This window comes from Pelophylax lessonae, assembly GCF_965119305.1.
Source record: "Pelophylax lessonae genome assembly, chromosome: 2".
Lineage (NCBI taxonomy): Eukaryota > Metazoa > Chordata > Amphibia > Anura > Ranidae > Pelophylax > Pelophylax lessonae.
In genome coordinates, this window is record NC_138769.1 from 371,882,809 (window position 1) to 371,954,897 (window position 72,089).

Here is a 72,089-nt window from a genome sequence, read left to right on the forward strand (position 1 = left end):
CCCTGGTAATGCTCTGCCAGGCATCTACTGCAACTGTCTTCAGTTCCTGCTTGTTCTTGGGGCATTTTCCCTTCAGTTTTGTCTTCAGCAAGTGAAATGCACGCTCAATCGGATTCAGGTCAGGTGATTGACTTGGCCATTGCATAACTTTCCACTTCTTTCCCTTAAAAAACTCTTTGGTTGCTTTCGCAGTATGCTTCGGGTCATTGTCCATCTGCACTGTAAAGGGCCGTCCAATGAGTTCTGAAGCATTTGGCTGAATATGAGCAGATAATATTGCCCGAAACACTTCAGAATTCATCCTGCTGCTTTTGTCAGCAGTCACATCATTAATAAATACAAGAGAACCAATTCCATTGGCAGCCATACATGCCCACGCCATGACACTACCACCACCATGCTTCACTGATGAGGTGGTATGCTTTGGATCATGAGCAGTTCCTTTCCTTCTCCATACTCTTCTCTTCCCATCACTCTGGTACAAGTTGATCTTGGTCTCATCCGTCCATAGGATGTTGTTCCAGAACTGTGAAGGATTTTTAGATGTTGTTTAGCAAACTCTAATCTGGCCTTCCTGTTTTTGAGTCTCACCACGGTTTACATCTTGTGGTGAACCCTCTGTATTCACTCTGGTGAAGTCTTCTCTTGATTGTTGACTTTGACACATATTCACCTACCTCCTGGAGAGTGTTCTTGATCTGGCCAATTGTTGTGAAGGGTGTTTTCTTCACCAGGGAAATAATTCTTTGGTCATCCACCACAGTTGTTTTTCTTGGTCTTCCGGGTCTTTTGGTGTTGCTGAGCTCACCGGTGCGTTCTTTCTTTTTAAGGATGTTCCAAACAGTTGATTGATGTTTTTGCTATCTCTCTGATGGGTTTGTTTTGTTTTTTTAGCCTAATGATGGCTTGCTTCACTGATAGTGAAAGCTCTTTGGATCTCATATTGAGAGTTGAGAGCAACAGATTCCAAATGCAAATAGCACACTTGAAATTAACTCTGGACCTTTTATCTGCTCCTTGTAAATGGGATAATGAGGGAATAACACACACCTAGCCATGGAACAGCTGAGCAGCCAATTGTCCCATTACTTTTGGTTCCTTAAAAAGTGTGAGGCGCATATATACAAACTGTTGTAATTCCTACACCTTTCACCTGATTTGGATGTAAATACCCTCAAATTAAAGCTGAACGTCTGCAGTTAAAGCACATCCGTTTGTTTCATTTCAAATCCATTGTGGTGGTGTATAGAGCCAAAAAGATTAGAATTGTGTTGATGTCCCAATATTTATGGACCTGACTGTAGATATACATTCCTCTGTTGTACAAATCTACAATTTTTAGGTGCATGGAGATGATGCATCCCCCACCAAACAAACTGGCTTGGTGGGGATTTCAAATAATATACAATTTACATTCCCTCACTGTCTATCTCTACTGTGAGCCCACCTGTAGAGAAAATGGAAGAAAAGGTTAGTCAACTGCATACATGAAGAAATACAAGACTAACTGAGCAGTTGAGTGAGAAGACCCTCCTATCCAGGGCAACCTTCTCACTCCCTTCCTTGACTACCTCTGCTAGTCAGTGTCTTGACTCGCCGGGTCCACTTCTCCCCTCTTCTGGGGAATCTGTACCCCAACACTGGCTATCTATGCAGAGTCCTTTCTTTGAAGTGAGACACAGCGCCTCCTGGCTGTTCCTCAGAGCACTACTTATCAGGAAGCAGGGCAAACCACTGGAGCATAAATGGCCTGCCATTCTGCTGAGTCAGGGAAGTAGAAAGGGGTCTCTCAGGGCAACCGCCCCCCCACCAAATCTTCTGAATACACCATCACTGGTCTCATTTTCTTGCTTGAACTGTGTAAAGTCTCTCACACAGTATTTGTAATCCACAGATAGATCTTGGCTCGATGTCCCAAGGGATCTGACATATCAAAGTATTCTCCTTAAGAACCTGGCCAGATAGCCCAAAAGGGTATGCAAATGAACATAACATCTTAACAGGAAAGAACTGTAGAATTCAGCACTATATTTTTCTTGACTCCTAACAAAAAGTTCTGGCGCTACTCCAAAGTTGGAAAGTCCTGGAATGTCCCTTCACAGAAGGTGCACAAAAACATATATGCAAAGTTTGTGTGTTGGTAGTATATTATGATGGCAACACTGTTCGCCCAATCTCAAATGCAAGACAGCATAAAAAATAAACTTAAAAGAAAATAAGAGATGGCGCTCAGATGTGCATATAATAAGTAATGAACCCCAGTGCAGACTTGGGTGAATAGTCTCATGAACACTTTATTTGCATTGATCCAATGATTAAAACATGGTATGGGTTAAGCAAACACAGTCCTACCGCCCCTTGAAACCTCTGGACCTTCTCACCGATGGTTTTAGGAAATCCTTAGGGAACCGGTGGCTGCTGTTGGGACCTGGCTGGCAGATGGATAAGCAGATAGGGTCGCAGGCAGGAGGGCTCAACCGGTCTGATGTGCGGCCGCTTCTTCAGACCGGAGCCTCTGTGTCAGACTCCCTCGGCGTCTCGTGTAAGCATCGGGAGTCGCACTTCGATGACGTCACTGCGTGGGACCGAAGATCTGCTGACGGCCGGCTCCGGAGTTACCCGGAGGTCAAGGAGGACGGGGGACTGACTGGATTTGCTTCTGAAGAGCCTCCCGATCGCCACAACGACATGTTTCGCTACACTAGTATATATTTTTCTTGCAGTCTTTTTGGTCAGTTGCGATGGCTAACCGGCCATGAATGCACAGTTTGAAGATTTGAGAACTTTTCTTATTCAAAAATAATAGTCTGGATGAGGAACCTGAACATAAGCATCTTGTTCATCCTCGACTCTCCCAAACCAAGCCTGGCCCGATCCATCTGGTCGGCGGACTTTCACCCTGTCGATGTAAATTGAACGCCCATAGTTCCATTGGGCCTTAACAGCAGTAAATCTCTCTTTCAGTTCAGCTTCTGGCGAATTTCTATAGGGCTTAGGCATAAAGAGAAAGTCCCACATAGCCATAATGCACCAAAAGTCTCTTTGCTTTTCTATTAGTATCATAACTTCTCTTGGGGCATAAGGGTAATCGTACTAATGCTTCAGTGCCACCTTGCGCTGCATCCACCTCTGCATTCTGGAGAGTCTGGGAAGGGTTCTCCTGTTGCCCCTCCCAGGCAGAGAAAATGGAGTTCCGACTCGCTGAATTAAGTTCTCATAAGCTGCATTTTGATTCCGAGCCTGGGTAATGATAGCAGGAGTTAAATCAGGAATCCTTTTCACATAGGTTTAGTAAAACCCCAACTTTGTGCCAACTCCCCTCTTTCCATAGCTTCCTTGGCCTCCTTATCAAAGGGGACAACCAGTTCAGGACCTGGGGAGCTGCTCCCAGCTTCTGACCCCCAGCCCCACTGTCTCATCAGCTGACCCCCAATCGTCCATTCCTTCCTCTATGGATCCGTACTTGCATTGAAAGGATGGGGATCCCAAGTTCACAGCACCAGCCTCTTCTTCCTCACCACCAGTACTTGTGGGTGATGCTTCAATGGCCGCAGGCCTGGTGCACTGTGGAATTGAAATGGGAGCAGATCCTGCTACTGCTGCAGTAGATGCATTTTCCGGCCACCCTCCGGCCGCTTGCACTGGCATGCATCCTCTCCCCAGAGAGCTTTGTGACCGAGTCCCTTACAGACAATACTGGCCCACTGTCAACTGGCATGGCCTCCAGCTTCATCATCAATCATAGCATGCCCCTCCCGCCTCCGCGGAGGAACTTGGACTCTGTACCGGTCACCTGATTGAGTCCAGACTCCCAAGTCACATACAATTTCTTGGGCCAGCTCTCACTTCTCTCTGCCCGCAGCAGCAGATAGACACATTGCCCACACTGGACCCACACTTGCACTTTCAAAGTTATATTTGCACATTGAGGACATACTGCTCCCAGGTACTCCAGGCCGCCTCCTGTGCACAGCACGAGTCCTCCTTCAGGCACCATCCGGATGCCTGTGTCCCATACGATAGCTGGGCTGGTTGATCTGCTCCAGTGTCTGCCTAGCAGGATCTCCGCCAATGGATGCGGCGATAGCGGTCGCACGCTTCTGCTCTCTCACAAACGCCATGTTTGTCTCTCCTACATGCAGCCACACCCGAAGGAGGGGGTACTAATGGGACTCCCTAGGACACTCCCGATTGGCTGGATGTTCCCGCTATCTCCACCCTCTTGCCATGCTGGGTGGTGACTCCTCCCACTAGGCAGGTCTGTGTGGATCGCGCTTTCCCGCGCGGTACAGTAACTCTTCCCCTGTCATTCTCTCTCTAGCCCACAGAGAAGTTGCTGTATAGTGGACCATGTCACTTGCCAGACGTGCATTCACTCTTCTTACTTGCACCCGGGCCACAACTGTGCCTTCCTCTCCTGAAGCCAGCTGTACCTCCTTGCTAGGCAAGAGTAGTATCCCGCTGTCATAAGCACAGTCAATAGTCCTCTCCCCAACACCACATGTGCAAGTAAGGCCCTCCATACTGTCTCCGAAGATAGTCCCACTGCCTCTCCCGGCAATCCCATGGCAATCTTCACAGTATCCATGCACTCACTATACAGAATAACTGTCCCGCTGTCTGCAGCATGGTCAACATCAGTCCATATAGCTTGTACACACACCTGGCCCCTGGCACCTCGCTTCTTGTGCCGCCGGCCACCATCTCCTCCATTCCCATCGGTACCTCTCCTGTCATTTTCTCCGTCCCCGAGACCTCACCCTGTTAAGCAGTTGCAGCATTTGTACACTTTTACTCCTTCCCCCCCCCCCCCGCTTTCCAATGCCCGATAGTGTACATGTCATAGTTCATGTGAAAGGTTCCCATAATTTTACAGGAGTTGCTTGGACACTTGCGTTGCCATGCGCAACCTTCCATGTGCACTTCAATCTTCATCCCACTCTCCCTGCCTCCCACAGATCCGGCCTCACACTTGGCTTGAAATTTAAAGAACAGTTCTGGGCACATAAATGGAGATTTCCGACTTTCTTTGGCCATTGCTAGGGGCAACTGACCCAGTAACCCATGGCAAAATCCCGGACGAGCCCCCAAATGTAGCAATATTTCCAGGCATTGGGCCTGATGTGGGTCTGCCATGGTTACCGTTACCACCAACAGCACATTTAAGCAAGTTGCCCAAGTCTGAGATCTGAGAATGAACAGTCCGGCATCTTTCGTTTTTAGTTTTATTGTAGGAACTTGGATGGGAGAAGGGAATGAGTGGGATACTCCTTGGGCTCAACTAGTTACAGAATTGGGACACTTGAGAAAAAATGCCGCCTAGCGCTGTCTTGGCGCCGGCTGAATGCCAACCAACGGTTACTGGCACTTGTAAACCCGACTTTCTGTCTGAACTAAAACTTGACTTCTGATGCTTCCTCACAGCTCAAAAGTCCTGTGCACTGCTCCCTGTAGTCTTCTCTGACTGAGATAGCCACTAGTCAATGATGCTGCAACACTTAACACTTCAGGGCCCAACCACTGGCACCCCCTTTACTCTTCAGGGTAATCTCTGGCACCCCCTTTACTATATTCCTGTACCGGCTAGCTAGCTCCTTGATCCCTCTGACCTTCTCCGGAGTGGTCCCCTCTGCTAGGCAGACCCCCCAGGGGCAGTTTTCAGTACTCACGACTCAGAATGCTTTCCTGAAACTCGACTCCAACGCTCCGCTGGTCCTCAGCACACCTGGATCCTTCTCTGCAGCTCAGCCCTGTGTCCACCCAGGCAAGCCACCTAGGACACCCGATTCTTCCTGACAGGAGGAGAGACAGCTGTCACCTCCCTCCTGGGACTCTGCTTCCCACCAAAGACAATCTGTCATGTGCTCCCCACAGAATTATACCCTCTCCCAGAATGCTGTGCGGCAGAATCTGCCCTTCCAGGATGGATCCAAGCCCTGGTGTGCTATTGGTCAGGTTTCCTCCACTGCCCAATTAGTGCCCTCATTGTGATACAGTGGAAAGACTCCCCAGCACAACAGGCACACATGGGAACACATGCCAGCCTAGCTGGAAACATGGCCTTGCTGATAAGCAGACAAAGCCCACTATATTTCACCTAGCACCTACCTTGGAGGGTGCTACATGTGGATGAGGGAATTAAGTCCTTATTTTCTTTTAAGCCCACAGATTGGTTAAAAAAAAAAAAAAAAAAAGACTAATGTATGGGCTGCTTTAATGTGAGTAGAATCATTGTTTAAAAATCTATTAAATTGTAATGGTTGCCTGTTGGTTTTTGTATCCAAGCAGTTTACATATTCTACTCTGCAGAACCATTGGTGCCGTTTCAAGATTTACTGCTATTGTGGGAGAATCTGTAAAAGTGCAACTAATATTGCCATTTCATTTCTTGGTCACATATAAAGCACTAGGGCCTGCCCAACGTTATTCCTTTTTGTCTCCTATACTGTGCAGGGTTTCCCTATGATTAGGACTGTCAAACTGGTGATTTATACCAAATAATTAAATTTCCCCTTCCCTTATCACTGAAAACAGTAAACCTTGTGTAGCTGATATCACATCTCAACAGCTCTTAGACATATTTCTTTTCTTTTTAACATTAACGTTTAATCAAACACACTATTGGAAAATATAGGTTGCATTCAATCTTCGCGGTCTTGCAGAGCAAAAATAGATGCAATTGAACCACTAATTGCGCGTATTGAAATTTTTTTTTTTAAATATTGTGTCAGGGGCAGAGATTTCATTGAGCCACTGAGAGCTCCCTCTAGTGACTAATCCATGAAATAAGAAAAAAAAGAAAGAATAACAATCTTGTAAAATTAAGAGGTGACATCAAACATTTTGAAGGAAGCACAGAATAATTAACTCCGTATATGCTAACTGGAAGTAGTACACTATTGTTTTTTAAACAAGGCTATGTTCTAGCAATTGCAGATTGGTCAGATTGCTGTTGGTGATAATCTGGATCCGGCACTATAGTGCTGCAGACCACTCTATAAGTTTTATGACTTCTAGCAGGGTCTGGTTAAAGTGGATGTAAACCCTCACATATACCCAGTGAAGTGAACAGCCTCAGATACACAGAGATTAAAGAAATCCTCCTATATAAGTTTTACTTGCATATCTGCTGCCGTCTTTAGCTTTCTACACTCTTTAGAAAGCGTACATTGTGTTATAAATCATGTTTCCTCATTCAGGAGTGGGTTTGGAGTCTGGGCAGACACTGTGAGAGCTAATTGGAGGATAGGAACGAAGCAACTTGCAGAGCGGCAATCTGAAAATAGCAGCGCTCTGCTAATCTACATCCAAGCACCATCCCAGAAACACATTTCCAGCTGCTAATCTACATCTAAGCACCATCCCAGAAACACATTTCCAGCTGCTTTTATCTCCTGTGTCAGAGAACTAGTCAGAAGTTATCATGCTGATAGCAGGGTAAATAAAGCAGCAGCACTTGGAGCTTCGGAGTGAGATAAGTAAACCCTACAGATATATGTGCCCAGGTCAGATTTCATGACTGGGGTTTACAACCACTTTAAAGCTTGTAGAAGGAGTTTTCATTCTCCCCTGACTGTCCTATGAGGCTGCAGGACCCCTGACCTATCTGGACAGTGCTGATCACATGCACTCTCCCAGGGTTAAAAAAAAAAAAAAAAAACACTGGATTTGGGACAATGGAAGGGAGGATCAGGGAAGACAGGATCAAACAGCCATTTTACGCAATGGGCAGGATTAACCCCCTAGGTTTCACAGTGAGTATAACAAAGCATATTTTACTGCATATACAGACTCATTTTACAGTTGTGGGTTAAGTAACACTTTAAGCTTTCCTTTTTAAGGCACAAGACTGGTTGATGTTCTAAAGAATTTCTACACGTTATTTGATTTTAATACGTTTTATTTTATTCAACAGTTCCTTACAAAGGAAAAAAAAAAGAAAATATCAGATTCACCAAATCCCTTGCAACGTTCCACAGAACCAAATTAATGCTCTATACATCCAGTCAAAGTCAATAAATTAAAGAAATTTACAGGAGCAAGACACAGGCCTTTCACAGTGACGGGCAGAACAAAAGATAATAGTCCAAGACAAAGCATTTGTGGCATACAGCAGGACTTTGCACTGATTGGTCCTGTCCACTTACAGCATTGTGAGAGACTTCCCTTAGAGGGAAAAAATAAAAAAATAAGTAAACTGAGGTGGGTTAGTTGCTGCACTTCACACCCGTACCTCTATGAACTCCAGTTTGGCAAGACCCTCTTCTCGGGCACAAATTCCCTCCTGTTGTGCACACATGCGGGGTGGAGGGCTCTCATGGCGTTGTTCAGGGGGGGATGGTGGGAGAAGATGGGGAGAATCATATTCCTCTGATGCCAGGTCTGGTACATCATCAGATTGGGCATCAGAGCTTTCAAGATCGCTGCGGATGCTTTCTGGCTGTGCCAATGTGATGTCACAAGCAGTCACTTGACCCCTGCAAGCATCATCTTCCTCTCCCTCCACAAGAGGGGCAGAGGCATGCAATGATTCCTCCGTGCTGCTCTCACTCATCAGCTGGTATCGGGAAGGTTTGGCCTCAATGTGAACTTGAATCTCCAAGTTATTGACCTCCCTGCAGAGAAAATATTGAAGCAATACGTCATTAAAGTAGCTCAATAAACAATTTAATTGCACATACGTTCAGGGCTTGTTCACATTAGCTTGCCAGCTAAAACAATCAGTCCATTCTGTCAGGGCAGTGGGGGACAGTGCCTTGCGCTTTTACAATGCAGGGCAAGGTTTACGTTTTTTATTTCCCCTAACGTCATTGAAAGGTCACAAATCAACATTTCTTTGAATCACAGACAAGCTATGCACAGAAATGGAGGGACAGATGGAGGCTTCAGGGGAGCTCCTTCTCTTGCCCTAAACATTTTTTTTACATAGGACAGGACTTCTTTAGCAAGACAGGCAAGATACATACGTTACTATGCTATACTGCATATAAACGTTATGTATAGATGCATACGTTTTTATATACACACACACACACAAACGTTACATAAAACAGTGAAAACAACTCACTCCCAGTTTTAAAACATGAAACGCAAACACAAGCGCTCCAACCTAAGCTTTCCAAAATTTTACATATGACACAGCTGAAAAATGTAATGGCTTTCACATTCACCATAAGTGTATGGGCTTTTCTCACAATGAGAAGCAACATGGCAGATACTCTTTAAAGCACAACGCCAGGTCCAGGCACAGCTATATTTAACTTTTAAAGCATTAATGGTAACTATATTATTTTTTTTTGGAAGATTACCCCCCCCCCCCCCCCCCCCCCCCCCCCCCCCCCCATGAGATTTGCATTATTTGGCCAGGAGATTACCTAAAGGAAACATTTTCTAAAAGCAGAGAATTTGAAAAATAAATATGGTAGTTGTAGTTTTTTTCAACACACAATATTTACAACTATTTATCAAACTAATAGTTTCAGTAACATGTGCACACTTAAATTTTAGTGCACAAAAACACAATATATCTCCTAAATGTATTTTTTTTCTCCTCTTTTTTACAATATCCAAAACTGTCCTTAGGCAACACTTTTAACGACTTCACAGCTTATCAACTATAGATCATGCATGCATACGAGTCGGGAGAGTTTGTATATGCATGTATGCGGTGATGGAGGCCACCTATGTCACAGCATTATACATATAACAGGTACTCTTTATGGAGACCCCCCCTATGGGAAAGCAATAGTGATTCTTTAGGCATATGTGAAACAGCCATTTAATGATCAGATGCTTACAAATAACTATGATAAATAGTTAATTTAAAACACTTTCCATTTCTAACAGCAGGGGGCATGTGGAATTCTACATTCAATCTAAAGCCGACCATAGACGCAGTGATTTTCTTCCTGCAACCACGGGCTAGTGTTGATGGGGGAATCCTTCTCGAGGTGCCATTGTATTCTCCCAGCATGGGGAGCCATCCCCGCCGGGAGAACACAGTGAATATTGCTTGCGGCTTTACCAACCGCTAGTAATAATCATATGTAAAATCTCACAGGCTGGTTGTACAAAAGTTGATCGATCAGCTTGGGTTCATTCAGCCTGCCCATACATGGTTCGAATCTCAGCTGGTCCTGCTACACCAGCCGAGATTCAAACAGTCTATGGCCGGCAGTGATGTTTTCTGCAGGACTGGAACAGGTATGGTTTCTTTTAGATGGTTATAACTGTGAATCTATTGGGGTGGGGAAAAGCAGGATAACTTGGAGGAGTTTCTTCTTTGACAAATACACTGTTTAGTATACGCTTTGTGAATTTATTGGTCCAAAAAGATTGTAGACTCTTCAAGAGTGAAGACCTACCTCTCCTGGGGGTTATATGAACTGATGATGGAACCAGCCATTGCTCTTGTGCTGGCGCTGTCACTCACAGCTCCCAAGCTTACAGAATCTTTCTGGCACGTGTCTTTCTGCACATCAGCCTGAACCTCCAGTCTGCATAAAGGAAATATTAGTAATAAAAAAATCATTAGGTACATTTACTGGGCATTAAAAATGAAAACAGGTTATTGACAAATAATTCCAAACTTACTGTCCCATACATTTCTCTCTAGCGTACACATTATAAAAATACATATCAGTACACATATAAGGCTGGCAAAAATATGATTTAATATTTTCTGTAGCTGTATACATCATATCGCCATATGATGAACCCTGCATTTCATGCAACATCCTAACAAAAGAGCCACTGGTTGCCATTTTGGATAAATAAAAATCTTTCAATATCCCAAAAACTAACATAGTACCGAGTAGCAGCTGATCTCAACACTAGGAAATTGTTTCAAGAACGTGCAAAACATAGGCTATTTATGACTGCTATAACAGCAACAACTAATTATAGGTCACATAGGGACAATACCTGCAGTACTTGGCTCTCCCTCCACTTAGCATACCACCAGTTAATGTGCCACCAGTTAAGGTTCCCCCGGAAAGAGCAGCAAAGCTGGCCGTTTCACTGTAGTTTCCCTGTAAAACGCTTAATCCGTCTGTGGGGCTCCCACTTGTACTTAGCACACTGGTAAGACCCTCCATGCTGCTCTCCCCAATACTTGGGTTTTTCAGCGCACGCCATGCATCTGCCACTGCAAGTGGAAATTTAAACAAATTAAATTTTACAAATGACAGCTTTAAAAAAAAAAAATTCTGGCATGGAAACCCTTTAGTTCTTCTATACAGACTTTCTACAGTTAATTTCCAATGTCATTACCTGTAATTGGTCCATCCTCTTCAAAGTCAATTTTTACTCCTTTGCCATTGGCTGTGCTCACACCACAACCACCTCCTCGGCATAGGGACACTGGCACAACTCCATACACATAAGCTAGCATGATAGGAACCCCAATGCCTGATATAAAAAGACAGTAGAAAAAAAGAAAAAGAAAAGATCAGGACAAAGAAGGCAGTGATAATAACAGGTTTGAATATATTGTAACACGTACCAACACTGACTGCTGCCACAACAGGAGATGCAATTACAGATAAAATAACCCCTCCTGTCACAGCCAAATTCTTCTTGTGTTTAGAAGTTTTTTTATTCTCGAAACGGCCATGAATCTGCAGATAAAGACCTAACATTGTAAGCTATCCTAACACCATCAGTGTATAATGAGAATTTAAATACAGTGTACTAACGGATTCTAAGAATAAAAAGTATTACCAATGCCACAAGATAAGACTAACCTTTCTGCCCACATAAACTGGGATCCCAATGACCATAGCAGGAATAGCAATGCCAGCAATTAGTGATATGCCAACAGGAGCCCCAATTAGAGTGCCCAGCTGCCAAATGATCTTCTTCTTCCTGCTCCATGGCTTTTTTCCCCAGAAAGTACACCCTGAGGGGCTGTAAGATACAAAATGGAGAAGAGAGTAATAAAACCGGGTTTATTCAAGGACCGAGGCAAGGCATAAATCCTAGAATTACCTGAGGTAATGGAGGTCAGAGATTTCCTTCATACACAGCCAGCAGAATTCACAGCCACACACAGCACAGGTCATGTGATTACAACTCCCATCATTCATTTTGATAATGTAGGCACTGCACCGAGGGCAGGATTTCATATCATCAGCTGGAGAGAAAAAAAAAAAAATACTTCTTAGATCAACATTTCACATTCAGTTTGTTCAACATGGGATTATTGAACTATACTCAGGTTTTGTACTACTGCACATGCAAGGGTATATGCGTACTATGCAGGTGTAGATATATGGGCACAATCCTGATGTGCCGAAACACCCACCCACCATATTAACCCAGATCCCCTCTTCGAGAAGTCCATTGGTAAAATTTAAAAATGTGGTTCTTCCACCATTTTAAATTCAACTGTTAAAAACATTTATGGCAAAACAAATCGAACGCTTGCCCTTTGTTATTGTTTTGACCATTAAATCTGAATTTCAGCCTTAAAACAAAAAGCACTCTTTTACTTCGTGTATTCTTCTTACAATAAGTGTAATAAATAGGATTCTTTCATAATTGTGCTCTCTATAGACCCTTAAAAACTGCTTTTTCCACAGCAAGGTCTATTATTAAAGATAAGAAAAATAAATAAATAAATAAATAAAGAGGAGATGGAAAGCACAGAAAAAAAAAAAAAATGAAACAACCTCTGAAAAAATATAACCAACAATAGAACCTTGTCTAGAGAGTAAGCACCTAAGTAAGTAAGGAAAACGCATATTGTCTGCAGGGTCTCTGATGGCCACATAAAAACCAAAGGATTGCACTGAATTAGATCTGAAAATATGCAGCAGTCACCCAAAGATGCCTGTTGCTACTTGCACAGTGTATACCCCTACCACATACAGTGGGGTAAACAATTAACATTTTATGCCCTGCAGATTTTGTAAGTTTGCCCACTTAGGAAATGAAGGGTCTATAGTTTTTATCATAGCTGTATTTTAAATAATAGAGACAGAACATCAACCAAAAATCCAGAAAACATACGATACAAACGTTATAAATGGAGTTGAAATTCAGTGAGAAAAATAGGGTTTCCTGGCCAGCCCCACGTCAGCACACCTGGGCTTGCTCCTCCTGCGAATCATCAAGACCACCCTTACCCTAGCTTATAAAGAGAGCCCTCCCATTCTCTTGTTCTTTTTTAGGTCTCCAGGCTACCTGAAACAAAGCATAAAAGAACAGAAGGAATGGTATGCTCCCCATCCAGGTTCAACCTCCCCTGGGATTGGTAGGTCCAGAATGAGAGAGGTAAATCCTCTCAACACCCTCTGAGTGCCGGGGCCACAAGGCATGGTTGGTTAAAAAAGCCAGCAGAGTATGATGGAAAGGCTGTGGTGTGCTAGGCTCATTTCCCCTCACCTGGTTGTAGCCATCAGGGTCACGCCGGCCACTCTCCTCAGGCTTTTATGTCGGCCGGCGCTCATGTCACAAGGAGGGCAGAGCGTGCAGTAGGCATAGCTTAGCAACTGCCCTGCATAAGACTGGAAGCCGCTATGGTGGCTAGGCAGAGTACCACTACAGAGATTGCCCACTGTGCAGGTCGGTGCAGTGAGGCAGCCAAGGTGGCTGTGCTATTTATTTTCTATGGCTCATTTTTTGTTCTCCCTCTCCTATCCCCTTCTGCCCCGTAGTCAGCTCTCTGCTGCCACCCAGTGGATCCCAGACTTTTCAGCTTCCTTTCAAGCTCTCGCCTCTCTCTGCTGCAACCTGCTGGTGCTGTCACTTGAATACAGGTAAGCAGCATCATCTTTTTTTTTAACATTAAAAAAAAGATATTTTTTGGGTATGTGTATATGTATAGAAATTAGGGAAATTAATAGTGAGGGGGAAACGGAGGAAATATGCTTATATTATTTTCTTTATTTTATAGTATGAGCTCGCCACAGCCGCAGAAGGCAGGAAGATAGGCGAAAAGGTAGGAGGAGGCTAGAAAGGACTAGATAGAGAAAAAAAAGAAAAAAAAAAAAAAAAGAAAAAAAAGTACACCAGATTTAAAAAAAAAGATGTTTGTGTTTAATTAGCAAGAGCCCTAAAAAGAAACACTCGCCAATGATCTTGTTCACCGCCACCTGAGCCACGCTCTAGCCATATGCCTCATTCTTCAGGCACGCCACACTGCAGTAAATCTCCAGCCATAGAGCCAAAAAAGGTCCAAAGGACAACCTGTGCAAGGTTTATGTTGGACCTGTGCAGCTCCTGGAAAACTACTGTGTGCCGAGTGCATTAAAGATACACAGAGAAAGGAGGCAAAACAGAATTAAAGATTATATGCACGAGGCCGATAGCATACACCTAACTAGTAGAAGTAGGCCTAGAAGCAGGCCTAAAACAAGTAGTACCCCAGAGTGCAAAAAAGGGATCACCACCAGTGCTTGAAATCTCCTGAAAGACATCATCGGAATCGGAGGAACTAGAGGACTATATGTTCAATTTATAGAACCATATGTTACGGCTGTAGAATGGGAGCAGGACTCCCAGCCACCAGAAAAGGTAGGAAGATCCCTCCTAACCCTGAAGAAGCATGGAGCTGCATTTCCTTTCATGACAAATACAAGAATTATTGGAAGAAGAATGGGAGAAACCAAAGAAGAAAAGAAAACCCAGAATAGTTTTTCTAAGTTATACCCTTTTAAGACCGCAGATGCCGATTTTTGGGAGACTCCACCGGGGGAGGACACAACCCTGCAGCATTTGCCTAGGCAGGTATCTCTTCCTTTAGAAGGCTCTGCAACCTTCAAGGACCCAATGGATCGACGTGCGGATGCTGATCTTAAGAGGATCTACTCAACTGTTGGGGCAGCCTGCCGCCCGACCATAGCATTGGCCTTCATCTCCAGGGCGGTTGATGTATGGGTCATGAACATGGAGACAGCACTAAACTCTAGGGTAGTGTGAGCCAGGATTGTTACGGCATTGGAAGAATTAAATCTGACAGCGGCCTTCCCTGCAGAAGCCTCCATAGGCCTTGTAAAGCTGCTAGGGGGGCTTATGATGCACTCTGACAGAAAAAAAGAGCTGAACTGGGTGGCTGACAGTGCATCGAAACAGGCACTTTGCAATATCCCGTGTAATGGCAAGATGCTTTTCTGGAAGACCTTAGAGCAGGGGTCTCCAAACTATGGCCCTCCAGTTGTTCAGGAACTACAATTAACATCATACCTAGTCATGTCTGTGAATGTCAGAATTTTCCAATGGCTCATGGGATGTGTAGTTCTACAACAGCTGGAGGGCCGTAGTTTGAGGATCCCTGCCTTAGAGTAAGCAATTAAGCGCATAACGGGAGACAAAAACGGGATTCATACCTCAAAGAAAAAGGAGAGAGACAACCATCCTTCCGCCCAGGACAGACTGATTTTGGAAGAGCGCAGGAGGCAAAATCATAGGCCTGATCAGGAATATGCAAGGGGCCAATGGAGAGGAACGCAGAACTCCTTTTAAAAAAGGGATGTAAAGTAACGGGCAGCACAAATGGTAAAAAAGGCCTAAAAATCTTTTTGACGGTGCATCCGTCCAACCCCTCCAGGTGGGGGCCAGGCTGGCAGCCTTTTGGAGGATATGAACGGACGATAATGGGTCCAAAGGATGATAAAAATGGGCTATAAGAAAAAGTATTTCGGGAGAAGCCAACGAACATATTCGTCCAAACAAGATGGCCACAAGACTGGAGGAAGCAAGAATACTTAATAGGATACGTAAAAGAATTGCATCAGAAACAGGCAATCATACCAGTCCTGCCACAACAGCAGGGAAGAGGCGTTAATTCTCCAATATATTATCGGGAGACCTCAGACCAGTCCTGGACCGGAGATCACTTAACCTATTTTTTGACCCTCAGAGATTTAGGATGGAGTCCATATATACTATTATATCAGTGATAAAGCCAAATGATTGGATTATATCAAATCGATCTCGCAGATACATATCTGCACATTCCAATCAACAAACACCACCAGAGGTATCTGAGGTTCACATTGAGAGAAGACCACTATCAATTCAGATGCTTGCCTTTTCGGAATAAGCATGGCTTCCAGAGTCTTCTCCAAGGTCCTGTTAGCCACCATCACTAATATTCGTCTAAGGAAGAGAAGGACCTACCATTACTTGGACAACATTTTGGTAATAGCCCAATCAATCACAGAAGCGACTCGACATCGCGATCAAGTATTACAGACCTTTGCCAATTTTGGTTGGCTGGCGAATGCTCAAAAGAACCAATTAATACCATCTCAGAGAATGGAGTACCTTTGCCTAATATTTGACACACGAGAGGGACGATCTTCCTACCCAATTGCAAAGTGGCCGAGTTGATGGCCGTCGACAGCATAATGAGTGCTCCTGCACTGTCAGCAAGAGACTGCATGACGCTCCTAGGAATGTTTACGGCAGCATTGCCCGCAGTACCTTGGGCGAAGTTCCATGCAAGAGCTTTTCAGACACCGTTCCTACGCCAGTGGGAGGGCGCATTCCTAAATCAGAAGATACGGTTGCCAACTCGGGGGGGGGGGTTGTGGATCTCGATAACTTCAGATGACAGTCTCTGGGGCTGGAGGGGCCCACTGCCTCAGCAGGCAGGCTTAGAGCATGTGGCGCCAAGACAAGACACTCCAATCTCCTGGAGTAGCAGGCAGCCTTCCTGGCCCTGTGCACCTTTGAAGACTTGAATGGGGGAGCCCAGGTTGGACAACCAGATGGCAGTCTCCTATATAGCCCGACAAGGAGGAACCAGAAGCCTCCCTTTACTGCAATTTTTTTTTAAAGGTATTTTATTGGTATTGCAAAACACACAAACATTAATTCCAAACCAGTGACAACAAATATCAGGTACAACAAGTAGCAAATGACAGCAGATGCGTATACTCGGAGTGCATACCCACCCAAACATCTGGCATAGTAGAACAGCACGGAATGGAATCAACAGAAAATGAACCCCCCCCAAACCACCCCCTCCCCCCCCCCTTCCCAACCATCTGACCATATGAGACCAGAATCAATTAGAAGTACCAGCATAGCATCACATCCCACAGGGGCGGGGTCAATGCCCAGCCAAAACCCTGGGACATGGGCTCTCCACAGAAAACGACCCTCCTACACCTCCAAGGAGCCTGAAACTGAGTCCACCCACACTCGCCAAAGTTTGTTGAATTTTTTGGGGCAGCCCCTAGCTAGATAGGTAAGCTTATAGAGAGGTAGTGCGTTATTGACAAGAGAGACCCAAGCCTCCACAGAGGGAGGGTCGGGACTCTTCCACCGTAGTGCAATTAATTTTTTAGCATAAAAAAACAGGATTCTGGACAGCACCTTCTGAGACTGCCCAAGGCTCTCCTCCGACAGGTTGCCAAGAAGGCACCTATCTGGAGAACATATATTCGGAAGAGCCAACTTCTCCTCCATGAGGCGGCAGATTCCCTTCCAAAAGACCTGAATGTTGGGACAGGCCCACACCATATGAAAGAAATCCTCTTTAGGGGCCTGGCATCGAGAACATGCAGCAGAAGGGAGCCTACCCATACTGTGTAGTCTATACGGAGTATAATATATCCTGTGCAAATAATTAAGCTGAATCACCCTATCTCCTGCCGCTACCCTTTACTGCAATTGATGACCAGGATTTGTTTCTGGGTTGGGACACGTCTGGAAGCCTTGACAGCAGCCTAAATTCCAGGCAGACAGAACCACCTTGCGGATCAGAAGTCGGATTTTCCCCACCAGCGAATGGACGGTCAACAGACGCCACCTGGGACCAATTTTCTCCGAATGGGGGACACCCTCCTTGGATCTAATGGCAACATCAGAAAATGCACAGCTGCCAAAATTTGTAACAAGATTCAAGGACCACAAAGCGATAGCACAAGATGCATTCTCAATTCCATGGACGTTTCCACTAGTATACATCTTCCCTCCAGTTCCACTAATTATGAAGACCTTATTGAAAATTGCAAAAGGAGGAGACCCATTCCATCCTTATACTACCCTTCTGGCCTTGAAAACCCTGGTTTCCATTGCCATTGCAGATGGCGGCAGCCCCAACAATAGCTCTGCCCCTGAAGAGAGACCTATTGAGACAGGGACAGTGGACACATCAGAATCCAGGGAGGCTGCAACTAGCAGTTTGGCTCTTGAATCGACCAGATTACGGTTGCAGGGACTCTTGAAGGAAGTAATTACCACACTTTTGAGAGCAAGAAAAGCCTCAACAAATACTACACAGTATGGGAGAGATTCGTAACCTTTGCTACAGAACGGGGCTTCTCCCGGTCCACTGCAGAGATCAAGAGTGTGCTAGACTTCTTGCGCTCCGCTCCTGAGACGGGCTTGGCCTACAATACAATCAAGGGACAAGTGTCTGCATTATTGGCATTCACAGGTCGCAAGTGGGTGGAAGAACCTTTAACCACTTCCCGCCCGCCCTATTACAAATTGACGGCGGGAATGTGGTTGTGTTATCCTGACCGGACGTCATATGACGGCGGCAGGATAACACAGCTCTGGGCGCCCCCTGCATCTCCGATCCGATCTCGGTAAAGAGCCTCTGACGGAGGCTCTTTACCATGTGATCAGCCGTGTCCAATCACGGCTGGTCACATAGTAAACAGAAACAGCCGTTGATCGGCTTTCCTTAGTTCGTGCCTGACAGGCACGAGCAAAGGAGCGCCGATCGGCGGCTCTCCTGACAGGGGGGGGGGGGGGGGGGGGGTCGGCACTGGTAATCAGATCATTGATTACAAGTGCAGACCCTCGGGGGGGATGCCACTAGATCCACCAGGGATGCCCACTATGACCCCAGGGATGGCAATCAGGGCTCAGGGAGCCCCCCATTGCCCTCCCCATCAGTGATGCCCACCAGTGTCCTCCCTATCAGTGCTGCCCACAAGTGCCCATCAATGCCATCCTTTAGTGTCGCCCACCAGTGCCCATTATTGCCCACCAGTGCTGCCTATCAGTGCCCATTAGTGCCCATCAGTGCCCACCAGTGCCGCCTATCAGTGCCCATTAGTGCCCGTCAGTGCCACCTATCAGTGTCCATCAGTGCCGCCTATCAGTGTCCATCAGTGCCGCCTATCAGTGCCCAGCAGTGCCGCCTATCAGTGCCCAGCAGTGCCGCCTATCAGTGCTGCCTATCAGTGCGGCATATCTGTGTTACCTATCAGTGCCGCATATCAGTGCCTATCAGTGCCGCCTATCAGTGCCGCCCCATCAGTGCAGGAAAAAACGTATTTATTTACAAAATTGTATAACAAACGAAAAAAACTTTTTTTTTCAAACTTTTCGGTATTTTTTTTTATTTGTTTAGCAAAAAGTAAAAATCGCACAGGTGATCAAATACCACCAAAAGAAAGCTCTATTTGTGGGGGGGAAAAGGACATAAATTTGGTGTAGGTACAGTGTTGCATGACCGCGCAATTGTCATTCAAATTGCAACAGCGATAAAAGGGGAAAATTGGCCTGGGCAGGAAGGGAGGGAAGTGCCCTGTATTAAAGTGGTTAATAAAAACTCCTCAGGGCGACAATGAGAATACGACCTCGGAGGAGGAATCCCTTCCCAACTTGGGCATGGAGTTAAAGGCCCTGCTCCAACTTCCATTCGTCCCTACGAGACATGCCCCTTGTGGTTTCTAACATCAAAGATAACCTTCTTTACAGCTATCACGTCAGCCAGAAAGGTCTCAAAACTGGCAGCCCTTTCTTGCAGACAACCATTTTGTATTGTTCTGGCAGACAAGGTTATCCTGCGGCCCTCAGGGTCGGTGCTAGCCTATTTTACGCCCTAGGCAAGACCAGCTACTTGCGCCCCCCCAAAAAAAAATAAAAAGGGAAAGGGTTAAAAACTCCTCTATGCAATACCCAGTGACCCTGATCTGATGGTTCCTCCATGTTATGCTGTCATACCCAGTGACCCTCATATTCCTTCATGTCCTTATGTCCCTCTATATCACACCCGGGGACCCTGATGTTTTTCCATGTCACATCCTGGGACCCCAATATTCCTCAATGTCATGCTGTCATACCCAGTGACCCCAAGGTTCCTCTATGTCACACCAGGGGCACCTGATGTTCCTCCATGTCATACTCGGAGAGACCCTGATGTTTTTACATGTCACACCTGGGGACATCAATCCCCCATGGCACACAAAGGGACCCCAATTTCTCTGGGCACACATGGTGACCCCGAACCCCTGTTACACCCAGTGACCCCTATCCCCCCATGTCACACCTGGTGACTGATTCACCATGCCAAACCTGGTGACACCTATTCCATTTCACACCAGGGATCCTCCATGTCACACCCCGGGACCCCGATCCCCTGTTCTGGGGACACCCACTGGGCAGTATGAAGAGAGCGGTCCGCACTCTGCCCTCCTTCACCGTGATTCCTTTTCCCAGGACGCTCCTCTCCTGGACCACAGTGCTCACCACGGCTCCAACCGGCTCGTGGTGGATGGAGAAGCAGCAGTCAGTGCCGAGCTCCGGCTCAGGTTCAGCTCTCCTCCGCTCCCTGCTTAATATCGACCCAGGGACGTGAACGGCTGCCCACCAGCTCAGTGCAGAGTATCACTTCCTGCTTGGGGTTTAGGCCACTCAGCTCCAGCCGAAGAGGATCATCATGCAGGCAGCACTCCGGTGGGCTCCCTTCCTGCCTATTGGGGCCCCCCCAAACAGCGGTGGAAAGCCAAGGCCTGGTAGTTCTGCCACTGCCCCAGACACCTATCATCTTTGTCTGTCCCTTCTTCCTCGCCCACTGCCGCCTCTCCCCTAAGCTCCCAAGGATCATTAATGATGGAGAGAGAGTGCCGACTCATGGCTGCGCCCCTAAGGGGCAAAGCGCCCTAGGCGGCTGCCTAGTTTGCCTAGTGGAAGCACTGGCCCTGGCGACCCTCACCAGCCTTAATATCCAAGGTAGTCTCTGAATTCCACATAAATTGGGAGTTGATCCTACCAAGTTTCACACAGCTGCTAGAACAAGCAGATAAGCTAGACATGAGGCCACTGGTCATGGTCAGCTTATTCATGATGTACCTACAACGTACTCAACAAATATGAAGGTTGGATGGCCTATTTATCCTGCCAGCGGGTCCTAAAAGAGGGGAGGCATCATCAGCAAGACTCGAATCGACTTGGATTACCAGGACTTCTAACCTGGCTTACAAGCAACAGGGCCTAGCTTCTCCACAGGTATTACGTGCTCACTCAACTAGAGGTGTGGCGACCTAATGGGCAGTTCTCGCCAAGGTGTCGGTGAAAGAAATATGCAAAACAGCCAGCTAGAGCTCCTGCGAGACCTTTGCTAGACACTATAACTTAGACGTGATGTCAACCAAAACAAGATTTGGAACAGCAGTAGTGACGGCACCTTTGCATACAAAATAGTCTATTTGTAAAGCATTACAACGGATTGTTCTTTTATTGCATTATTCCATCGTACATAGAAAAGTTAGATCCCAGTTGTGCTGACGTGGGGCTGGCCAGGAAAACACAGAAAATGGTTATCAATACTTACCGTAATTTTCCTTTTCTGGCCATTCCTCATGGCCGCACACCCTTGTTACCCTCCCTAAGTGGCCTGTTCCTGCTAAATATAGAACAAGAGGGAAGAGGAGGGCTCCCTCTCTAGGGTAAAGGGTGGTCCTAAAGGGTTCGCAGGAGGAGCAAACCCAGGTGTGCCGACGCCAAGACTGGCCTGGAAAGGAAAAATACAGTAAGCATTGATAACAATTTTCCATTATTTGATCCCCTACCAACCAACAATAATTCTGGCTCCCACAGACTGGCTACAGTATGTGCTCATGTGGTATACAAATTAATCATGTCGTGTTAGGAAGGTGCTCCCAACAACAAATTGTTAGGTGTATAGAAGAAACCTGTCCACAGAATCTCGTTCTTCCCTTCAAACCTCAGTATCATGGGCAAGACCAAAGAGCTGTCAAAGGACATCAGGTACAAGATTGTAGACCTGCACAAGGCTGGAATGGACTACAAAATTATCAGCAATAAGCTTGGTGAGAAGGAGGCAACTGTTGGAGCGATTATTCGCAAATTAAATACAAAATAACCATCAATCGTTCTTGGTCTGGAGCTACATGCAAGATTTTGCCTCAGGGGGTAAGGGATGATCATGAGAAAAATAATGGATCAGCCCAGAATTAAACAGGAGGAGCTTGTGAATAATTTCACGACAGTTGGGACCACAGTCCCCAAATAAACCATTGGTAATGATACGCCGCCACTAATTGAAATCCTGCAGTGCACGCTAGGTGCCTGAAGTTTGCCAATGAACATCTAAAATGATTCAGAGAAGGATTGGGAGAAAGTGCTGTGGTCAGATTAGACCAAAATTGAGCTCTTAGGCAATAACTCGATTCGCTGTGTTTGGAGGAAGAAAAATGCTGACTATATGACCCTAAGAACACCATCCTTACAGTCAAGCATGGGAGTGGAAACATTATGCTTTGGGGCCGTTTCTCTGCTAAAGGTATAGGCCGACTTTGCTGAATTGAGGGGCCAATGGACGGGGCCATGTATTGTAAAATCTTGGATGAGAAGCTTCTTCCCCCCAGCCAGAAAACTTCAGATGGGTTGTGGATGGGTCTTCCAGCATGACATTGACCCAAAAGATACCGCCAAGGCATCAAAGAAGTGGCTCAAGAAGAAGCACATCAAGGTCATGGAGTGGCCTAGCCAGTCTCCAGACCCTAATACTATAGAAAATTTATGGAGAGAGCCGAAACTTCGAGTTGCCAAGTGAAAGCCAAGAAATCATTTAGAAAAGATATGTAAAGAAGAGTGAACCAAAATCCCTCCTGAGATGTGTGAAAACCTGGTCACCAACTACAAGTCATGTTTTGCTTGGAGATCAAATACTTATTTTACTCACTGAACTGCAACTCAAATTTATAACATTTGCATCATGCGTTTTTTTCTGGATTTTTGGTCAATATCATCTCGATCATTTAAAATACAGCTATGATACAAATTACAGACCCTTCATTTCTTTGTTTGTTGGCAAACCTACAAAATCTTCAGGGGATACAATTTATTTTCCCCACTGTATGCTATGTTTATGTAGAAGAAACATCTGAATACTCCACTCTTACCAGTGGGCCTGTGCATAGTCACAAAAATGTCAAGGGAGTGTTCCTAGCAAAAATCTTTTAGATAATAGGACTACAGTGAAGCTGTAGAGAGTTTAAACCGTTCATTGCAATTGGAGCAGAACCCTTAGGGCGTCTGCTGCAAAGCTTCCATGCCAGGAACAAATTAAGAGGAATAATTCATTGAAAAAAAAACTGGAGTGAACGGGTTTATTTTTTTAAAACCAGTTTAAAGTTAAGCATTAAAAGACACCTTTTAATTAATATTTCATGTGTTGAACAACTTCACATTCATTATCTGCATTTTTTAAATCTGCGAGTACTTTAAAGTGCAAGCCTTTAGAAATTCCATTTCCAAGGAAACGCAAGATAACTTCTTTAATATGACACAGCAGGGAAAAAGGACTGGACATATTATACATGTCCTTTGAATTTAGATTTTTTTGAGCATTTGTAGCATGCCCAGTGTACTTAAATAGTTAAAGAGCTAGTCACTGCATGCACATTAATTTAAGAACATTAGCATTGTACTGGAAACACATTTGATAATTATTTTTTTATACGCCAATACAAGTTTCTAAATCAGGCACTTCCACTATACAAATTGATGTATGATGCTACAGTAGAGGCTGCCCTCGTAAATTCCATGAAGTTTGGAACACTTGGGGGAACTCTGATCGCACTATATCTCCTAATACATAGACGGAGACGAGATACTATGAATAAAAGCGTGACATTCATTTTGCCATAATACTATGTTAATGGTAGATAACCTGTTCACGGCTTACATAACCCTTGCTGTTATATATGTGAATACTATGATGAATCCCTTACTTTCACTATATTATATGCACTGACTGGGACTATTCGTTCTTTTTCTAGGTCATACTTTTGATGATATGTTTTGCACTTCTTTATACGTGTTCAATAAAGTTAACCCAAAAAAAAAAATTATATAAGCTTCCATGTTGTGAGTGCTGCCTATCTCTTTCCACAACTTTCGGATTTCTTGCATGCTTTTCAGTTTCTCCTCTGCTCATGAACATGCAAGCAGTGATGACAAGGTGCGTTTTGTGTACTAACTGTGCCTCTTGAAATTCCTGCCTTTCAGCACCTCTATGAAATGTGCGACACAGCTGTGCATATTCGCAGGGCATAGTAAATTTGCATCATCAAATTTAAAGGATAAGTTCACCTTTGGGAACATGTTCCACCCAGTTTTAGGGTGGAACATGTAACATGTTCCTGCTCCTGCAGCCGCTCAGCAATCTGCTGCCTCTATGGGACAGAAGTACAGGGAGAAGTTCTGACCCCACGGCCACGACATTCTTTCACAGAGTTCTGTGAGTGAATGAACTAAACTACAAGCACCGGCATCCTTTGCGGCTATTGGCTTGTAGTTCTCAATAAAAGACTACAACGCTGTTGAACGCTCTGCATTGATTCTTCCTTTCAGTGTGAAACTGCCTGCCTGCCCGCCCATTTACGAGGAAACCGATTACACTGACAGTCTGTAGGAGCGCTGCATGCCACCAGTGTTCTGCTGATCACTGGTGCAATGCTTTCCAGGCTCCGCTGACATCAGATGCCCCATAGGGATGTATGGGGTAACCATTCAGATCCGCAAAAAAAAGAAAAAAAAACGGACAGGCGGATCTTAACGGTCCGCCTGTGTGAAAGGGGGCTTAAATGTATGGCTTTTCTTACTTTCAGAAAGGTAGGAATAGGACTCAGAGATAGGGATAGACCGATTATATATATCAGCGGCCGATATATCGGTATCGGCCCCCGGAACTGGCAGATATTGCCGTGATGTCATTCTGCCTTCTTAGGCCGCCTCCCTCGCCTTGGACAGCCTCGTCTGGAGTCAGGACTAGTCTCGCAAGAGTGTATCACGGCCATACACCCACCCACAGCAGCCCGGTGCCAGCCACCCACATCCACAGGCCCTGTACCAGCCAGCCACCAGCCCTGTGACAGCCATCCACCCACAGACCGGGTGCCAGCCAGACAGCACCCACAGACCGGGTGCCAGCCAGACAGCACCCACAGACCGGGTGCCAGCCAGACAGCACCCACAGAGTGCCAGCCAGCCAGCCACCACAGGGTGCCAGCCAGCCAGCCACCACAGGGTGCCAGCCAGCCAGCCACCACAGGGTGCCAGCCAGCCTTTAAGCATTAAACAAAAATTGATATGTTCTGTACCAGATTTATGTCAAAAATTGTCTTTATTTTTCAAAAAAACTTTATATGTACAAAATATTGGCCCATAATGGCCGATACCGATACGTTGTGACCAAAATATCGGTATCGGCCCTGAAAAAAACATATCGGTCTATCCCTACTCAGAGACCCCTCTCTTTTAAGACCTGGGCTTTAACAACCATTTTGTTAAGGCCAGAGACTGCAGGATGAAATTAGTGGGCCCTGAGACAAAAGATCTGGCCTGTTGGGGAGAGGAAAGGAGTCATTTTCTAGAAGTCTTTGCATGTGTGTACCAGATTACTGCAATGAATCACAGTCTTCCTCTCTTGCTCTACCTTTGAGCAGGTGAGGCAACATTTGCACTGGGGGAAACCCATAAATTAGCCTGAACCGAGACCAGGGAATTACTAGGCCATCATTGCCCAAGTTCAGTTAGCTGCAGTTTGATAAACTGAAATTGGAGAGCCAACTGCAGGGCCTTTAGAAGCGTCCCAAACGTTCTATTTGAAAACCTTAAAAGGAGGAACATTTTCAATAGGTACAGTGAGAAGTTTGTTTAACCACTTGCCTGCTGGCACTTCCCCCCCCCCCCTTTCTGACCAGGCCAATTTTTAGCTTTCAGCGCTGTCACACTTTGAATGACAATTGCGCAGTCATGCAACACTGTACCTATATGACATTTTTATCATTTTTTTTTTTTTACACAAATAGAGCTTTCTATTTAAATCACCACTAGGTTAATTATTTTTTGCTAAATGAAAAAAAAAATAAATAAAAAAAAAAAAATTTTCATAGGTTTGCTGTAACATTTTGCAAACAGGTCATTTTTCTCCACTGATGTGTACTGATGGGCTGCATTAATGAGGTAGCACTGCACTGAAAATCAGTACCCTGATTATCAGTGGCGATGTCCCCTTAACGCAAGCCGGTTATCGGCTCTCTTTTTCTCTCCCTACATTGTCAGCGTAAAGGAAACAAATTGATAAATCGGCTTGCGTTTACTTCCATGATCAGCTGTTCAATCACAGCGGCCCCCTTACCCTGATCTGCGATTAGCTGAGTCTGTGTTCACACAGTGTGCCACCCATGCGTGGTCACAGGAGGACGTCCATGTATGCGCTCCCGGCAAATTAAGCCATCTTTGTAGCCATCTATCGGCTATAGTGCAGGCGGGAGGGGGTTAATTTTAAATTTTTTCTTTACCATGCAGCGTGGCTTTGCCCACAGTGCATGGGTCAACTGCTCGTTTGAGTATCGTGATTCAGGGAGCCAAGATATACTCATATAAGCCTCTGATCCTCCCAGTGCAAGACCGGTCCCCCGCGGTCCAGCGGTCTTGTGCAGTGGACTGTTTCTGACATAATCACGTCCACAGACCGGCTCGGGACGTGAAGACGGCAGGAACAGTCCACCGATGGTTGTGGGGGTGCGCCGATTTCCAGAGCATCAAAGGATTGGGTGAGTATCGCTGCTTGCTGTGTTAATCCCTAGACAAAACTATCAGTTAACCCAAAAAAGAAAAAAAAAAAAAAAAATGGCCGCACACCACCACGGAATCCAATGAAGAAAAGTTCCTTTATTCACATAAATGGTACAGCAGGGTAGGACAGTAGCCATGTTTCACACGACTGCTACATGTTTGTTAGTAGTGAACAAGCACGTAGCAGTCGTGTGAAACGCGTCTACTGTCTTACCCTGCTGTACCTTGTACCACTTATGTGAGTAAAGGAACTTTTCTTCATTGGATTCCGTGGTGGTGTGCAACCATTTTCTTCTTTTATGCTTCTCCTGGTGGTGAGCCAAGGTTCAGCACCCACCTTGAATCATGGACTTTGACTGGCCTGAGCGGTGTTATCTCTCTTCATTTATCAGTTAACCTATGCACATGCAGTGCGGGCAAAACAGATTTGGGGAAATGGGTATAATTTTTTTCTACCCAGAGTTGGACTTTAAGACTGGGAAGGCAGAATCGACTACAGGGATAAACTACTGTTTACTGAACTCTTTCCGGCTAGGGTTTGGCAAAGCCTTAGGGAAGAGGCAAAATCCTTCCTGGAGTGATCCTGTTGTCATTGATTTTCTTATCTATTTTTTCAAGAATGGGGAACATCTTTAAGGGTTTTACAGGTCTCTGTACTCAAAAGGGCATGGTGAGACAGAGAAGAATCAAGCTGCATAATGTCTGACGGCAGCAAAAGCTTTTCCACACTGGCAGTCATGTTGCGTGAAGCTCCCTCTTCAATTATACAGCAATGTGGGAAAAATCTATTATGCAGCTTCCACAATACTGCCTCGTACTTTTTGTTCCCTTCTGTCTCATCTAAGGCAGGTATATCGGGATCCGACTCAAGTAAAGAAATGTAAACAGAAGAGGCATAGCATTTCTGAGGCATGGACAGAGCTGTATTAAAGCAGTTGTTCGTCAGACGAATTAGAGATGCAGAGAATTCTGCTTTTTTTCCAGGTAGGCCGCATGTGGCATGCCTGAAACACAGCTAGATTCAGCTGGAGAGATCGGTGTTCGAATCGACTCCTGCTCTGGTACAAGGAGCAAATCATCACTGAGGCTGAGTTTAGTTAAGCAGGCCTTCAGCAGAGAAAATGATAAGTTTTGTCATGGCTCCCTTTTTTCAGATCTCTGCCATAGTTACGGGTGAGGAAATTCGCCTGTGGGGTACTCATGAAGTAGGATGCAGGATATAGGGTAAGCGTGGCCAGAAGGATAATGCAGCAACCTGAGTGTATAGTGTCTGGTAGTGAATGCACATGGTGAAAGGGCAGGAAGTAGCACCTAAACTCCATAGAAGGCTTTAGGCGGAAGTGGCGGTAAAATGTGTCACCTGTGGTGTGCAACACCTGCTCATCCACCTGAGGCTAAGCTCTTAGTGGTTGAATTTTGGTGCCAAAATTGAAAAGTTTATATTGTAGTGAATACAATTCAAATATCGCCTTGGTCTTTTGTAACAGCGCTCAGCATCATACGGGGTGACCCTGTTTTACCTATCCACAATGCTCGATTGTATATAAAAAAACATCCTTCTTCAGGGACTGGTTTCCATAGGGATCAACCATGACCCTGGACCTGTATAGCACCCTGTGGATGAACACACACATTGCATTAAATGCCGAGGTGAGCACCCATGCAGGATTCAGTATACGAAGCAACATTACAAGCGGTCCCCTGAGCATGGTGTCTGGGTATGTCTCCTAATATGTTGGAAAAATTGAGCCAATCTGGATTCACTACTTTCATCTGTGGCTTTAGAAGACAGAGAGAAGAATTACTAAAGAACACGAAGAGTAAACAACAAAAAGAAAAAAATAAATAGTTTAGTTAAAGGAGAAGAGGTCCATCACCTTAGGATGCTAGCACAAAACTGAGGGCTCAGAAAGTAGGGTAGGGTTATAGGGGAGGTGCCCTGTCCTCTAAAGTATTGCCAGTGTCCAATCACCTCAACGTAGGAGCCTAAAAACCCAGGGTTTATGACAACTTTGCCTGTGTCCTGCACTGTACGATTAGGATTAGAAGGTTTTCAAGCATCAAGATCATTAAAATGAAGAGGAGTAGGCCAGAAATGACTGAAACAACATTCATTCACAGGAATCTGAGTGAGAAAACAAGTCCCGTCTGCCACCGCGGCAGCTGGCTTGTAGTTCTCAATTAACTGCAAGGGTTATTTTGGAGCCCCTTTGTAGCTCATTCACAAGCCCAGCAGTTTGACAGCTGATACAAAGGTATGAGCATAAAGCTGTAGAGCTTGTCTGAAGGAGCCTGACAAAGCACCCATGATCCACTTATCACAGGTGCAATGCTCTGTAGGCTCCTGTGTATATAAAAAAAATAAATTGAATAATAATAATTATAATAAATGTAAATGCATTTATTATTTTTTTCACAAAGGTAATCTTAGCCTTTCAATGAGTTCATTATTATTTAGTAAATTTTGGGTAGCGTTCTGCTTTAAGCAATGCAGCTAGGTCACCTTCCTGTCCCCAGCCTTTGATTGCACCATGAAAGAGAAGCAACAGATTGATAAGGTAATCTAGAGAGATTCTCTTGGCAGCGTGTCCTGGCAACAGGTGCATACTGGACACCCGATTGGCTCCTAATGGTGTCCCTACCCTTCCCGAGGCTGCTTTGCTTTACAGGGAATACAGTAGGGTGAAATAAAGTTAAATTTAGGCATCTAAACAAGGTGCAAGTACTATACATTTGTTTTTTTGTAGTAGCTAAGGCTACTACAGGCATAGTCACAATCTGTTAAGTCCTGGCCGTACAGCTTCCCCTCAGCACAAGGACCACAGTGGGTCAGTCGCTCAGCACTGCTGCCATTCATAGAAAGCCTTCTATTTTTTCGCTCAATGAATTCCAGGCATTCCCTGATTGAATAAGGGGGAGAGAAGGGTTGATGACATCACAATCTCTACCTGATCCAATCAAAAAAATTTTTTTTATGAAAACAAGGAAGAAGAAGGTGTGCTCTATGTAAGGTGGCAGTGCTGAGTGAGCAACCCCATGGTCAGTGTGCAGACTGCAGAGGGAAGCTGCTTACAGAGAATCTGAGCAGGACCTGGAAGATCGCAGCTATCACTGAAGTAGACCTGACCTACTACGATTGTCAGCTTTCCCAGCGGCTCATCAAGTATGAGATATACATCTAGGTATAAAATAAAGGTCACAACAGGAGTTCATGCATAAAATATTTGTTTCAGGGTTGGCATCTTCATTAAACACATACCTGAGCCAGATTCCTGACCATAGCTGATCCCAGAAGGGTGCTTCCTTCGCAAACCGAACGATGGTGCACGCTGTTGACGTGCCATGTCACATGTCTGGTTAGGATGCCACACTTGCTTGCAGTGGTAACAGAATTCTGTTTGGCAGCCTTCCCTTTCACAAGTAAGTCTGGGACAGCTGGCACAGCCATAGGCAATGACGGCATAACTAAATCATAAAAACAAAAACACACATAAGTAAACACATAAAAATGGACGCATGGGTAGCAAATGGAGGATTATCTAATCATCTTATAAACAGACTTTTTTTTTTTTCCAGCTTAAAGTAGTCAGATTACTGGCAGGCAATTTATAATCAAGGCAACAAAAATGTGGTAAAAATTGCACGACTTTTAGGTCGCATAAGTGTGAAAGGGGCCTAAAGGTGCCATTGACATTACATTTTCACCACGTCGGTAACAATCCATGCAAACCATACATACATAGAAATCAAAACAAATACGTTCAAAAATTAAATTTGCAAGTAATAAAATGGAATGACACAGGGAAAAAGTATCAAACACGCTAACTGAAATTTCTTTAATACTTAGTACAAAATCCTTTGTTGGTAATGACATCTTCAAGACGCCTCCCGTATGGAGAAACTAGTTGCTAGTTGATTCTCTATTCGGATTCAAGTCAGGTAATTGGCTGGGCTATTCTAGCAGCTTTATTTGATCTCTTTGAGTTTCCTTGGCTTTGCATTTGGGATCATTGTCTTGCTGAAATGTCCACCCTTGTTTCATCGTCATCCTAGTAGATGGCAGCAGATTTTTATCAAGAATGTCTTGGTACATTTTTCCATTCATCCTTCCTTCAATGAGATGAAGTTTGCCAGTACCGTATACTGAAAAACAGCCCTACGCCATGATGTTCCCACCTCCAAACTTCACTGTTGGTATGGTGCTTTTGGGGTAATGTACAGCGCCATTTGCCCTTTAAACATGGTGTGCATTAAGGCATTCACATTTGTCAATAAATTTTGGTCTCATTTGAACAGACTATATTCTCCCATTATTTCACAGGCTTGTCTAAATGTTGTGCAGCAAACTTTAAACGAGCTTCAACATGCTTTTTCTTCAGCAAGGGAGTCTTGTGTGGTGAGTGTGCATACAGGCCATGGCGGTTAACACCAGATTGTGGCTGGTTTATGATGAAATGATGTGCTTTCCACTTTCGTATTATGACCTCAACAGTGCTCATTGGAACATTCAAAAGTATTGAAATCCTTCTGTAACCAATGCCATCAGTATGTTTTGCAACAATAGGGTTGCGAAGGTCTTGAGAGAGCTCTTTGCTTTTACCCATCATGAGATGGTACTTGTGTGACAACTTGGTAATGAGACACCTTTTTATAGGCCATCAGTTGAGACTGAACCAGCTGATAATTTGCACTGACAAGGTGCATAATTGCTTTCTAATCACTGATAGATTTCAGCAGGTGTTTTGGCTTTCCAGGTCTTTTTGCACCTCCCTTTCTCCAGGTTTTCAATACTTTTCCCATAAGTCATTCCATTTTATTACACCCAACTTATTTTCTGAACATATTTCTTTTGTTTTCTTTGTATTTATGGATTGCATGAGTTGTTACTGACATGTGGTGACAATTTTATGTCAATAGGACCTTTAGAAATATATTTACCTAGAAAATGGTGCCATGTTCAATACTTATTTTACCCATTGTACATGCTATGGGTCAGTGACTTAAAATAAAGAAAGAGCTTTGACATGATGGCCAGGTAACTAGCATTTTAGAAGCAGAAGACAGCAACCACAGCCTTCATATTTCTCTCAACAGGTTTCCTTTAAAAGGAGAAGTGAAGTGCAAGAAAAAAAAACACATACTCACCTAGATGGCTACGGCATCTATCTGATGCTGCAGCAGTCAAAGACAGCTGACCATTCTGTTCTCGAATCCACTGAGCCCCGAGCGGTGACTGTCAGTCATTGGCTCTGTCCCTCCAGCACTCACTGGAGCGCTGGGCTGTGAAGGGGGCAGGAGCAGCTGGCCCAGGCACTCAGCGGCACACCGAGAGGCTGAGTCAGCTGCTGGTCAGGCATCTGGGTGGATCCCGACAAAGCCTGGGCTGGCTCGGACACATCAGCCGACAGCATACTTTACCCCACTGTCGGATGAATCTGGGTCACAGGAGTGCAGAAATAAGTGTATGCCTGTGACTCACAGGAAAAGTAGGGCCAAAAAAGTTTTGGCCACAGTTCTTTAAAGGCCTCTTGACTGCTAGACTTGGTTGACTAGCTCCTGAACTCTGTATATTATTCTGTGTTTCCTCCCTGAAGTAATTTGATAACAATGAAGCAGAATTTACAGATTCACCACCTACAGTGGGGAAAATAACTATTTAGCCCCTGCAGATTTTGTAAGTTTGCCCACTTAAAAAGAATCGAAGGGTCTATATTTGTTATCGTAGGTGTATTTTAAAATGATAGAGACAGAATATCAACCAAAATAAAAACAGAAAGAAACACACGATACAAATGTTATAAATTGAGTTGCAGGTCAGTGAGTAAAATAAGTATTTCATCCTCTACCAATCAAAAATAATTCTGGCTCCCACAGACTGGCTACAGTAGGCGGCACATAGAATAGTCCTGTCAATTAAGAAGGTGCTCTAACAGCAACTCGTTATGTGTATAAAAGACCCCTGTCCCCAGAGTCTTTCTTCCATTCAAACCTCACAATCATGGGCAAGACCAGAGAGCTATCAAAGGACACCAGGGACAAGAATGTAGACCTGCACAAGGCTGGAATGGGTTACAAGACCACGAGTGAGAAGTTGATGAGACAGTAACAATTGTTGGAGCGATTATTTGCAAATGGAAGAAATACAAAATAACCATCAAACACCCTCGGTCTGGAGCCCCATCCAAGATTTCGCCTCAGGGGGTAAGGATGATCATGAGAAAAGGGATCAGACCAGAACTACATGGAGGAGCTTGTTAAGGATCTCTAGGCAGTTGGGACCACAGACCCAAACAAACCGTTGGCAACACAATACACCGCCCATTGATTGAAATCCTGCAGCGCACGCAAGGTCCCCTTTCTCAAGAGGGCACATGTACAGGCCCATGAAGTTTGCCAATGAACATCTAAATGATTCAGAGAAGGGTTGGGAGAAAGTGCTGTGGTCAGATGAGACCAAAATTGAGCCGTTGGCATTACCTCGATTCGCCGTGTCAGGAGGAAGATAAATGCTGACTATGACCATAAGAACACCATCCCTACAGTCCAGCACTGAGCTTGAAATATTATGCTTGGGATGGTTTTTCTGCTAAAGGTACAGGCCGACTTTTCCGCATAGAGGGGCCAATGAATTGGGCCATGTATTGTAAAATCTTGAATGAGAACTTTCTTCCCTCAACACAACAATGAAGATGGGTCTTTCAGCATGGCAATGACCTGTGACATACCGTCAAGACAACAAAGGAGTGGCTCAAGAAGAAGCACATTTAAGGCCATGGAGTGGCCCAGCAAGTCTCCAGACCTTAATACTATAGAAAACTTTTGGAGGTAGCTAAAACTGAGTTTCCAAGCGACAGCCAAGAAACCTTAGGGATTTAGAGAATCTGTAAAGAGGAGTGGATAAAAATCCCTCCTGAGGTCTGTACAAACCTGGTCAACTACAAGAAACGTCAAACCTCTGTGCTTGCCAACAAGGGTTTCTCCACTAAGTAGTTTTTTGCTTGGGAATCAAATACTTATTTTACTCACTGAACTGCAACTCAATTTAGAACATTTGTATCATGCGTTTTGTTTTAGGATTTGTGGTTGATATTCTGCCTTTATCATTTGAAATAAACCTACGGTAAATATTATATACCCTTCATTTCTTTGTATGTGGGCAAACTTACAAAACCTGCAGGGGATCAAATAATTATTATCCCCACTGCATGTGGCTCTTCTTAGGATTCTGGCTTAGTTGGGTTATTTATACATATATATATATGCAAGGAATACTCTTTCAGTTATCCATGTAGCTATTACAATCTGTGCAGTGCTTTATCGTGTATACATTCATTATTCACATCAGTCCCAGTGAAAGGTATAGTTCTTTATTCACAGGATACAACAATCTGATGCAAGTTAAATTATTGTATGTTTAGCAAATGCCTATATCAAATAAAATGTAGGAGGATGAAAATGACTATTCACATACCAGGGTCAATAGGGGACATTTGGTCTTGGGAAGCTCTAATGTGGTAAGAGAAAAGCATTGGTTTAACAGCGTTGGTATGCAGTCAACTTGACAATAATAGACTAATAATCCTGATTGAAAATGGGTCTGAGAACTAAGAACATACAGTTGAACATTCCTAATTCTCTGCTGCAAGATTAACTGCATTCCTCTTGGAAAGGGCAAGTTTACATTTGGTCTTACAAAAGTTGTATTGTGGTCATAAAGGTGTTAAAAGATACCAGTCAAGTGGAAACAGTAGATCAGCCAGTACTCCAATTCAGATGTTGAGGTCAAGTCCTCAATAAATACAAAGGCACTGCTGATATCAGCACCCACATAGCACAAGGGTTTGGGGTCATTTGTACCCAAAATCCAGGAATGAGCTCAACTGTGGTAGATACTGCTGTTTCCAGCCAACAGGTTTTAAACATCCCAAACTTACCTCCATGATGCCCCACTATTTTACTAAAGTGCAACAATTTAGGACTACATATTCCTTTTAAACCAACAAATTAAAATTACTTTCAGGGCTTCTTTTTTTACCATGGTCCTATACTCAAATGTATCCGAGCAAGATGTCAGCTTTTTTTTCAGTCAGGAACAAAAGAGCTGGAATACCTTGCCTGGAGAAAATGCTGTTTCAAGCTCCATCCAGTTCAGCTTTCATTATCTCTGCTGAATACGAGCAGCGGCCAAACTGGATTCTGATCCTCTGCATCAATAGGGATCAGATACCTAATCTATGAGTTAAGCAAGCAGTACTGGCAGTTTTTTTTCCAGAAAAATTTAGCATCTCAGTGCCTCCATTTCTTTTAATGAATTGAAGGTTTATGTAAACAGTTTAGTATGTGTCCACTTTAAGATCTATTTTCCAAATAACCCCATGAGTTAATGAGCTACCTATTTAGATAAACTGTAAATACTCCCATGACAAATGTCTCCGTGGAACAGTTGTCAGAGCGGAGCTCTCCCACAGGGCAACAACATTTGACTGTTAATTATGTACGTATCTGTTTATTTTGTGTTTAAGGCCAAAGGGAGAGAGGTGGAGGCTTGCAGAAAGAAGCTTGCTCTATGAAGACACGCTGGTACATTAATCAGCTCCTGTCTAAAGTGGCCCTAAATGCGAGTTAGGGACCTTAGATTGTAAGCTCCTTGAGAGCAGGGACTTATGTGAATGTACAATATAGGTACAAAGCGCTGTGTAAACCTATGGCGCTATACAAGTACTTGTAATAAACATAAAGCAATTTTCCCTGTTTCAGAAACCGTACAGATGGTCAAGTAACTCCCAATTTATTATTATGGATATTCTAAAACTTCTTTTTTTTTTTTTAAATAAAAAGCACTTTAGCCCCTTTTTTTTGGGGGGGGGGGGGGCAAAACACAGCATAAGGATGTAACAAAATTTAGACCCTAGGCTGTTCTTTTGTTTACAAAATTATTTCATTTTTTACAAGTTAAAATCTTGAAAAATGCAATATTTAGCAGAAACAAAAATGATCTAATTATTTTTATGGCCGACATGGTAAGCTGAAGTTCAGCATGTTAGTGCCGGTTCACACTAGGTCGCTCCGACTTCGGGGGCGACCTGTGAAGTCCCGTGCACCACGACTTCGGCACGACTTGCACGGACTTCATATAATGAATGTCTATCAAAGTTGCTCCGAGGTCGCCCCAAAGTAGTACAGGACCCTTTTTCTAAGTCAGAGCGACTTGTGTCGCTCCTATTAGAACGGGTCCTGTAGCACTGCATGGACCGCGACTTGTCAGGCTTACAAGTCGCCGGACAAGTTGCGGTAGTGTGAATGGACAGTTAAAGAAAAAGTATCACTTTATTATTACAGTCAGTTCCTGATTGGACAAAGTCCCTTCTTCCTCCTTACCCTGTAATGTTAGTTGCAGTGTTGGACAGGGCCCCTTTAGTGCATGGTCCACTTACATGCATTACCTCCCTCTGCATTTCTTTTGCCAATGCTTTCCTCAGACAAGTGCTGGGAGCTGAGGACAGATGCTCACTAGCAAAGCAGAGGTCTTTTTGCTAGCTGCCCTGTAGGTTTTTGTTCAGATACTTGCTTGCTGTTATGGGGTGACAACTATCTTCCAATTTTTCTCCTGCATTGTCAGCCTGTTACATGCACCCCAAGTGGAGGCAAGAAGTGGCCATGCTGACACACTCTTGTCACTTTCAGAAAGCCAGTCCATAGTAACTGTTCTTGGGGAAAATGAAATTAATGACACGGTTGGTGGCAGGTAGACTTGATCTGTCCAATTACGTAGACTTATAGCAAACTTGTGCTTTAGCAAATTAGGACATGACATAGCAGGTTTTTTTTTTTAATCCCATCAGAAACCCCCACTTTATGCGTTCCCACTCAGACAGCATACCTAAAAATAATTTGTTAAAAAATATTTTTTTACCTATCTAGTTGTTTCTTTGAAGCAGGCCTCTGGGCAGGGCAAGTGGGGACTGGCGGATTTTCCAATGTAATGCAAAACCCAAATCTTGAGATCTTTAACCGTTTTGCTGCCAGGTCCATACATAGTAGGGACCTGAAAGCGGTGGGTTGTACACACATTGTGTGAAAATCTGACAAGCAGGCAAGCCTGTCAGATGGAAGCCTTCAGGGGGCTGCTTCCATACACGCCGATATCAGCACCCCCTCCCCAGGTATCTTGGGCTCTGCTTGCCCATTTGTGGGCCCAGGACTCACATAGCAGGTGCCGCCAGGTAGAGGACAGGGAGCAGAGCGGAAACACACCCTGTTCCCTCCTTGCTACTGACTCAGAAATTGACATGGTTGACATCACTTCCAAGTAAGGCTCTTGGTGTCCCTGGCCAGGAAAGAATGTAATACAATGCGATCTGCACTGTATATAATTAAGTGGAGCATAGGGGATACAACCAGGTTCTAGACTAGAATTGAACACGATCAAGTGAATGGGGCAGCACCGCAAACACCCTGAAACATGCAATGCACATGGTTGCAGGGCGGTGTAGGCTTTCCAGGGCTAAAATAAGCAGTGAGCCACCTAGCCACCAGTCAATGGCCCTCTAAAAAGTGATCCACTGCAGATCATTTTTCAGAGGAATGGCAAGGGCTGCCGCAAGTCTGAACAAATCCTTAGACAGCAGTCACTAAGCCAAGGCTCGACAAACCCCAGGCACCAGGTCGCCATGGTGACAAATTTTATTCTGGTGCCTGGGCTGTGGCCCAAATCTTGAACACACACCCTTATGTATCCTGGGCTCTGCATTCCTATCTGCCTGGGCCCGGCATAGTGGGTGCCACTGGGTAAAGGAGGGAGGAGAGCCTTCCCCTACTTGTTGGGTCCCCGTTGACAGTTTCCCTGGCCACCAAGTCTAAAGCAGTGCGATGTGCATTACATTACATTCACTGGAGCACAGAGGAAACACGCAGGGTATTTTAGACCCTGGATATCTCATTAAAAAGAGAACCTGTCACAAAAAAAAAAAACACATCAAATAGGGGACTTTTTGTCCCCGAAGTACAAAAAAAAAAAAAAAAAAGAATTTTTTTTTTTAAATCATGAAAAATGTAAGTTACACCCAAGCACATATAGTCATATGTAAATAGTTGGCTTGGGCTACTCATTATTAAGAATTACATGCAAAATAATGGTACCGCTTTCAGCACCTAAAATCCGAAAGAATCATACCGCCAGGAAGGTTAATATGGCAGCGGGGCGCCAAACACATTGCTGGCTATGGGAGGGGTGGGGGCTTTGGCATCACGTGCCTCTTTACTTGAAAGGTGATTGGTGGCCTTTTAGAGTGTCCTCGGGGCGCAGAGCGATGACCCCCGAACACTCCCACTCTCCATCTGCCGTCTTGTGATTGGTCCAGCCTGGCAGCATAGCACCAGGCTGGACCATGAAATGCTGCATCCAAGTAGTGTGTAGCCTGCAGGTTCACATTCAGCAGATAGTGAGGCTTGTCAGATCCGCTCATTGTGTGTGACACTGTCATGTAATGTTACTGCTTGCAGAGAGAAAGACCTGCTGTCAAAACACAGACGTGATGTAGGGGGTGGGCGGGACCGAACAGCTATCAAACACCAGCCAATGGGATGAGGTCTGGGCAGCCACTTAGTTTACGTGGCCCCACCCCTTTCTTAAGCAGCCCAATCATTGGCTGGTGTTTGACAGCTGCTCGATCCCGCCCAACCCTGACATCACCGCTGAGTTTTGACAGCTGGTCTTTTTCCCTGCAAGCAGTTAAATTACATGACAGTATCACACACACTGAGCGGCTCTGACAAGCCTCACTATCTGCTGAATGTGAAACGCCCCCTCTCCCCTGTTAGTGTCCATAAGTGGTGCCTATCACTGCCCACCAGTGCCACCTATCAGTGCCACCTATGAGTAGCCATCAGTGCTGCCTATTAGTGCCCAGGAGTACTCATCAGTGCTGCCAATCAGTGCTGCCTATCAATGCCCATGAGTGCACTGAGTGCAGGGATGAGGAGATGAACTCAGTAACCAGGCACCCTGTCCATGGGGTGGCTGGCCTGGTTGGGCACAACTGAAATCTGTTGATGTTTATTAATGCCACATGCCGATCTTTAGTATAATAGGTAAATCACCACACTACTATTTACAATAAACTACTGGCAAAATAAAGTGTCAGGTCAGTAAAAGGCTTTCTGCTAAGCACTGTTAGGTGTTCCCATCAAAAAAAAATAAAAAAATGTGCAGCGCTAACTCACTAATGGTGGAGCCCTCTAATGTATGGAAATCTTAATAAAGTTAAATATTACCACAATATCATGTTCAGCCATTTATCATTTTACTTCCACTTCACAATTATGGTCGATCACATAAAATACATTTACATTTTTGGTTGCAAGTTAACATGACAAAATGTGGATTAATTCAAGGGGTGACTATGATATTTTTCAAGGCACTGTTCCTTGATTCCTGAAGGCCCCTTTCACACTTGTGTGACCTCAAAGTCATGCAAATTTTTTCCGCGTTTTTTGCCGCGAAGCAATGCCTATTACATTTTTCTCTTTGCGCCGCTCCCCCCCCCCCCCCCCCCAAAAAAAAATTTTGAGCACCAGCCGCCACTGGTGGTATCCAGTGCGTTTTCCCTTGTTCCATAGGGAAATCATACAACCTGCATTTTTTGATGCAGAAAGAAAAACGCACTGGACTGCATGTGCTTTGAACTGGCCCTAAAAATGTCTGTTCCAGAGCATTTTTCCGTGTTCCAGTACAGACCGGTGCAGAAAAAAAAAATGCAGCAGGTTGTACTATTTTTTCTGGAACTGGAAGGTACTAGAGCTGACCGCACTGGTGTGAACTATGCCATTGGAAACCCTAGAACCTGCTATGCGTTTTTGACGCAGAAAATGAATGTCGTATCAACCCCTGCACTAAGTGTCCCCATAGAAAGCTTGGCCCTGTGACACTTTGTATCTTCTCACCCGCAGTCCGGAGCCGGGCACCACCTGCAGTCCGGGTCAGAGGCCAGGCAGCGACGCAGTAGGAATTCCTCATACTTGCGGGTGAGTTGGGGGTCCCGTAGGATAGCCCGGACATGTTGGGGGCTGAGGCGCTCGGCACACTCAGGACAGCGGAGGTTTACTCGGCTCTCGGTGATCTCGATCCTCAGGTACTGGCGGAGGCAGCGCAGGCAGGAGCGGTGTCGGCAGCTCAGCAGTTCGGGCAGCTCTTCGGGTGGCTGACGGACCAGACATAGGGGACATTCTAGGAGCGAGTCCTGACCGCCGGGGGAGGAAGGCGGCGGGGAAACCGAGGCCGGTACTACGGGAGGAGGAGGAGGTGGTGACGGAGGAGGGGATGGGATAGATGGCTCAGGCACTGAGCGTGTTCTTCCAGGGAACACACTGGGGAGGGAAAGGAGAAGGCGGCGACGCCGAGCCCCGGGGCACGGTGGGGGCTCCGCCGAGCCTTCGGTCATCTTACGAGACCCCGACACTTCAAACCAGGAAGTGATCAGAGTCCAGGTTCACACCGCGCAGGCGCAAGCTCTACGGCTCTACACTTCTCCACCCTGGTGACAGGACTGCACATGCGCCATTGGAAGCTATCCCGAGGGCAGATGTACGTGAATCAAAGATCACGCCTTAGTCAGGGCCGCGCCCATGCGCAGAAGAAGTTTAGAACGCTTTCTGTTTGCTGGCGGTAGCGTTCTTACTTATCATGTGACATAGTCATGAATTGACAGCTTTCACTATACAGTTGTTCTCTGTGTATAGTAGATAGATGACTGTGCTGTCATGTCAAATCTTTCAGGCTGGCCGTTTTCTGGTCACTCTATTTAAAAACAAAAAACATTGAGGCAAAATTATTTAGAATCCAGCAGCTGTGCATGCTAACCAATAGGCTTCCAGTTTCTATTTTCAAAGCATAACTGAACAGGCTGAAGTTAAAAGCTGATTGGTTACTATGTACAGCTGATCCAGACACTGTCTGCTCCAGTTATAGTAAATTCCCACATTTTGTATTTATTTTTCTAAATTATGGCTAATAGTTTTGCCCATCGGTGCCCCCAATCCATGCCACCTATGAGTGCCCATCAGTGCTGCATATCAGTGCCACCTCATCAGTGCAGCCTGTTAGTGCCCATCAGTGCTGCATATTAGTGCCTCCTCATCAGTGCCCTTCAGTGCTGCATATTAGTACCTCTTCGTCATAGATATTTGATCCCTATGCAAAACATGACTTAGTACTTGGTGGAGAAACCCTTGTTGGCAAGCACAGGAGGTAAGCTGTTTCTTGTAGTTGGTTACCAGGTTTGCAAACATCTCAGGAGGGATTTTGGTCCAAATCCTTAAGGTTTCTTGGCTGTCGCTTGGTAACTCGAAGTTTCAGCTCCCTCCATACATTTTCTATAGGATTAATGTAACGCCGAGTGCTCCGGGTCCCTTGGCTTCCCCGGAGCACTCGAGGCGTCCCACAGGCTGCAGCGCTCCCGTCATCATCCCCGACCGTGAGCGCTCTTCCCCCGCAGCTGAGTTACCTAACCGCCGGGTCCCGCCATCTCTGCCTACCGGCGCACGCCGGGTTCCGTCCTCCTCCCGGCGCGCGCGGCCCCGCTGCACTGAAATTTAAAGGGCCAGTGCACCACTAATTGGTGCCTGGTCCAATCAGTCCAAACCCTATAAAAACCCACTTCGCCTTCCTGTCCTTGCCGGATCTTGTTGCCTTTGGTGCCTTGAGAAAGCTTTTGGTGTATCGTTCCCTGCCTGTGTATCTGACCTTCTGCTGTTGCCCCTGACTACAAACCTTGCTGCCTGCCTTGACCTTTTGCTCCGTCTGACCTTGCCTTTGCCTTGTCCTTCTGTACCACGCCTGAATCAGCTGTCTTTGAGGTTGAGCCGTTACCGGAGGATACGACCTGGTTGCTACCGCCGCAGCAAGTCCATCCCGCCTTGCGGCGGGCTCTGGTGAAAACCGGTAGTAACTTAGAACCGGTCCCCTGGTACGGTCCACGCCAATCCCTCATTGACACAGAGGATCCACCTCCAGTGCCGTCACCTGCCGCTAGTCCAGACCCTGACAATTAAGGTCTGGAGACTGGCTACACCACCCAATGACTTTAATGTGCTTCTTCTTCAGCAACTCCTTTCTTGCTTTGGCACTTTGTTTTGGGTCACTGTCATGCTGGAAGACTCATCTTTAGTGTTCTGGCTGAGGGAAGAAGGTTCTCACCCAAGAATTTACAATACATGGCACTTTCCATTGGTCCCTCAATGTGGCAAAGTCAATTTTGATCTCATTTGACCACAGCACTTTCTCACAATCCTTCTCTGAATCATTTAGATGTTCATTGGCAAACTTCAGACGGGCCTGTACATGTGCCTTCTTGAGGAGGGGAACCTTGTGGGCGCTGCAGGATTTGCAATGTATTGCATTACCAATGGTTTGTTTGGTGACTGTGGTCCCAACTGCCTTGAGATCATTCACAAGCTCGTTCAGTGTAGTTCTGGGCTGATCCCTCACCTTTCTCATGATCATCCTAACTCCATGAGGCAAAATATTACATGGAGCTCCAGACCGAGGGTGATTGATGGTTATTTTGTATTTGTGAATAATCACTCCAGTTGCCTTCTTCACACCGAGCTTCTTGCTCATGGTCTTGTAGCCTATTCCAGCCTTATGCAGGTCTACAATCTCTTGTCCCTGATGTCCTTTGACAGCTCTTTGGTCTTGCCCATGATTGTGCGGTTTAAATGGAAGAAAAAGATTCTGTGGACAGGTGTCTTATATACAAATAACGAGTTGTCGTTAGGAGCACCTTCTTTTTTTTTTATATAATCTTTATTTTAAGAAAGTATCACACAACAAATAAACGTATCAAAACAGAAACCAAAAAGGTAACATAAAGGGAGGTAACACCTCAGAACATACCAGGAGCAAAAAGGAGGGATTCCAAACAAAGCATTTGTGAATACATAGATAACCAATATGGTCGAAAAATCGCAGTGTGCACATTTAAGTGTAACTAGAGCCACTCAAGTGGCCCATCCCACTTGCAGGGTATTGCCCCCTACCCGTCCCACCCCATTCAGCAAACCAGCAGTCAGATGGATTGGGCTAGGTGGTGTAGCGGGGGGGGGGGGCAGCCCTTTTGCTCCAAACATAGGAAAAGAGAAGAGGGACTAAGTCAGAGGGAAAGCAGAAGTGGAATAGAGAGGAAAGAGGTGGGGGTAAACCAGGGAGCAGTAACATGGGACAGAGAGTCTCCCAAAAGGAGTGGAGGACAGAGTCCAGTGGGGGTGGGGTTGAGGTGGAATGTCAATAGGGGTGCCATGATAAGATGTCATGACAGTATGGTATACATTAAATCTGCAGGGGTAGAACTTATGAGGAGCTTGAGGTAACATAGTGTGTCTATAGAGCCCATTTGGCATAGAACTTGTCATACCGATCTTTGCACTTGGCCATCCATTCCTCTGCTTCCATGATACCATTTACCATCTTAACACAGGACTCGCGGGTTGGTACCACCGACTGTTTCCAGGAGATCAGCACCAGGCGGTGGGTCGCGTTCAGGAGGTAGGGAAGAACGCTTTTTCTGTATTGGCTAAGGGGAATGGACGGGAGGTGGAGCAGGAAGTACCATGGGTCATCAGGGATGTCCACATCCAGGATCTGCGCCTGAATATCCAGCCAAAAGGGGCGCAGGAGCGGGCACTCCCACCACACATGAAGGTAGGAGCCCCGACCCCACAGCAGCGATCAGGCTGGCCCTGGTAGATCTGTGTGAGTCTCGAGGGGACCCTGTACCAACGAGTCAGTAGGAGCACCTTCTTAACCACTTCTGGAGCGGAAGGATTTTCCCCTTAATGACCAGGCCATTTTTTGCGATTCGGCACTGCGTTAATTTAACTGACAATTGCGCAGTCATGCGACACTGTACCTAAATAAAATTGATGTCCCTTTTTGCCCATAAATAGCTTTCTTTTGGTGGTATTTGATCACCTGTGCGATTTTTATTTTTTGCGCTATAAACAAAAAAAGAGCGACAATTCTGAAAAAAAATATATATATTTTTCACTTTCTGCTATATAACATTCCCAAAACAAAAATCTGTTTTTTTATCCTTTTAGGCCAATTTGTATTCTGCTACATATTTTTGGTAGAAAAAATCCCAATAAGCGTATTTTGATTGGTTTGTGCAAAAGTTATCGCTTCTACAAACTAGGGGAAAGACTTATGTCGTTTTTATTTTACTAGTAATGACGGTGATCTGCGATTTTTAGCGGGACTGCGACATTGCGGCAGACAGATCAGACCCTTAACTGACATTTTTCACACTTTTGGCTGGACCAGTGAAATTACTACAGTAATCAGTGCTATAAATATGCAGTTACTGTAATAATGACACTGGCAGGGAAGGGGTTAACCCAGTGGTGATCAAAGGGTTAAGTGTGAGCCTAGGGGAGTGTTTTCTAACTGTTTGGAGGTGGGACTTGTGAAATGAATACAGAGACCTGTGTTCCTATATAGGAGGAACACAGGCGCTCTGTCATCCTTTTAGAGAGAACAATGGTCTGTGGTGTTGCCAACAGCTGACCGTCGTTCCCTCTCAGCAGGGAGCGATCATGGGTGCCCGGCGGCAATTGCCGCCACCTGGCCTTTTGGATTGGCATCCCCGCTGCCTAGTGGGAGCAGGCCCCCAGGAGCACTCCCGCAAACCGCCGTACAGTTACGGTGATTCGTGCAGCCGAGCCACCCTGCCGCAGAATATATGCGGCGGGTGGTCGGCAATTGGTTAAATTGACAGTGCTAATCTGTGTACCACATTAGCACATACTGTAGCCAGTCTGTGGGAGCCAGAATTATTGTAGGTTGGTAGGGAATCAAATGCTTTATTTTACTCACTGAACTGCAACTCAAGTTATCGTGTTTTTTTTTCTGGATTTTTGGTTGATAGTCTCTCTTTATCAATTAACCACTTGACGTCTGCTCACATTGCTGCTACTGCAGCAATGTGGCTCGTTATCATCCAGCGACGTAGACCTACGTCGCTGGACTCCTCCCCCTGTAGGTGCGCTCCCGCTGTTTTCAGTCACAGCGGGAGTCGGGCCAGGGGAGGAGCTGCGGCGATCGCCGCTGCTCTTCCCCGATCGTCGGGGAATCGAGTGTGGAGATCTGCCCGCTTGTGTAAACAGAGCGGGCGGATCTCCTAAGTGACAGGCAGGGACAGATAGCATGGTTCAGCATAGCTGAACATGCGATCTGTCCCTGACTCACTCAGTCACCTCCCCCCACACACGTTAGTAAGCACCAGGCATACATTAACCCCTCCCTCTCCAATAAAATTAACCCCTTCCCTGCCAGTGTCATTTTTACAGTAACAGTGCATATATATAGTGAAAAGAAATCAGGTGCGCTAAAATTCACTTGTGTCACAAATCAGGAAGTAGGTATGATACTAGAATGAGTATCTACCGTATAGTGTGTGCCTGGGTTAATGTGCACTCGAATGGGTATACAGTATACACTATACACCCATGTGCATAGACATAAACATATCGTAATGGATAAGTAGTGATAAATCAATATTACTGTGATGAAATCATAAACCACAAATGTGCACAGTAAAATTATTCAAAGAAAGTGTCCATTGATTCAGTCGTTGCCACCTCTGTGTATTGTGTATAAAACTTTAAAGGAAAGGTGCATAAAGTCCCAGTTCTTCCCACACAGGCTGTAGGGAAATCCACACAGTAGATTCCCCTGGGCCTGTGGGGTGCAGATAGGTTCCACCACCTAAATGGGGATTAGCCCCTTACCATAGGGAAGGAGGTCAAGGGCGGATAGTCAACCCAGTAGTGTCGTAGGGATTCCAGGAAAACAGGTGAAACACTCAGATATTAAGTGTAGCCTCTTACCAAATGACTCAATAGGAGGGCAACTGTCTCACTGATATCTTGGTGTCAAATCCTAATCCCGGTCCTCCACGCTCTGGGTGTATCTCTCTGCTGTCACGGGTGAGGGCTTCCACATGTGTCTCACAAAAACAGAATCAGACCATAGTGCAGTACCTCTAGTAATTTATTAAATAACAAGATCCGATGCACTTACATTTCGTAGTCTAATAGTGATCACAAGAAAGCAAACCAGTGATGGAGAGGCCGTGGCCGCCTGCAGTACGGTCCTCGGCGACTAGCGATGACGATGCGGCGCTCCTCTCTGACGCGTTTCCTCTAAACAGACGTCTACGGAGATAGGAGTTAAGCACTGATTACTGCAGTAATGTCAATGGTACCTTTAAAAGTGTCAAAAATGTCAGTCAAGGGTCCGATCTGTCCGCCGCAATGTCGCAGTCCCGCAAAAAAAATTGCAGATCGCCACCATTACTCGTTAAAAAAAAAAAAACACCAAAAATGACAGAAATCTTTCCCTTAGTTAGTAAACGCAATAACTTTTGCGCAAACCAATCAAAATACGCTTATTGTGATTTTTTTTTACCAAACATAGGTAGCAGAAAACAAATTGGCCAAAAATGTAGAAAAAAATAGATTTTTACTTTTTTTGGGGGGGGAATTTCATATAAAAAAAATGTTAAAAATATTGTTATTTTTTCAAAATAAACACTCTTTTTTTGTTTATAGCGCAAAAAGTAAAAATCGCACAGGTGATCACCAAAAGAAAATACCACCAAAAGAAAGCTCTGTTTGTGGGAAAAAAGGACGTAAATTTCGTTTTGGTACGGCGTCGCACGACCGCGCAAATTGTCAGTTAAATTCGCACAGCGCCGAATCGCAAAAAGTGGCCTGGACGTAAGACAGCAAAATCCTCCGGTGGTAAAGTGGTTAAAATACTAGAAATTTTAGACACTTCATTTTTTTCTAAGTAGGAAAACTTACTTACAAATCTGCAGGGGATCAAATAACTATTTTTGCCACTTGCCACTGGATACAGATTTAGGTTACTTGGTTAAGATTATTTAGTATTTAGAAGGGCTGGACAGCTCAGTGACGCTCAGACAAGGCAGCGCAAGCAAGGCCCTGAGCATGCATTCTCCCAACCAACCCCCATGGAAGTCACCCAAAGCCAGCCCAATGGTTAAATGATGCTGCGTTCAAGTATACAACGTGGAATGGGATCCTGTGTCTAATTGAACAGCTGAAAGAATTCAACCCCACTGCTCATGTTTTTAACACAGTGAAAGCCTTACATTTCTGATGCGTTCCCGTGCATTTTTTCCCCTCATAGTTTTTTTTTTGTCACGAGTCATCAGTTGTTAGGGATCTGGCACCCGCAGACTTCATAACAGCGATGAGTAATCCTTAACATAACAAAGCACCTTGTCCCCATGTTGATGTGGACCCCTATGCATTCACAAAAAAAGGTCAAAAGTAAATAAACACAGTTTTTGACAAGTCATCATTAAAAAAATAAAATACATCCCTTAACGTAAATTCCACTTGGCAGGGATGACTCATCTTTGATAGGAAGCCGGCACGTGTCAGCATCTTACAACAAATGACTCATCTCTGCTACTGAGAACAAGGATAAGTCACTGCTTGGTAGGACGCCAGCAGGTGCTGACCTCTAAAAAAAAGGAAAGAAAATCGCAGGCAATAACGCATTTCAGTGCATTTTGCCACATTCCAGTGCAGTTCCATGCAGAAATAATGCAGTACATTCTACTTTTGTTGAACTGCACTGGTGTGAACTATGCCATTGGAATCCATGTTAATTACCATTTTGATGCAGATTAAAAACGCGATGGACTTCATGTGGTATGAACAAGCCCTTAACAATTTTATTTATGCTGAAAGCATGTCTGCTATCTGCTCATATCGATCCAGTGATTTGCACAAGAGCCGTGGATTTCCCATCTCTCTGCCTCCTCATTGACAGCAATGAGCTATTTGCTCCAACTGCTGTCAATCACAGTCAGTGAAGCGGCTGCTCTGTAAAAAACCATTAAAAAAACAAAAAAAAATCTACCTTTTGTATCACTGTGTTGCGTTTGATATGAATAATGATTTTCTCCATCAGACTGGTTTTGAAAGCAATCTGTTTAGATAGAAGCAAAAATTAGGTTACTTTTGCATTTGTTTGAGGATACTTGGCAAACGAATGCCTTGGTAACAATTACACAGGCTGTCTTCGAACAATGGGAACTTATATACCATTGTTGCATTTCAGTTGACTGTTCTGTAATTGTAGTAAACAGTCGATTGACAACCTGACATATACGACCTATGGCATGTATGATACCAGAGTGCAATCTTGAGGTAGAATTTGAGAATGCCTCTCTAATTGAAAACTCAGTACACCCATGTGGGGATGGTACAGTTGGAGCTGCCTGTTGTTTTGTAACTAAGGTAAACATGTTTGTAACCGTTGTTGACGAAAGCTTGACAACCTGAAACTTCCCAAATAAAACCAACAGCAGAGACTGATAGGGAGGACTCCACCATGCCTTAGAACCAGGGAAGGTCTGGACCAGCTATAGGAAGACACCTGAAGACACTTTCACCTGATCTCCAGCAACTGCTTATAGAGCCTGGGTCCTCATTGCTATGGAGAACATGAACCCACTCTAACCTGAGTGAAGTAACTTTTAGGTGTATTTCTATGGTTTACAGACCATAGTTTCTGCTTATTTGCTAGGCACCTTGCTTGTATATCTGTCAGTCTTGTTTTGTATATAAAGCATTTTTGTGTAGTAAAAGCACATTTATACACTGCAGAAGTCTGAGCTTCCTTGCTTATACCACAAAGTAACCAGATGGACGCAAGCAAGACAATTTGCGGCTCATCCGCGACTTGCGCTAAAGTTCAACTGAAGCAGACCTGTTTTCTGTGGTGTGTTATGTAGTTTGTGCTGGGTAAAAATGCTGCGTAAGCAGTTTAGGAAAAGAAAGGCTGCAGAAGTTTCTGGTGTTCAGAGGGGGGGGGGGGTGCAGCTTGCCTATCTGGGCCAGAGACAATGAGTGTAAACCTCTTGCTAAAGAATTTGCAAAGTATGCTTCGCCATAGGCAGAAATTAGGGCATTAAAAGACCAACTAGCAGTTGCTTTGAAGTGTGTACGTTCAACTTCTAGTCGGTAAGATGATTTGCAAGAGCGGTGTGCAGCCCTCATGACCAAATCATACACTGCCTTAAGGAAAAGGAAGGGGAGTAAACCAGTGAATAAAGCCAGGGTACATGCCATTGTCACATCCCAAAACTGGGATTGCGAGGATGTGCTCTCTCGTCAAATGATAGTAAGATTGAGACGATAGAGTTAGATGTTTCAGGGGATATTCTTCTATTACTAAGCTCAGATGGTGACCTCTACTAAGCATAGGAAAAGGCAAGATGATAGAAAGGATATGGCAGATGGGGAAGTGCATTATCACAACCCCAGAGATGTGGACAGTGGTGGCTGGTTCTTAAAATTTTTGGGGGGGGGGGGGCGCAAACAGAAAAAAGTAATAGGCAATGCTTTGCGGCAAAAAACGCTGTAAAAAATTGCGTGACTCTGAGGTCGCAAAAGTGTGTGTCAACGGGTCTGTGGTAGTGAGCCCTTATAGATCCCCAGCTCAGGATTCCCCCAGGGCGCGGAGTCTAAGCCCCAGCCTGCTTCTTCACCAGGGCCCCTGATGGTGGGGATGGACTTGCAGCAGACTGGAACCAGGTCGCGGCCCCAAGGTAGGCCCAGCTGAGAATGTGGAGACCGCTGGCGTGTGCAGGGTAAACAGGAGACTATAAGGAGATCCAAGAGACAAGCCGAGGTCAGGACAGGCAGCAGACAAACGTAGACGGAGAAACAAAGCCAGGTCGGTACACAGGAGATCAGATACAATGGCCAAGGGATACACGGATGGGAGCTCAGAGAACAGCGAAGTTGCTCAAGCAAGGAACAGTGCACTGAGCATATGTATATATAGGGAAGCAAACAGGGAGGTGACCCAGGAAGTAATTGACAGGAACAGGATATAACCCACAGTGGAGCAGGCGACGCCCATAGGAAACAGAGAAGCCCAAACACCACATGTGAAGGGAGGCAAAACAGAAGCACTGCAGCAAGGAGGTAAGAATATACAGACAAAACTATAGGCTAACTTGTGACAGTTTTAATTTTAACCACTATTGTACTTTAGCAGATTAATCAATTTATGGTTTTAAATGAATTTAGTTGCATCCACATCGGATATGGACTTTATACGGGTTGGATACACACACAAACTAATGTTTTTTAACCAACCTCAGTTCCATATTTTATATACTTGTACATTTGACAGCTATAATATGCTTGTTTTTGATATATGCTATGAGGGGGGGGGGGGGGCGTGGCTATCCAGTGTTCCACACGTGTATATGAGTGTGTGTATGTATAAACATGGGTATATGCACACAGTTCATGTACACGGTCAATTTATGATTGGAATGGATGACATGGTTATTCATTGATATTGGATTTCGAGTTCCACCTGCACACTCGCCAGAGTGACATCAGGTGTTGAACTAACACCCACTTCACAAGTTGGGGTGAGGGTCAACAATGGCGCTTCTCATAGGCACCATATTTGGGTGCAGCCACTCCAGCCAATTGGAGGTTGTAAAAGGTGGGTGTCACACTGACACCATTTGAATATATGAGGTTTGTGCATTACAAGTGAGAACTTGGGATTGGCCTCTACACTCATGTGATGTGGTGGGTGTTGGAGGACATTACCCCTGCACAGCCAGTGGGCACAGTGATGGAAAGGGGTTTATTTCCTCCTACCCCCACGTTTATTGCTTTTGTCTGGAGGCAAACACACATTATTCTAACACAGCCATGCTATATTACACGTTCGGGATGTAGTACATCACTGCAGCCGCTAGGTGGCGGCAGTAAATGCCAAACGAGCAGAGAATGCTTTCAGGTTCCCACGGCAACCAGCAGAGGCGGGGCCCCACATCGCACACAATCCCGGAAGTGTGGTGACACGGGTCCCAGGGCGCAGAATGGCGGGTGAGCATCCTGAGACCCGGAACAAACGGCGATCCCGAATAGGAAGCTGTGGACACATGGACACAACAAGGGGAAACAGTTACAATACCGATGCCGCTGCAACATGGAGCAGGAAGACATGGGCCAGCAATCACAGCGGAGTATGTACGAAATGTATGCAATCCCCTTGAATGTTGTAAACCATCCAGCTTACTGCTGACAAGTGCCCACTCTGAAAACACACACACACCAGTAACAACAGTCATCCTAACGGTTTCACTCTTGACTAATCTGCCCACATAGGCACTCTTCAGGGTGCAGAGCTCCTGATGGGTACACCATGATCTTTCTGACAAAGATGAGCAAGGGGTTAATTTAATTTTCGTTCTAGGCTGAGAGAGCCTATATTAAAAGCACTGGATGGTCCCGCCCTCTTTCCCCTGAGGGGAGGAGGGAGGGAGGGGGATTGAACTAATGCAATTAGAGCTGTCTCATATATATTTGTGATCTGCATGTGGTAAGACCAGCTCTGAGGAAGGGGGCCTGACCCCCGAAACGCGTTAGCGGTCCTGACTGAAGGACGTGTCCCAGTTCACACATGGTGGATTCTTATAACATGTTTTTATCTCTACGTCTGTGAGTATGCATTTGGCATTTTTTATTAAACAATTTGCAAATTGACCACGGGTAATGCACTAGGTGTTTGCGCCTCCTCTTTCTTTCTTTTCTATGTACCCGTATTGGAGTTCCCTGCCTGAGGAGAGCAGCACGCCAGTCTTCCCATTCGGAGTGAGCGCTGGGCTGAATTTTTGTAACTTGTGACAGTGTGAAAGGGGCCTGCAGTAATTAAGGTATAGTGTGCCCCCTTTCAATGCAGAGAGACCAGCGTGCCCCCTTTCAATGCAGAGAGACCAGCGTGCCCCCTTTCAATCGAGAGAGACCAGCGTGCCCCCTTTCAATGCAGAGAGACCAGCGTGCCCCCTTTCAATGCACAGTGACCAGCGTGCCTCCTTTCAGTGTGCAGTGACCAGCATGCCCCCTTTCAATGTAGTGACCAGCGTGCATGCCCCCTTCAATGCAGTGACCAGCGTACATGCCCCCTTCAATGCAGTGACCAGCGTGCATGCCCCCTTAAATGCAGTGACCAGCGTATATGCCCCCTTCAATGCAGAGACCAGCGTACATGCCCCCTTCAATGCAGTGACCAGCGTACATGCCCCCTTCAATGCAGAGACCAGCGTACATGCCCCCTTCAATGCAGTGACCAGCATAAATGCCCCCTTCAATGCAGAGATCAGCGTGCGTGCCCCCTTCAATGCAGTGACCAGCGTACATGCCCCCTTCAATGCAGTGACCAGCATACATGCCCCCTTCAATGCAGTGACCAGCGTACATGCCCCCTTCAATGCAGTGACCAGCGTACATGCCCCCATTAATGCAGAGATCAGCGTGCATGCCCCTTCAATGCAGTTACCAGCATACATGCCCCCTTCAATGCAGAGATCAGCATGCGTGCCCCCTTACCTGGAGCAGCAGCGGCAGCGGGCGGCTTCTCCTCAGTCCCAGCGGCGCGTCTCCTCGAGTCCTTCCGCCTCCTACTAGGCCAATGGCATGGGGTTTGCCTTGCGGCCAATCGGGAATCAGGTATTAGACCCGCTCCCTGATTGGCCAGGAGGAGGATCCATGTGACAATAGCGAATTTTCATTCGCTATTGTCACACAATGGGTGGAGTCGGGGCGTATTGCTCTGCGCCCCGGGTCCACCCTTTGCTGCAGCCTATTAGAGCCTCTGGCTCTAATCAGGTGATGCAAAAAAAATGCAGATTAGGGGGCCAGAAGCATGGATAGGGGGGCGGCGCCCCTGCGCCCCAACACACTGGCCACCACTGGATGTGGAATTTGAAGAAGTATGGGCATTTACACAAACTGAACCAGTTAATGGTTAAGTAATCCCAACCAATGGGGATAAAGTTGCTCCTTCTGGGTTTGGCTTATTATAATTTTTACGGCCCTTTTGTTCAACACAAAATAAAAAGGAACCCAGATGTGAGATGGGACACACAAACTTCAATACACTTCAACACACACGCTACTACATCCATACTCATACTCAGCTATACATACTCCATCTTGCTCCATCTCTCACCTGAAACTCTAAAGGACGTCAGATGAAACTCCTCCCTAACCGGCCACCATTTTGGAAAAGGCAGCCATCTTAAGGACACTGGTAACGACCATTTTAAGCTAGCAGCCATTTTAAAAGTGGTAAATATCCATTGCTGATTGTCAGATTATTATTGTTTCCTTCTACGTTTTGAATTTCATGCTAAAGGGTAACTAGATTACAGTCCCAGTCGTAAAATAACCATATTAGATTTTTCTCTAAACTGATTTTTGTTTTTCTACATTTTTTATTAGTATTAATTTTAGCGCAATATTAGCGATTTAGTCTCCCGTTTTTGCAGAGCCTATTCTCACTCCAACTGCAGCGGAGTGACTGTTGACTGCGTAATTCGCAGACAATTTTGGTCTGATTATATAGAACACTTATCTATGGTTTCTACTATACCTGGGAAAAACGTAATCTTGCTTTCTTCTTCCTTTTATTACTGAACTACATATCACATTTGCATTTATCGTTTAAGTTTGTATTTTATGTAAAAGTTCTCTTTTTGTGTCACCTCAAATCTAACTATTTATTGTGAATACATGTCTTGTGAATAAATATACTTATATATTCCCTACTGTAGTCTGTATTCACTAAGATTGGTATATGCTGTTAAAAAGAAATGAATCGATTAAAAAGAACTTGTTATATTCGATCAGAATAATATTCTCGAACGTGTAATGCACATGACAACTAGGAAATCCTTACCATCAGAAGTGATTCATGTAGGTTTGGGAGGACAAACCACACCAGCAGTTAGGACACGGGTGAAATCGGCTATTGGCAAGGGACCCTTAATTTTGGACAATGTTTTGGTATCCGCTAAGTGAAAATATTCTTGAGATGGATGTACTTCATGGTCTATGCAGACTGAACAGGGTACATTCACATTTGGGTATCCTGATAAAGCGTATCTGGTTAGGACGGTGAAGACCGTGGTCAGAGGTTATGCGAAATGGACCCCTGTCTACATTCCTCAACCAGAGCAGCCAGTCTGTCTCAAGCAGTACAGACTTCCTGGAGGCCACAAAGAAATTGGGGAGACTATTTAGGAACAGTTAATAGTAGGGATACTTAGGCCTGCTGCAAGTCCTTTCTCATATCCTATGTTCCCAGTAAAGAAACCTGAGGGGACATATAGAATGGCTGTGGATTACAGAGGTCTAAACAAAGTGATCTCAATTGTTGAGAAAATTGCTAAAGAGGCAGGAGAATATCTTGCTATGATAGACCTGGTGTCCGGAACCATGAATCAGACGGAGACAGAAAATGCAGTAAAAATCACAACTTTACGTTCCTGATCTGTACTATTATTACATTAATCAAAATATAAGCTGGGGTTCGGAAGCCAAAACTGGAACTCAAACAAGCCAGTGATCAAGTGTAAGATCCTGGTACCTGCGGTACCCTTCCAGCCTATTATTTGTACATTACGTTCCACCATATAGATAGGTGGAACGCATCTAGTACCTGTCCCTTTAAATTCCATGACCTCATCAGTGAGTGCCGCTCTGAGCGGCTATTTCAACCGCCGGCATTCACTCACATGTGTTCGTGCAAACCGCTTGCTACAGCATTACCTAACGCTGCCGAATCCTCCAGCTATTCCCTAATACCTGGATTGACCGAAGACTTGTTACAACATCTTGTATCTCGCTACAAGATCATTACCTCACCGCCGGAACCCTCTCCTTACAAACCTACCAGTGATAAGTACCCCACAGGGGAATACCTTCCTAATCTACTTTCACTACTACTCTGCTTACTAAAGACTATTGCTACTCTAAGAACTATACTGTTACATCTAACATCTGCACCGCTACTTAGATTGCAAGCTCTTGAGCCTATTACCATCTTGTCACTGCACTAGCCTAGCATCTCCTGTACACTTCATCTGCTCTTCACTACCACCTGTTACCTGTACATGATTGCTATCCTAAGTGCTTACTATCACCATCTGTTACCTCTTACCATTGCTATCACTATCCACGCCTGTCCCCTCAGTATCACCTCTATACTTTCACACATAAACATATCACTCCAGGAACATCTTTAATGAGTGTCTGTGTTTGTGTATGTGCTTGCTGAGACAGGCTGATGCACAATGATGAGTCTTGAGAGTTGGATATGGTAGTTCAACACATCTCTACATGACTACTGAGTGTAACTTCCGCAGCTGCAAATCCACACCACACAAATAAACGCCGGAGCGTTAGATTGCACGAACCAGAAAAATGGATTCAGCGGAAATAGCTACACATGTGATACAACTATCAGAAAAGGTAGATTCATTAATTCTTTCACTTACTGAAGTGAAAAATGAAAACCAGACCTTGAGACAGCAGATAGCCCGTGTTTCACAGCTCACTGCTGCCCAACCCCGTGAGCCCAAAATAAACCCTCCACAAGTGTTTACGGGTGATCGGAAAAAATTCAGTGAATTTAAAAACGCATGTCAATTGCTTTTTAATCTAAAACCTCGTACTTACACTACAGACCAATTAAAAGTCTGCACCACTATATCATATATGTCAAGTGATCCACGGGCTTGGGCAGACTCTCTTATTGAGAAAAATGACCCTCTTCTCAACTCCTATCCTACGTTTTTAGCAGAGCTCTCTAGCCTATATGAAGACTCTAATAGGCAGAGTACTGCTGACAGCCAATTGAGGGCTTTAAAACAAGGAAGGAGACCTGTTGAAGATTTCGTAGCAGAGTTCAAGAGATGGACCCTTGATTCAGGGTGGAATGATGCATCTCTGCGAACCCAGTTCAGGCTTGGGTTATCTGAAGCCATAAAAGACGAGCTCGCCCGAGCGGATTTACCTGGCACCTTGGATGCCTTGATACAACTTAGTATCAAAATAGACAGACGATTGCGAGAGAGGAAGGCTGAGAAAATGGGAATCCCATTACCCAACCCTTCTCGGGAGTCGTCCTTCGATCCTACTCCTATGGAGGTAGGAACCATCCGCCCACCAATATCGTCTACTGAAAAGGCCAGGAGAAGAACAGAAAATCTCTGTATGTACTGCGCCTCCGCCGAACATTTGATAAGCGTTTGTCCCCTTGTCCACAAGAAAAAGGGTGAGTGTTCACAGGTCTTGCTGGGGGGATTAACGACTTCTTTTACTAATCCCTATCTCTTTATTCGTTTGATCCTACAGTGGGACCAAATTAGGATCACCACCAAGGCCATGATCGACACAGGATCTTGTGGGAACTACATTGACACTAGTTTTGTTGCTTTAAATAAAATACCTATTATTTCAAAACCCAAACCTGTCTCTGTTAGTTTAACGGTATTCCGTTACCTTCTGGTCCAATTACCACTCAGACACAAGCACTCCTTGCTATTGATAACGAGTCTCATGTTGAGACCACCACGTTTGAGGTTTTACCCTCACCACATTTTCCCATTATTTTGGGACTTCCCTGGTTACATATACATCAACCAACTATTGATTGGAAGACACGGTCCCTAACCTTCCCTTCTCACTATTGCGAGACCACGTGTAACCTCCAATCTCAAAAGAAAATCCTGTCCATGGTGTCAGAGGAAATTACACCACCACCATGCTATCAGGATTTATCAGAAGTCTTCCTTGAGAAAAATGCTCAAGTGTTGCCTCCCCATAGGGACTACGATTGTTCTATTGACCTACTCCCTAATAGTAAGCTACCTTTCGGTCATGTTTATCCTCTTTCTCAGGATGAACTTTCTCATCTCAAGGAATACTTGGATGAGAACTTAGCGAAAGGGTTCATTAGACCCTCTACTTCCTCTACAGCTGCAGGACTTTTCTTTGTCCGCAATAAGGATTTAAGCCTTCGGCCTATTATTGACTATAGGCAATTAAATATTATTACGATAAAGGATCGCTATCCCTTACCTCTCATCCCGGAACTGATTGAACAAGTGCGTGGAGCTACTTACTTCTCAAAGTTAGACCTTAAAGGGGCTTACAATCTCATCCGCATCCGTAGTGGGGATGAGTGGAAGACGGCATTCAGAACTAGATACGGACTATTCGAATATCTAGTGATGCCGTTTGGGTTGTGTAATGCTCCCGCAGCATTTCAGCGGTTCATAAACGACATCTTCCGAGATCTACTCGATGTCTGTGTCTTAGTATATCTGGACGATATATTCATTTACTCTCAATCCTTGTCTGAACATAAAAGACATGTAAGACTTGTGTTGTCCAGATTGCTCGCACACAACTTGTACGTAAAACTGAAGAAATGCCTATTCCATAAGGAAGAGGTGTTATTCTTAGAATACATCATATCCAAGAACAGCATCAAGATGGATATGAGCAAGATATCCTGTATTCTGGATTGGCCTGTACCAACAACTCGTAAGGCCTTACAACGATTTCTTGGATTCTCAAACTTCTATAGGAAGTTCATCAAGAACTTCTCGTCTATTGTGAGACCACTCACACAACTTACAAGTGTTAAGCAAACATTTAAATGGTCTGAAGAAGCAAATAAAGCGTTCAGCTTGTTGAAATCAAGCTTCATTACCGCTCCCATACTACGCCATCCAGACCCATCCCTCCAATACATCCTGGAGGTAGATGCGTCAAATATGGCTGTAGGAGCAGTTCTTTCCCAACGACCTACGAATACTTCACCACCTCATCCAGTTGCCTTCTTCTCTAAATCACTAAGTAACCCAGAGGTGAACTACCCAGTGGGTGAAAAAGAGTTACTTGCCATGAAGTTGGCACTGGAGAATTGGCGACATCTACTTGAGGGCACCCGGTTGCCAATACTCATATATACAGACCATAAAAACCTCCACTATCTCCAGACCAACAAGACCCTTTCCCACCGACAGGTACGTTGGTCACTATTCTTCCTAAGATTCAATTTCTTAGTGACCTATACACCTGCAGACAAAAACAAGAAGGCAGATGCGTTATCACGGTTAACCGAAGATAACTGTGCCGAAATTCCTTCATTACCTATAATACCCCATGACCGTATTATTGGTGTTGTTCGTCCCTTAAAGGAAGAGATTCTGCACAGTCTAAGACTGGATTCACCACCACCTCAACTAAGTACTGATGCAGAAGGCTTCCGCTACTTTAACTACAAACTCTACATACCTCCCGGTATGCGTACCAAAATCTTGGAGTTATCCCATGACGTACCTATGGCAGGACATATGGGTATGACTAAGACATTTAATTTGCTCACTAGGCAATTTTGGTGGCCTGGGATGAAGACGTCTGTACAAAAATTCATTTCTTCATGTGACATCTGTGCAAGGTCCAAAATTGACACTACAAAACCTTCTGGTTTACTTTGCAGTCTACCAATACCCAAAGTTCCATGGGAAGTTGTTTCTTTAGACTTCATAGTGGAATTACCACCGTCCAAGGGATTCACTACCATCCTAGTGTCAGTGGACCATCTGACAAAAATGGCACATTTCATTCCCATTCGCAGACTACCTTCATCTAAGGAAACAGCGGAATTGCTAGTAAAATGTGTTCAAACTACATGGAATTCCAAAGACTCTTTTATCTGACCGGGGCTCGCAGTTCATCTCTAAGTTTTGGCAAGCTCTATGTCACATACTGCGCATTGAGCGAAAACTTACTTCCCCCTATCACCCGCAGACCAACGGATAAACTGAAAGAGTCAACCAGTGTATTGAACAATATTTGCGTTGCTACACCTCATACCTACAGGATGATTGGGTGGACCTCCTCCCTCTGGCAGAATTTGCTTATAACAATGCAACCCACAGTACTACTAAGTTCTACCTGAACTATGGGTTCCATCCCACAATTCTTCCACCACGCATCCTACCATCAAGTAACCCAGTAGCCTCTGACTATCTCACCCAAATAAAAGACTCTTTGGGCTTACTTAACACCACCATCTCACATGCTCATAGCCAACAAAAGAGGTACTATGACCTCCGCAGAAGACCTTCACCTCAATATGCTATTGGGGATCTTGTTTAGCTATCTACGAGGAACTTGAGGTTGAAAATTCCTAGTAAAAAGCTTGGACCTCTATTCCTGGGACCTTTCCCAATTGAGAAGCTCATTGGGGAATCTGCAGTTCGACTCACTTTACCGGCAGATCTTAAAATACACCCCACGTTCCATGTATCTCTATTGAAGCCACATACACCCAACCAAGGGATTAGACCTACCATCGCGCCTCCACCTCCAATACAAGTTGAAGGTGGAGAAGAATTTGAGATTAAAGAAATTTTGGATTCTCGTATCCACAGAGGAAAGCTCCAATATTTCATAAGATGGAAAAATTATGGTCCCCAAGATGACACCTGGTTGGATGCTTCTGACGTCCACGCACCCAGGCTTATACGAAGGTTCCACTCCAAATACCCGGAGAGACCAGTGTTATAGGCCTTCCGGAGCCGGCCTTAGGGGGGGGGGGTACTGTAAGATCCTGGTACCTGCGGTACCCTTCCAGCCTATTATTTGTACATTACGTTCCACCATATAGATAGGTGGAACGCATCTAGTACCTGTCCCTTTAAATTCCATGACCTCATCAGTGAGTGCCGCTCTGAGCGGCTATTTCAACCGCCGGCATTCACTCACATGTGTTCGTGCAAACCGCTTGCTACAGCATTACCTAACGCTGCCGAATCCTCCAGCTATTCCCTAATACCTGGATTGACCGAAGACTTGCTACAACATCTTGTATCTCGCTACAAGATCATTACCTCACCGCCGGAACCCTCTCCTTACAAACCTACCAGTGATAAGTACCCCACAGGGGAATACCTTCCTAATCTACTTTCACTACTACTCTGCTTACTAAAGACTATTGCTACTCTAAGAACTATACTGTTACATCTAACATCTGCACCGCTACTTAGATTGCAAGCTCTTGAGCCTATTACCATCTTGTCACTGCACTAGCCTAGCATCTCCTGTACACTTCATCTGCTCTTCACTACCACCTGTTACCTGTACATGATTGCTATCCTAAGTGCTTACTATCACCATCTGTTACCTCTTACCATTGCTATCACTATCCACGCCTGTCCCCTCAGTATCACCTCTATACTTTCACACATAAACATATCACTCCAGGAACATCTTTAATGAGTGTCTGTGTTTGTGTATGTGCTTGCTGAGACAGGCTGATGCACAATAATGAGTCTTGAGAGTTGGATATGGTAGTTCAACACATCTCTACATGACTACTGAGTGTAACTTCCGCAGCTGCAAATCCACACCACACAAATAAACGCTGGAGCGTTACATCAAGGAGCCAGAAATCCACATAGACAGAAACAGAAGGTCAGGGTCAGGATCAGGAACCAGAAGGGACGTCAGCCTGGCAAAGTCTGATTCATCGCCCTCCTTGATCCTCACGAGATTGTATGCCCCTCTCAAATCGAGCTTAGTAAAAACCATAGCTCCCTTGAGGCAGTCAAATAATTCCATAATCAATGGCACTGGATAAGTGTCCCTAAGTGTGATGCAATTAAAATCCCTATAATCGATACAAGGTCTCAGTTCACCACTCTTCTTTTTCACAAAGAAGAAGCCAGCACCGGCAGGAGATGAGGACTTGCAGGTGAACACTCGAGAAAGTGAATTGGCAACATAGTTCTCCATGGCTTTATCCTCCCAGACAGACAAACGGTAGACACAGCCACGAGGGGGCATGGCACCATGTTGAAGGTCAATTGCGCAATCATACGACCGGTGTGGAGGCAAACTACCAGCTTGACCTGTGTTAAAGACATCGCTAAATTGGCGGTACTCCTCTGGCAAGGAGGAGAGTGAAGAGGTGCACAAGACCTTAACCACTTTCTAAAAACATGTCTTACCGCATTGTGATGACCAGCAAAGAACCTCAGCATGATGCCAATCAAAAGAGGGGTTGTGCCTCTGTAACCAAGGATAACCAATGACCACCGGGTAATGAGGTGGAGAAATGACTTTAAATTGGATTATTTCATGGTGCGGAGCCCCTATGGCCATGGTCAACGGAGCAGTCTCATGAGTCACATGGGCAGGCTGTAAAGGTTATTATTATTATTATTACATTATTAGCCTCAATGGCAAGTGGAGTGGCACGAAGCTGCAGCGGAATCGAGTGCTTAGACACAAAGACACTATCTATGAACTGGCCTACAGCCCCAGAATCGATTAGAGCCTGTGTATGGATAGACCACGCAGACCAAGAAAGGGTAACCAGAACTAGAGGCTTATCCTTCAGGATAGCTAGGGACGCAAAAACGCCACTTGTCTGCCCCCTACAGGACCTTAGGTGTGGGTGTCCTTTCAGACGGGTAGGACAAGACTTTACAAAGTAACCTGCCTGGCCAAAGCAAAGGCACAATCTCTCCCTCCTCTGAAAGGCCCTCTCTTCAGCAGAGAGACGTGTGAAATGTAACTGCATGGGCTCTCTTGGACTCTGAAGTCAATGAGAATGACAAACATGATTAACCTCTCCAGATTTGCAGGTATGTCTCAGGCTGCTATCTCATATTTAATGTAAAAGAAACAAGGCGCCTCTAAGTGTAGTATCTTACATTTATTCAGGAAAGAAGGGTTAAAAACACTTACAGGATGTAAGCCATAACAGGTGGAAAGGGAGCTGGAGTAAATCCATAGTACCGTCCAGGATCGGGGGAGCCAATGCTCACATGAGCAGATGTCCAAGACGCTGCTTCCTGTGTGGGTGTACACTGAGCAGAGCGCAAACTTCTGGCAACCACGCTGAGACGCAAACAGCCGGCATCTGGTAGTGTAGGTGGATGGTAGGTTACATGTTTCGGAGCATGCGCAGCTCCTTCATCAGACCTCTGCCCGCTGAAGATCTATGTGTATGTATATATATATATATATATATATATATATATATATATATATATATATATATATATGGACAGACGGGGCCAGGAATGGGAGGGGCCAATTAACTATACATGCTTGTTCAAAAAACAAGACAGCAACAAAAGGAGGGGACCGGGCTTACATTACATCAGTATTGCAGTATTGCATATACATAAATCGGTCATGTTTAAACAATGACAATAAAAAATGATACAAACATGAATAAAAACCAGTAATAATACAAAAAAAAATAATTATATTAATATATGTGAAATTATACAAAAATATATATAAAAAAGACTGGGCTGCTAGATTGCAGCACAGAGTTTCTGAGCAATGTGAATCTGGAAAGAAAAAAAAAAATGTGATATTACAATGAAGATACTCTACAGTAAACTATTGACTTCTAGTTCTTCATTTATGCCTGCAGGGGACAGGGCAACAAGGGCATAAATCCAATAGGTTTCTCTGCGGCAGAGACGCACAAACCTTTCCGCCTCAGAAAAAGTGGGGGGAATGGACTCAGTGACCCATACCTTCAAGCCAGAGGTGGATTTCTCGTGGTGTCTAGCAAAGTGTCTGGGGACGCTATGATCATCTTTATCGGTCTCAATAGCCCAGCGATGTTCCCCAAACTGTTTTCTTAACGTGCGTATATTGCGGCCTACATAGTGTAGGCCGCAAGGGCAGGATAGACAATATACTTCATGTTCTGTGGAACAAGTGTACACAATTCTTTAATAGGATATGTTTTCCCTTTTACTGTAAATTCTTTTTGTCCATGACGGACAAAGCTACAAGTGAGGCATAGGTTTTTTTTTGCATTGATACATCCCAATAATAGAGAAAAATTAGAGTTAGGGGGATATGTATTTGTTGGTTTTTAGCTTACTAGGCGCTATCTTTTAATGTTGGGAGCTTTTCTATATGAGAATCTAGGTTTTGTAGATATACTGTTTTTAAAATGGGTGTCCTGCTGTAATATGGGCCAATGCTTGCACATAATTGAGTTGTAAAATGAATGGTATTTGCCTGATTATTGGCTACAGTCTTTTGGGGATTAGGGGTATCGTACATAGCGTATGCCTCTTCTATCAAAGGTGCTGGATAGTCTTTTTCTACAAGTTTCTGTTTTAGAGATTGACTTTGTGCCTGGTAATCTGTAAGTTTGGTACAGTTGTGACGAAGCCTACAGTTGTGACGAAGCCTTCTGTATATTATTAAGCCAGCATGGGTGATGGCAACTGTCATAATGCAGAAAGGAGTTCCCAGAGGTCGGTTTGTAATAGTTCTCAGAATAAATCTGCCCATTGTTGTGGTACAGATCTAGATCCAAGAATACCAAGTGATCCTTGTCTTGGACGGAGAAGGAAAGGTCCATGTTGTTATTGTTGCAATGAGAGACAAAATTGGGTGTCATTGGTGTCCCCATCTCAAATGATGATAATGTCATCAATATACCGCCCGTAAAAGGCGAGATGTGACATAGGGATTGTGAGTCCAGATGTGTAGGGATTCCCAATGACCCATCGTTGGATTAGCATATGTTGGGGCAAAATTAGTGCCCATAGCAGTCCCGTTGATTTGGAGGTAAAGATTAACCTTAATACTGAAAATAATTGTGTGTCAAACAAAACAATGTTGCGTCTAAAATGAATTGAATCTGATTGCCGGGGAAAGTTTGATAATCTACTAGGAAAGTTTGTACCACATGCATGCCGATGTTGTGTGGGATGGATGTGTATAAGGACTTAACGTCTAGAGACAGCCAAGAATAGGTGGACTCCCACATGTAAGGATTCAGTAGTTCGAGAAGATGTGAACCATCTCGAATATACGATTGTAAGTCCTGTTCAGGTGGTTGGAGAAAGAAATCCACATACTGGGAGAAACCACTGGTTATACTGTCCATTGAGGCAACTATGGGTCTGCCCAGAGGTGTTGTGGTGTCCTTATGAATCTTAGGCAGATGGTAGAAGTATGGCGTGTGATGGTATTTTTTGACATTATGCTTCATGGACAGTAATGATCTGTTCTTTCTGTGCTCGGTGTATTAATTTGTTGGCTTCTATAGTGAATGTCGGCAAGGGGTCCAGAGGTAATCTGGCATATGTGTCTTTGTCCCCTAATAGTCTAAATGCTTCCCTGATGTAGCTGCTTCTTCTCTCAAGTGCTGCCTGAGTGTAGGTATCTCCACGCTATCTGTTCAGATCCAGGCCTTCACCCCACGGAAGCGCCCACACACATTTCTTTTTTATCTCGTATTTAATGTTATCTGAGAGACCATGAGAAAAAGCAGCCACGAGGGCCTCGTTGTCCCAATAAACCTCTGCTACCAGGGTATGGAATTCAATGGTGTAATCGGCAAAAGTCTTCATACTCTGTTTGATGAACATGAGGATCTTGGTAGCAGAAGTGGAGCGAGCGGGAACATCAAATACCCTTTTAAAGGAAGCCACAAACTCAGGGTTACTTAATAAAATAGGTTTTTCCATCTCCCATAGAGGGTTTGCCCAGGCTAAGGCTGTATCAGAAAACAAATAATGAAGCCTACTTTGCTTCTGTCCGTGGGGAACGCCAGAGGCAGCATCTTAAAGTATATCCCAACCTGATTGAGAAACCCTTTGCATTGAACTGGATCATCCCCAAAATGCTGGGGAAGCGGAGCGGAACTAGAAATACCTCTTACAGAGGTAAAATTTGAGGCGGGTGCACAGAGACTGGAGCAGCAGCAGGGACAGCCTGCAACACTGGTTGTACCAGAACAGCCACAGTGGGAGTATCCAGGTGAGCAGTACGAATCAGGAGCTTCTGAAACACTATGGCAAACTGATCCATGCGGTGATCCTGCTCATTCAATCTGGAAAAAATATTATGACTAGGTGGATTGCCTGCATCTTCTGAATTCATGGCCTTCGCCTAATGTCAGGAACCATGAATCAGACTGAGACAGAAAATTCTGTAAAAATCACACCTTTAATGTAATGACAGATCAGGAACGCAGTCAAAACATAATCCAGGGTTCGGAAGCCAAAACGGGAACTCAGACAAGCCAGTGATTAGGGAGCCAGAAACAGAAGGTCGGGGTCAGGAACCAAAAGGGATGTCAGCTGGGCAAACTCTTTAACAGGAACACAGCAGAGGCATGTAGGATATCTTGACCAGGCGAATGCAGAAAAGGAATGAACAAGGCAGCTTAAATAGCCAGAAGGGATTAAGCACGGCCACATTGTGAAAAAAAAAGAGAATGGGCTCCTGTCACGCCTTCAGCGGTTGGAGGGCAGCCATAAGGCTGGTTCGGATGTGGCCACGGCCGTGGAGTTGTTGGAGGTTCAAGAAGCTATCAGGGCCCACTCACTGTATGAGGCGAAGCATGCCCTGCTGAAGGTTCGGCGGTCTTTTTATGAATACGGGGACAAGTGCAGTCACCTGCTCGCTAATGCCCTGAGAGCAGGGAGGTCCTCTACCTTCGTGTCTGCCTTGTCTACTCCGATGGGCATGAGGATTTATTCCACCCTGGACCTGGCAAAGGTCTTTCGTGACTTTTATTCTTCGCTATAGAACATTGATAGAGCGCCGGCCTCGCCCTTGGATCCCCAGATCCCTCCGGGTCTGGCCTCCTACCTCCGTGAGGCTAACCTTCCAACCCTCACCACTGAAGAAGTGGAGGACCTCTCTCAGCCCATCTCGGTGGCGGAATTTGGCACGGCAATTGCGTCCACCTCTCTACGCAAAGCCCCCGGCCCGATGGTTTTTCGGGGATGTATTATAAGACCTTCCAGGACATTCTCGCGCCACATTTTGTCAAAGCCTTTAATGCCATTACTGATGACAAACAGGTACCGCCGGATATGCTGAGAGCCAGCATAACAGTCTTCCCCAAACCAGGCAAGGACCCCCTTTTGTGTGGGAGTTATAGACCAATCTCCCTGCTCAATTGCGACGTCAAGCTTTTCTCTAAGATCTTGGCGACAAGACTGGCCTCCTTGATGCCGTGTCTTGTCTCTTTGGACCAGGTTGGCTTTATTCAGACACGTGAGGCTAGGGACAACACTGTTCGTTCCCTAAACATTATAGAGGGAGCACAGAGGCTTCGCACACCGCTATTGCTCCTGTCTACAGATGCCGAAAAGGCGTTTGACCGGGTGAACTGGTCCTTTCTTCATGCGACGCTGAAACATGTGCACTTGCCGCCCCCGATGCTGTCCTGGATAGCCTCGCTGTACTCTACCCCCACTGCGTCGGTCCGCGTCAATGGGTTTAGCTCGGACCCCTTTCCTATAGCCAACGGCACCCGACAGGGATGTCCCCTGTCTCCGTTGCTATTTGTTCTGACATTGGAACCGTTCCTCCAACACGTTCGGGATAATCCCTCCATCCAGGGTGTACGTGCAACAGACTACCATCATAAAGTGGCTGCTTACGCAGATGACTTACTTTTTTATATCACCAAGCCCCTCATATCCCTTCCTTCTTTACTTGCTGAGTTGAACCGCTACTCATCACTGTCCAATTTCAAGATCAATCTTGTAAGAATATTTAATAATAAATATCTTGCGCTCGTACTTATGTCAGAATATTTATACTGCTCTGAATATAGCAGTGTATTTATGGTTAATAAGCAAAGATCTGTGAAAAAGGAGAGTCTTCACCTATTGCCATAAATCAATGTCGTGAATTCTTTTTAATTGATTAATTTCTTTTTAAAAGCATATACCAATCTTAGTGAGTACAGTCTACAGCGTGGAATATATATAAAAATATTTATTCTCAAGACATGCAAACACGATATATGATCAAACAAGAAATGACACAAAAAGATAACTTCTACATAAAAAATACTAACTTCAAACAATCAATGCAATGTGATGTTTAGCTCAATAATGAAAGTGAAACTAAAGCAAAGTGAAAGTAAAAAGAAAGCAAGATTACCATTTCTTCCCAGGTATAGTATAAGCCATAAATTAATGTTCTATATAAACAGACTACAATGGTCTGCGAATCACACGGCCCAAAGTCATTCCACTGCAGAAGGAATGAGAATAAGCCATGCAAAACGGAAGACTTAAAATTGCAAATAATGCACTTAATCTGATATTAATAATAATGTATAAAAACAAAAATCAGCTTTTTAGAGAAAAATCTACCATGGCTTATACGGCTGGGATTGTAATCTCATTACCCTTTAAATATGCAATATAAAACATATAAGGAAGGAATAAACAATTGTTGAATAAAATCAAATAACATAGCAAGGCATAATTACCACACTTAAGATAGCCGCTAGCTTCAAATCGTTACCAGAGTCCTAAGATGGATGCCTTTCTTAAGATGGTGGATTCCCTTCAAGTTTCAGATGAATGATGTGGATCAGGGAGTATGTCTGGATGAGTCTATTGAAAAATGTAATAGCGTGTGTGGTGTAAGTGTGAGGTGTGTTGTCAGTAGTGTAAAGTGTCTCTATCTCATCTGGGTTGGTCTTTTATATGGTAAGAACAAAGAGCTATAAAAATTACCATACGTAAAACCCAGAGGGATGAAACATTATCCCAATTGGTCGGGATATTCTATACCTAAACTAGTGAGGTCAGAGACACACCCCTTTTTATAATTAACCCCATACTTGGTCTAATAAAATTAAGGATGATTCCTCTATATGTAAGATTAATCATATAACACAACATAAAACTTTGTCCAGACTACCAGTACATACATAAATGTCCACCTGTATTTCCATCATTCATCTTGGCAAGTAATGCCATTTCAATAATTATATTATTTAACACAATATAATATTTTTATATGGGAATATCTAAAATTATCTCAAGACTGCACCTGGTATTTCGCCTCCAGAGGGCAGTATCGTACCGTTCATTAGATTTTGTATTCAACATAATTCCCACCATGTCCTTATCTGATGACCTCTCTGACCTCTGGCTAGTGAATAGCCATTACTTCTTTGACCATGTCTTACACTGTCAATTAAGATGTCTGGCCTGTAGGATTTACAACACCTTGAGCACTTAGACTAGACTTCTCTGAAATGAGGTAACTAGTGACGAGATACATATGTCCTTACACTTATTAGAAAAAGAATTCTAAGTAAGATTATTACTGAGAATATAAACCCAAAATGTGATATAACATTCCTAAATATATATGTATATGCCTTACATAATATAATGACATAATTATAGCTAATATCTTCTCACATATAATAATGTATCTATGAAAACTTATATGGTTCATCTTTAAATGTATGCTGAAAAACACTGAGCCATTGTCTATTGTTAAATACTTATAGACAGACTGACACTACCATCCCCTTAACATCTGTTATCTGATAGAGATGTCAATGTATAAGCTTATTTATGACAAAAGAAAATATAAATGTCTGCTGAAAGTAAAGGACCCTATTGTAAGCCTGTGAGAGACATTTCGTTTAACAAGTATATATGAACTTTGTTTCACCTTAAAAACAAGATGGACGCCATCCTGTTCAGAATCTCTTATATGCATAATATGAAATATACATGGCTTTTAAAATCATTTTTCTTTTTACCTATTATTATTTTAATCAACCCCCAATAACCCCGACATATCCCCCCCTTTCTTCCCAGTAGACAAGTGACCAACTTAGGCCTATCTGGAAAGAAAGCTTTTTAAGGAGTAGTAGAAAAAAAAATGTCTTGTTCTCTTTTTGTAAGAGAATAGTTCATATTGGGAATTGTTCATAACTTTTAAGTAAAGCGATAAAAAAAAAATGAGAAAAGAAAAAAAAAAATCAGTTCAAAATGTCAGTTCGTAGCGACTTTGCTTAGCGTTAGCTATGTCACAAACTGTTTCTTGTTAGTCTCTTTGAATTCTGATCTCCTGGTAAAGAAACACAAATGTTCCTTGAAATCTGCATCTCCAGTTTGCAAAGGCTGGATGGAGACAGAAATTAACTGCTGCAATGGCATTAGCAACTACCATTCAAAGCGCAGTAAAACAATGTTGGCAATCAGGAATCTGAGAAATCTGTTTGGACATTCAACCTTGGATGTTGGTTGGATAATGAATGGTTTCAGCATGGTCTAGAGTGTCATACACCCAGACTGAGGTTTGCTCATATGTGCAATGCACCATTCTCACATCTCCTTCAACTGAAAACAGGAGGTAGTGCGATTCCTCTTAATGGATTTCCTCGGATCAAATGCACAAAGATCTGTCGAAACAAATCTTCCTCTCCGTCACAAGAATCTGGGGCGTCTCGCAGCTTGATTCCTGAAGAGGGACCTGATGCAATGAGGGGTTCCGTCCTGAGCTGTGCTCTAGGGAGAGATGACCCATCCGATCGCTGTGTCTTTGGCAAACATCATCGTCTGTACCAATCAACGACCTGGCATGGAAGGTTAATCTCTTCCTATTGGATGAAACATATAGTATGAATATACATTCTTATCAATTGATATTTCAATGCGATGTTGGTACCCTAAGCTTCCTCAGAGTTCTCCTTTAAACCACCATGTGATCAGTCTTTTCATCTGACTACCATGGAAGGTGAGACTACATATGCGACCTTTCCTATGGCGACTGACTTCTGGGGCTTATTAGCATGGAGATGTACTTATCACCATGGATACTACACATTGGACAATAATACAATGATACAATATGTTGTTAAAATTTACCTACTACTTAGGAGAAAAAATATAATATCTCCCCCTTTGGGGCATCAATGCAATTTATTGGAGGCAATAAAACTACCTGGCATTGAGGATTCCTTCTTGGTTACCGTATACAACCTTTAACCTCTTGACTGCATTACGTCATTAGGGTTTGATCCTCCTTGGTATCACCGTCATTGGCGATTTTTTGAAATGTGCCCGCTTTAAGCGACCTGTTTGAGTCAGAGGGATGAAGTGACCACTGAAAAATAGGAGGGTAGTTAGTATCTCACAACCAAGATCCCCCCCTGACAGGGATTTCAGGATCCTCAATGCTGTGACCTGGGATAAAAAGGTGTTAGAACCTCTGTATCCTATGCCTCTATTCAGTGTATCCCTTCTGATTCCTTACCACTTGGGCATTTAAGGATTTTGTGGCCCTTGGCTGGCCATAGGATTTGTTCCTAAAGATGGATTTTAATTTTGGGCTGTAGTGCCCTGAGTGACCAAGTGATCAACTGATCAATTCGGATTCTACTCAGCTGAAAACTTTACAGAGTTGAATTATTGGCTCCGCCTCCTGCGGTGCCTATGTCTCTTGGGTTCAGACATATGGGATAGATCCCCATCAGAACCAGTTACGCGGTTCTGGCGTGAGGTCTGGGCCTTAATGTCACTCTAACTTCCCGAGGATTTTGGGGAACCCTAGGATGGGGCAAATCCCTATTTATTTGTGGGTGTCTCCCCCCCCCCCTTGTTGATGGGATGTCCGGTGTCCTCCTTAAGGTATCCGGTGTTCCCCTTGGGGCCTAGGTGGCATATCTTGCTCCTTTGCCAAACTTATTATTTTTATGTGCATGGGCAATGCCTCAAAGCACAGGGATATAAATTCCTGATGGTTGTACTCAGCTCCTTCATTGAAGGGTGTTAAGCACTTTTGAGTACAGCAAAAAAAAAATAATTCAATGGGGCTTTGGTGCTGTGTACATTTTAAATTGTAGATCACAGCTCTAGCAGCAGTGAAGTTTTATATGGGCTGCATTTTAAATGACATCCTGCAGGCACAACACAGAAAGTTGTTTTCATAGGCCTCAAGATGATCAATAAAGTTTAAGGACCTTTTATTAACAAAAAAAAATATACAGGACAGTACTCTTTTTAAAACTTTTAAATTCTGGAGGTGCATGGTGTCTTTTTAGGGGTGCTAGTCTTTTTGCATTGACCTGATATGACTCATACCTATTTATGCATGGCTGCCCAATTTCTGCCCTCCTATTTTAGGAATATGGCTGGGGTAGGATGTGGACTCTTTGCCTGACTATCCCGCTCTTGTCTGGGTCATAACCAACAGACTGGGAGTCATATCTGGGTCTATGAATAATTACATCATATTTAAAATGCAGGACTAATTAAAGCATTGCCCTTTTACATGGACACCATGACCTTATGGAACTCTGCTATGTATTTACTGATGAGTTCCTGTCATGACATGAACAGTTACATTTTTATTTATTTTTATTTATTCAAGATTTTCCACTGCTGGTTACTCGGCAACTTTTGCTAGAAAACATTTTTCCTTGCTCAAAACTTCCTAATTATTGCATTAATCATTTACATTTCACTTTCACATGGTTACTTTCATTACAGCTTACTTGTGATAAGACTTCTGCCACAATTCTACTTTATTTTGCAGTTTCACGCTACATTCCCTTAACTGATGCGTCCCAATAGAGGTTACTTTCACCTGCTCAAGGAGGTTCCTAATCTCATACTCTCATTTATTTGAAGTGGAGATTGAAACTTTACTAAACTCCTTTTTGCTGAGCCTTCTGGTGCAGTTCCTCATAAAGATACAGTAAGATTAGCCATGACCAAAAAGTATGTGATCACACTTCCTGATGTCTTTTGGTGTTAGATAAGCTATTGGTGAGTTCATACATACAGGTTGTCCTCTACCCATGTCAGATGCCGTTTATTGGCCCGACTTCTGAGGATTTTGATATATGACTCTAACCAGCATTTACATATTCCACCATTTCAGACTCAGAGAGGTGTTTCCACACATTTATGATCTGTGCCAAATCTACTAGGGTTGTGGCATTACCACTAGGGACTCACACCTTGCCAGAGTTGGCAGCGTGAATATTACCTGCTGTAGACAATTTTAAAGCATTTCTATCACATTCACAATTAATAAAAAAAAATTCAAAAAAAAAAATTTTTTTTTTTTTTCAAAGTTATTGATTATGTCACCTGATCAATATTTATGATTGGCATATGTAAGAAATCAATAATTATCTCGCTGGGGCCTCCATTATATGTAAGAATATTTAATAATAAATATCTTGCGCTCGTACTTATGTCAGAATATTTATACTGCTCTGAATATAGCAGTGTATTTATTTATGGTTAATAAGCAAAGATCTGTGAAAAAGGAGAGTCTTCACCTATTGCCATAAATCAATGTCGTGAATTCTTTTTAATTGATTAATTTCTTTTTAAAAGCATATACCAATCTTAGTGAGTACAGTCTACAGCGTGGAATATATATAAAAATATTTATTCTCAAGACATGCAAACACGATATATGATCAAACAAGAAATGACACAAAAAGATAACTTCTACATAAAAAATACTAACTTCAAACAATCAATGCAATGTGATGTTTAGCTCAATAATGAAAGTGAAACTAA

General features: G+C 44.3%; 1 protein-coding gene across 1 annotated transcript; it reads right to left on the reverse strand.

Annotated features, from left to right (window-relative positions):
* Positions 1–7,879: 7,879 nt before the first annotated feature.
* Positions 7,880–40,318, reverse strand: RNF19B (ring finger protein 19B). Its single transcript, XM_082247551.1, has 9 exons — positions 39,742–40,318; positions 30,059–30,264; positions 11,989–12,133; positions 11,745–11,907; positions 11,504–11,618; positions 11,272–11,409; positions 10,924–11,146; positions 10,365–10,496; positions 7,880–8,615 (listed from the first exon to the last, which is right to left on the reverse strand). The coding sequence occupies exons 1-9, from the start codon at positions 40,236–40,238 to the stop codon at positions 8,222–8,224; spliced, it is 2,013 nt and encodes a 670-aa protein (XP_082103677.1). The 5' UTR covers positions 40,239–40,318; the 3' UTR covers positions 7,880–8,221.
* Positions 40,319–72,089: the final 31,771 nt, after the last annotated feature.

Bases quoted from the DNA above. Each gene is read 5' to 3' on its own strand.
- RNF19B (XM_082247551.1), bottom strand. From the start codon at position 40,238: ATGACCGAAGGCTCGGCGGAGCCCCCACCGTGCCCCGGGGCTCGGCGT. The intron at 12,134-30,058 runs GTATGTGTTTAA...TTTTCTCTCCAG, and splicing joins TGGTCAGGAATCTGGCTCAG to CTGATGATATGAAATCCTGC. The intron at 11,619-11,744 runs GTTAGTCTTATC...CTTTATCTGCAG, and splicing joins CAGTTTATGTGGGCAGAAAG to ATTCATGGCCGTTTCGAGAA.